Raw genomic sequence first — 51,557 nt, 5'->3', positions numbered from 1 at the left:
AAGTGCAAAAGAGAATATGCAAACTTTCAGATTTTCACAGGAGTATAGCACCAAAGCATTTGTGAATTTTCCAAATTTAATGCGAGAGCTTTTTGATTCTTCAAGAATAAGGCATCGCCACTTTCCAAGCTTTGTAAACAAACATAAAAGACTCATATTTTTTTTTTTTAAAGTGAAACACCAAAACATTTGTAAACTTTCCAAATTTAATATGTGAGCTTTCAGATTTTTCAAGAATAAGATACTGCCACTTTCCAAGCTGTTTAAACAAACAGAAAATGCTCTCAAATTTTTGTAAAAGTGAAACATCACAACTTTCCGAATTTTGGCAAATGAACTACCTAGCATTTTTAGATTTTGCAAAGATAACACCCAAGCTACAAGTATTAAGCACCACCAAAAGAGTGTTTAAAGCTCCGCTTCCAACTTATAAGCCATTCTGATATTTCATACGTAATTTCCAACAATTTTATATGTTTTGTATCATAAAAGTGAAAGAAAATATATTTCCAAATAACCTTGTAACTTCCATGAAAGCCACACAATCATGCCGTCATTTCATTTTTAGAAGGTGAAATTTGCTTAGTTAAGTGCTAGATGCATAAATATGTAAGAATTGAGTGGTGTGTATGTAAATTTTCCAAAGAATAGTTAAGACCTACCTGTTCCTGTTTTTAAAATGAACCGGCTTAAAAGAAAGATGAATATAAACAATAGAGATATAGGTGGGGAAGCTGCCAAAAAGGTTGAAGAGTTTCCCACGCCAAGCACCGTTAGATGAATGTGCTCTAGATCGGATCAAATTTGCATTTTACATTCATTTTGCACAGCTTACACCCTTGTATAAAACTACGGACAAACTCTTTTGATTTTTGTATGGTTTAAGACTTTAGAGTACATTCTCATCTAAGTCAGAAATGACGAAGTTCCGTAGGCTTCCAACTCCCATGTCTGAGTTCCATTCATCAACAGTATTGTCCCAATTCAAGAATAAATATGTGAGTTTTCTCCTCTCAAGTAATTTTGCTGTGCGAGCCTCCCTAAAATCCTCTAAATTTTCTAGAAAATGTATTTTTAATTTGCGCAACTCGCTCATATGTTCCAAATCACCAATTCTATAACCATTCTCATTCTTAACATTAAACTCAATTAGTTCTTGAAGTGACCTTAATTTCCCAATTTTAGTTGCATTAGAAAATGCACTCAGGGGCAATTCCAAGTGACACAGATCAAAAAGTTTACTCATATCGCTAGGCAAGAATTCATTAGAGAAAAATCGCCTAAACACATCTTTATAAATTCTGAGCACATTAAACCCAAGGCATGAAAATAGAATAAAACAGATAATTCCTTCAAATACTTGAAGAAAGAAAGAGGAAGAGGGTCACCTCTTGATGTAGATCTAAAGCAAACTTAAGAACAAGTCTAAGAAAAAAATTCAGCAGCACTTCCGTTAAGAACCTTGATGCAAAAGCATAAAACTCCTAACCCAAAAGCTTCGAGAATACAACAACGAATGCACACGACTGATAGAGATCCAACAACAACCAACCAAAGATGCAACAACTCTTTCTCCTCTCTTCTCCTCCCAAAATTTCAACACCCCCAACCCTGCCCTAGGTAGGGCTTTTATAAGCAGGGAATAAAGAAAGAGCTGTATCTACCATGATGCAGTTGCCAAATGAGGTAACGAGAGAGGAGGAGACGCATTTAGGGAGAAAGAACATGCGGCCTAGGGGTGAGGAAGGGTCGGCCAGAAGGAAGAGAGAAAGAGCTGTATCTACCATGATGCAATTGCCAAATGAGGTAACAGGAGAGGAAGAGGCGCATTTAGGGAGAAAGAACAGGTGGCCTAGGGGTGAGGAAGGGTCGGCCAGAAGGAAGGCTCGCGATTGGCGATCCATTCGGTCGAGCGGCTTATGCAGAAGAGGAGGAGTCAAACGCTGGGGTCGAACCAGAAAGTTTGCAAAGAGGGGGAAGCACGCGAGCTAAGGCTCCACTCGGGCCATGACTAGGAAAGAAAAAAGGGAAGACGAGCCGCGGGAACTAGGGCACGCCTGGGACTCTCAGATGAAGAAGGGAAAGACTGAATCGGGTGCGGGAGAGGCGTGAGTGTGGGTTAGGGATTTAGGAGGAAAATGAAATGCCCTCTTTTTTATTAATTTTATAATATTTAATATTAAAATCTCCCGATTCGCACTTTTCGCTCTTGCATGAAATCGCAACAAAATGGATGTCTACCCTAGGTAAAATCAATGCTCCGAATGTGCCAACGCAGTCTGTTTTGTCATCTTGGGTCGTTCAGATAAGTGCATCAATTTGTGTGCACTTTGCTCGTGTGCAGAATTATAGCAACATGAGTGTCCTCCCTAGCTAAAATCGATGTCTCGGACGCACTGGCGCAATCCATTTCGTCATCCGAGGTTGTCTGTGCAAGTTCACATTTTTTTTAAAGTTGAATTTTAGTCTGACTTTGCGAAACCTAGTGTATTTTGTGTGTGTGAATGTGTTGATTAAATCATAATGGGTGCCTAAGGCTTTGAAACCCTGTAGGAACTCTACTCGGGCCCCCGACGTGTTGATCCTAGCCACTCAACACAGTGGTGGTGATACATGATCGTAGCCACTCAACTAGTGGTGACAGCTTGAAATCATATCTACTTGACCAAATGGGGATGACTTGGGACCACCATTGTGAAGCTTTGCAAAAGAGTTAAGAGATGGTTCGAGTTTCTAAATGGTGTGAGTACTGACACTAGTCCTCTAAGATGGTCGGTAGGAAAGTATTTGATCCTAGGCTCTATGAAGAGGAAGGAAAGACCTCACAAAAATGAGGTCAACAAATACCTGATAAAAAAATATAGTTATAAGTGATAAAATTAATACAAGTTGGGATTAATAAAATATAAACTTCAAATTAAATAATATCTTGGATTGAGAGAGAGAGATAAACACTGAACATGAGTATTGCTTTTATTCCATATTTATACTAAAATCTCACATACAATTCTAAACAAATTTGAGTCTTTATTGTCTCTCTATTACTCATGCTGATATATAATATATTTCACATTTTTTATCATAAAATTCCACACATCAAAGATAAGGTGGAGACATGATTTTTCTTTATCAGTCATCATACTCAACATGTCATTTACAGGTTTTGTAAAAGCAATAATATAATTAATTTTATTCCCCCAAATATCATCGAAAAGTTTTTTCTTCACAAAATTTGCCTTATTTATTCATCTTTTATATACATATTCCACTTATCTCTAATCATTATTGTTTGTATCCCTTGTTTTATTGCTTTGAATCTCCTGAACGTTACTATATTTAATGCAAAACAAGTCTCTGCAATGACTAATATTTTAAACATTATAAATTCATTGAACATTGATAATCTTATTGACTGATTCATAATAATTTTTTTTATAAAATTGACATTTCCTGCAATTATCTAGCTGCATTGCTCATAAATTATCTCATTTTCTTATATATTCTTTGGAGCACATATATTTTTTAATGCCAAGTTCAATGTATGAACAACATAAGGAGTCCAAAAAATATGAGGATATTAAGCCTCAAGTAATACTGCTGCAGCTCTGCTCACAGGTGCATTATCAGTGATTAGTTGAATCAATCTATCTGAACCTACACTCGCAATTATTTCTTTAATGTCATTGACAATGTGAAATTTATCTTTATATGCCCCTTCACAAATAATAATTTTTAAAACATTGATCCGGATTCTGTGGCGTTCATGAAATTAATGAGATGTCTTCTTTGCACATCTGTCCAACCATCGCAAACTGTGTTAACTATTTTCTCATTCCAAGTCTTCTTTATAGGCTGAAATATTCTTTCAACATGTGCTCTCTCTTTTTGAAGCAAGATCGTTTTTACAAGATTATAATTTGGAGGAATATATCCAATGATTGTGTAGTTGGCTGCATATGAGAGCAAACTAAAATAATATGAATTTCTTGCCAAATGAAATAAAAACTTGCAAACTAAATTATTCAAGTAATTTTTTTATGTAAATAATCTCCACCTTACAAATTAAATATTCTTTCAGTAGTTGTTGCCTAATATTTTTCCTTATTTATCATCATAATCATAACCATCTAATCTAAATAAATGTCTACTTGGTTGAGAGCTACAAAACTGATTATAACCACTTTGGCCAGAAGAAGTGGAAACTTCTTAATTGCACATCATTCTTTTTTTTTTCACTTTGCATCATTATTCAACTTCTACATTTCTTGAAATTGTGTCAAAGTTACTTTAGGACACACTCAAATAGCAACTCCAGATTATCAAAGCAAGTGTGCTCTAACTCTATAATATGTTCCTTGAACTTTTTTTTGACAAAAATGACACTGAGATTCTACATTGCCTCCTCTCATTGATCCTAATTTCTCTAATTTGTATGAGCATTGTCTTGTCCTCTATGGGGTTGATATAGATAATTGTAGTAGCCATTATCTTATTAATTACATGCAGAAATTATAAACATATAACATTGATATGTATATTACATAAAAGAATATATCATATAGATGGGCTTATTTGAAGAGAATATCCATGAAGAATGTCATGACCAATTCTTAGGTTGTCAATTTAGCTTAATGTAAGCAGCTTGCGTTCAACTTAGTAATTGCTCAAGTTAGAGAAATTACCCAATTAAAATTTATAGTAAAAGGATTGACCCAATTTCTAGAAGAGTTTTTTATATAAGAACTACGAAAGAAGAGTGAGCGCATGAGAGACTTCAAAGAGCTCAAAAACATCCTATATGAAAGAAATCTTAAGGAAAAGCAAAATTATTATGTTACAATTAAAGACACCAGCTTTAAATCATATATCTCAGGCAAGGCTTATCACTAGAATATTTCACTTCACCCATGAAGTATTTTAGTGATATTTTCTTAAATGAGATGCTAATTTATTTATATATGTAACATCTAAATTTAATATTTTTATATAATCTTTAAGATAATTTCAGAAAAGAATGAATGTAAAAGTAGTTATAAATGCATATCAAATGCAAATTTTTTGGGCATTGGCATCCATAGGATGTAATTCTTCTCTATTGACATATCTCAAACCCAAATCTTCATATTTACCCTCATACCACTCAATTCTTTCATATCACAATAAAAGTGCCACTAATTATCACTGTTTACTAATCAAATCCACCTTTTCATGTACAACTAAAGTTATATGCAAGTAAATATGAAAGTTTTGGTGTGAGATAGGTAAGTACATAAGAATTATGTGTTATGTACGTAAATTTTCGCTCACTGAAACAAAAAATCCACCAAAAAAAGCATTGACGAAATAAATAAGGGACAAAGGTCTAATCACTAAACATGCACATATCATATGTTGGACGTCCTTTGGATCGCATTGAAGCTTTAGATCGTTCCCTAGCTCATGTCGAAGCTTTGGATCGTTCCCTAGCTCATGTTGAAACTCTGGATAGCGTCGAAGATTGCATCAAGCATTGTTTCGTACTATGGATCACGTCAAAGTTCTTGATTATGCCCTAGCTTGCGTCGAATCTCTGGATCAGGTTGAAGTCTCCCTCGCTTCGATTAGGGCTACTCCACAACTTCCTTGCTTTGATCGGTGAGGCTCAACGACGGCTTGCTTGTTGGTTGTTTCTATAGGGCTGTTGAAAAGGGTGGCAAGGCGATGATAAGACCTACTATTTGAGAAAACCACGACTTTGCTTTTGTGTTGCCGCTCCAGATTGTGCTTCGATGTCTCAAATTTAAGTTCTTGTGTCGGTCTCAAGCCATGTCGCTGGTTTCCGAAAGGTGTGAAATTAAACAAAGAGTTCAAACACGATTAATAGAGTTTCATACACATATCAGCCCTACATCAGCCCTTGTCAGGGCTGTGTCAGTGACTGACACCTGTCTGACACGCCTACGACTTCTTTTGGAGGCGTCGGTGCTTCATAACATCCATCTGAAGCGGCCCAAACCCTTCCCCAACTTCCTTCCAGTTCTGTTGCCGCCCAACACATTCTCCCCAATCCTTTCTTCGCCTCCTTCTAGCCTTGCCGCCGCTGTTCAGCCATGCGCACCGAGCTGCAACCCTCTTCCCCTCTCTGCCGCCATCAGAGAACAATAAGCTTGCTATTTTCCCCCTTTCAAACAATAAGCTTCCACCTTGGATTCACCCTCGTTTTAGTGTCGTGTGTCGTTCATTTTAATTTCAGTTTTGTGTTTGTTTGGTTGTACCTCTCTATTTGAATTCAACAATAATATTTGGTTTTCTTATTATTGTTTGGTTAAACTTTAGCATCACAATGCCTACAAAATTGACTTACCGGGAGATTACAGTATTTCTGTCTTCTTCAACATGGCCAAACTGACTCTATACTATGAGGAGATAGAAACTTTGATATTGAGGTTGAAGTTTCCTCAACCTCGGGAGAATGATTCAGAAGATTGTTGGGGCGTGGGGCGCGCCTGTGCATATCTAAACTGAACCGGTCCAGGCTTCTGGGGAGCTAGTCGACCCTTTAAGCTAGCGAACCACTACCAATCGAAGTGGGACCCCTCATAGTTATCTAGGGCTTATATATTTTGCTTTTGTCGTGTTAGGTTTCGGTTTTTGCTGTGTTTTGTATCGGTAGCAGCCGACCACTCCTCTTTTCTTCTAGAACTGTATCCCTAAATTCTGAGTAGTGCTCCGACTGTATCTTGCTCTCGAGGTGGGTTTTTCCTTTCTTCACTCTTCCCCTTCGTCCCCGCATCGATCCCCGTCGCCCTCCCTTGCCGCTGCTGCTACCCAGAACAACAAAGCGATAGTGTTTTCTCTGTAGTTTCCAGCCTTCCCAGCCATCTCCCTCCTTCTAGCGTCTTGAGACAACCAACCTCTGCCGTTCTTGCCACTCCCACCCCAAAGCCTTGCCGCCGCCGCCAAGGTTGACCAGCCCTTTTGCTGTCCTTGCAGTTTCTCACCTCCCTCTTTGCTATTGTCATCATTCCGTTGCTGCTGCTCCACCATCTAGCCACTAACCACCCATTTTGCTCCCCTCCGGAGGTCCAAATCCCTAGCCGACACCACTTGCACTCTAGTTTTAACCCTAGTGTTAGTATTTGTTGTGTGTTGCAATTTCAGACTTCTACATTGTTTTGTTTTATCTCCCTATTTGTATCCAACAATAATATCTGTTTTTCCACTGTTGTTTGGTTAACTACGGCATTATTTGCATAATATTTTCTATAAAAGGAGTTTAGCTTGAATCATTTGTTTAATTTTTCTCAAGTGTATTAGTAGTATATTCAAAAGTGCTTGGTATTTGGAGAGAAGTTTTGATTTTAATACGCAACTCTCTTTTTTATTGCTATAATTATCTTATCTTTCATGGAACAACAAGCATAAATGATGCACCGTTATAGTAATTCAATGAAAATAATTATGAAAGAATTGTAGCTAATTAGCCACTATTCTTATTTATTTACTTGATTGAGTTAAGGGAAATGTGATTTAGACTGAATAGATGGCAATTTAATATCTAAATCAATGAATTTATCAAATGCTTATATTTTATTTCTGTGAAATCCTAAGTGACTTTTTAGTACTAGAGTATAAATGGGATTTAAATTCTTTATTTGGAGATTCAACCATTGGAATAAATGAATTTATTGAGTTCCTTAGATTTTATTTTATTGAGTCAATTGACTTTTTTATCTTAATATTGTTTATATTTGTATTTTTTTATGCACTGTGAGACTTTGGTTAAAATTTACAATTGCTGGTTCAGTTGTATTTAGAATCAATTCATGATCTGCTGGCTCCTGCAAAAATCAACATATCCATTTCTGAAGATCCTAAGTCAGGTGAAGTGTCTTTGCCTGGTGCTGCTATTTTTCAAATAATGGATATTCAACATTTTCTGGAGCTGCTACAGATTGGGGAAGGAAATCGTCTTGTGGCTAATACTAAGTTGAATACTGAATCTTCTCGAAGCCACGCTATTCTGATGGTTAGCGCATAAAGTCTGTTTGTCATTTACTATAAAATTTTTGTATATTTGCAGATTATGTGCCCATCAATTAGTTATCTAAACTTTGAGCTAGTATTTGGAGTTTAAACATATTTCTTGGTGTAGGTTTATGTACAGAGATCTTCTAGAGGGCAGGAAGGAAATGGCTCATCTTCACGTGATATGTCTTCTTCATCCAAGTTGCCAACTATACTGAAAAGCAAGTTGCTACTTGTTGATCTTGCTGGATCAGAAAGAATTGATAAATCTGGTCTGGCTAAGAAATTTGCCCTTCTCCCTTTCTGTTTAATTTTTGTTTATAGTTTTTATTTTAGCTTAATCACAATATTTTATTCTTCGCTTTATAAGGTTTAAAAGAATCTTAAAGCTACAGTGAGGAACAATTTCTTAAATTATGAATTCTTGCATTGATTTGATTTTATTTTTTCTCTAATGTTTCTAAGATAATTTCTTGCTTTCAAGCATCAACTTTGTTGCATCTGTCGAAATATAGATCTGGCTTGAAAGCTTGCATTATTTATTCACCCCATGGGTATTTATACATAATTCCAAATCACGAATCGGAGGGTGCAGACCTTCCAATCTGGTTTTCTCTATATATATATTAATGCAATACTAAACCAAGGAGAAATTAGTAAATTCATTATGCGTATGCTGATTTTGCTAGACAGGAAGTGAAGAAATATTGTGGATTTATGCTGACATAAATTGATGGTAATAGCATTTACATGCATAATTTATTTGTAATCTAAATATTACTCCTCAAAGTTGGTGCTAAAGATTTATCATTCCAAGATTGCATAAAATATTTTTGAATGCAAGACTGCAAAGCTTTTTTGCAAATACGTTGGTAAGTTGATTGTATAGAAATATAAGGAGTACAAATCTATTCATTGTCCAGTTTTTAGTCTTAAGAAAGGCTTATCTACTTTTATATATTTGGTTTGATCGTATAGTACTAGATTCTAGGTAATATTGATGACAAATATATTTTTTTTCACAATATAGCCTTGTAGGTTTATTCTGTTCGATCTTTAAATATTCTAGTATTATTTTAATTTATGAAGCTCTTGTATGCCTTGAGTGATTGCTTTGAATTTAGAGTTTATGTTTGTTCTAAAGGCATCGTGTTGTTTCTTTATTCTCCAATTTACTAGATTTCCTCCCAATAGTGTGCAATATTTTGAAGTTTATCTCCTATTTGCCAGTGTTCGTGTAATTGCCATTAGTATAACTTTTATTTTGTATAGTTCTATGTTTATATGAAGAATCCTTTTTTAAGAAATTTGATTTTAGGTACACTAGAACTTTGCAAATGGCTTGAACGTGATTTTTTTTGGGTTATGCATAATTTACTTATATGATTTACTGCAAAAGCGATGTAAGGACTGGTGTAGCATAGGTAGAATAAATGTTCAACTAATCTCTGGTATTGTCTAATGTCGGCTTCCATTCTTTCGTTGGAATTTTACATGGCTTGTAATCAGTCATTTTTATTTCTTTGAAAAGATCTATATCATCTTTTTTTTTGAGTGATCGAAATATTTATCTGAGCGAGCGACTTTATACTCAAAAAGCATTTGAACTTGCAGTGTTGTTTGATTTCAAATTTGTTTGGAGTTTTTATCGAGTAATTCTCTTTTTTAATTTTTATCGCATGCAATAGTTATGTAAACTACCTACACTATGATTGAAATAATTCCTTCATGGAATATTTTATTAAGGGTGTGTGATCTCCTTGAACTCTGTTTATATCTCATTTCATACATGATTTTTATAAATTTGATAAACCATGTTTTTGTAGATTGTTTAAGATTATATATTATTTTTTATAATCTACATACCTCATTTTATTGGAGTTGCTAAGTTCTAGTGGAGCATCATTATAAATTTCTTTTATACCCTTTTGAGATTTTTTATAATCATACATATATTTTTAATCTGAATGCTTTATTTTTTGTGGGAACATTTAATTCTAGCGGAGAATCTATATAATTTTCTTTGAGATCCTTATGTGTAAAGGATATTTTCATATCATATTATTGCATGCACTAATCAAGGTTAGCAACTTGAGAGATTAGGATGTGATTTATATATTCATTTTGGCAACAATAACAATATCTTTGGTAGTTTTTCCCATAAAATTGAGTATATTCTTCTACTTGTCTCACTGTATAAGTTTCTGTTTGTTTTGTATTTTAATGAGAGAACATACTTGCATTCTGCAGTTTTTTTTTGGTAGTTCAACCTTCCCCTAGGCGTGACATTTTTCCGGGACAATTAACTCTTCACTCATGGCATTTTTTTTTTAAATTTTTGCTGTCTGAGGTCTCTTATAGAGTTTGTGATTTGTAATGACGCTGGAACTCATATTTGTAAAGAAGGTAATTATGTGTAGAAGAAAATTTTGGAAAGAATGCGCGCTGGATTATGTGGTATAAAGGAGAATTTATGGTAACAACTTTATCATTGTTATAGGTTTTACTTGAGGACAATTTTAAGCCTTGAACTTGTTGGAAACTTGGATGGGCCTTGTCCTTCTTTTATATGTATGAAATAGTTTAGTGATACGAATAACTTGTAATTTTTTTTATTAGTTAAGATGTTTTGAGAGAAGATATTTAATTTATAAAAAAATTTCCATTTTGTTGTTTTTTCTCTCAAGTTAAATTTGAGCGATGAATTATATTCATCCTTAGAAATGTTAGCTTTTGAAGTAAAGAATTTTTTTCAGGTGATACGATAATATAACACCATTTTAGGATTATTAGAAGATGTTATAGATAGATTTAGTAGGAAGAGGCTATAGAATGAGAAGAAGAAAATAGATGAAATTAGCGAAGTTTGGAAGGGGTTGAAGCTTTTCGGCGGTGTTTGGTCTGAAAAACAGCGGGGCGTACAAAATAACAGTGAGGGACAGATGGTGGGGATGATCCATCACCTATTTTCTTCAAGATGCAGATTCACCACTTGAAAAAAAAAAAAGCTAAAACTCTCAAAATAAGACAAAACAGAGAGAAGTCTCCAAATAATATAAACCAGAACAAATATCCCAAAATCAGAAAATAACAACATATAAATAGTACCCAAGCAAAAATAACCCTAATTTTAATCAAATGAATATTAAAAAGGGGCCCACAAGTGTTGGAGGTAGCAAATAGGCCAGAAAATCTGGCTAGAGGCCCTCCATGAGACTGGATCCCATGTCGATTCTAGTTTTGCGTATCCGGGAGGATTATGGCTTATGTTCGGTGTCGTAGTATTTATACCCTTTTTGAGTGGATAGGTATTCTAAACAAACACACTTGCGTGCTCTGGAATTAGGCTTTCTACGTTATTGTTTATCAATGTGAATGTATAATCCACCACTAAATGTTTTTAGAGGAAGTTTTGAGAAAATATTGTGAGAAAAATTTTAACATACTTTCAATAACTTTTAAAATTATTTACTCTCGAGGATACTCAATTGTTCAATATTTGAAAGTTAGTATAGTTTCTTTCCGAGTGAGTACATTGTGGAAAAGAAGAGTCCTGGTAACATTTGGGCGATGACAAATTTCCTTTATATTATTCTATTTTGTATTTGTGTTAGGGTAGGAGGGTTGGTAAAATTTATTTATTTTTTGTTTTTTAAGGAGAAGAGATACAATTTGATTAAAATATTTTTAATAATCATCATTCTTAATTTTTATTATTGTGAATTTGGAATTGATTTTTTATCGTAGATATAAAGATTGTAGGAATAGGATTGATATGATATTTTTATTTGATAGGATATACCCTTACATTTAGTTACCATCATCAATAAGTACAGTAAGATTTTTGTGGACATATTTGAGACATTGAAGGCATAAGCGTTAGACTTTGTAACATTTTGAGCTCGGAGGCATGAACCGAATGGCAACCAAATGGCTTTTCTTGGATGTTGATAAATTTCTTGGCTTGTCATATTATTTTGAGTTGAGCTCTTTTGTTGCAATGAGAAAAGCTTGCCCTTTTGATTGATTTTTTTTTTTCATTTATACTATGTCCTTGGATTTTCATGGAGCTTCCAATATTTTCCTTTGATGTGCTTACATTGTAGGCTGCTTTTGGGGAAAGGTGTTTTTCCTCTTTCTAGGAAGCTCCAAAGGTAATTAATTATTTATCTCGAGCTTTTATGGCTGTCTTGGCTGAAGTTTTAGCTTTGTGTGTTAAGTATGCTGTAATACCAGTTTTATGAAATCTTGTAAAAACTTTAAGAACTTTAAAATATATCTCAAATTTTGCATTTCTCAGATTTCAACAGAAGCAATTTTATAACATTCTACGTGTTAAAACCATCAATTCGATACCCACAATATGTAAATTATAAATGGATTGAGAAATATAAAAATTGAAAGTTTTAAGCTTAATTAATTTAATTAAACCTAATAATTTTTTAATTCTCTCGCACCCTTACTATTCCCAACCGACTCTCATGCGATATTTACCCTTAGTTGGCATCAAATGAGAGAATCCTCTCCAGAGCCTTCGATCCCTCTCCCATCTCTCGGTTTCATCCGCACTTCTCATTTCCCTATCTTGATTTTTGTCTCCCGTGAAGCTACCTTTGTGCACTGGCACAGGCGCGATCCAGAGTACAAACAGAGAAAGCGGTGTGCATGAACGAGAGCCGTTGGCTACGTTTTCGGGTTTAAGGGTGAAATTGGTAAGTGAGAATCTCATTTTCGTAATATTCCATATATTCCTTTTCTTCCTCACATTTCCATTTAGAGATTTGCCAGGAATCGTGCATTTTTTTTTCATTTCTGGTCTTTATGGTTGCTGGTCTTTGTGGCGGAGATGAGATTGTATTGAAAGTGATGAATGTGGTTTTTGAACTTCTGTAAGGGTCTTAAGTGAGAAATCAATGAAGATATGAGAGAAATAAGGTGATAGGAAGAAGAGGGAAAAGAATTTGGCAGTTTCTAAGAATCTCAGGCTGTCATGAAAGCCATTTAAGCTAATTAGTTATATTTTTTGGTTAAATTACCGTATGAGCCAAGATATCCCAAAATTCTAAGATATTCACAGATTGTAGATTGTTTACTTGAGATGAAAAGCTCATGTCGAGTGTTTGAAAGCTAGTTGTAGGACGACTCTGTAAATTCCGGTAAATTAATTCTACGCTAAGAAAAATAATTCAATTAATTGAAATTGCTTAAATTTTAAAATTTCATCGTTTGCTTTATAGGTTATTAATATCAACATAAAGGCTATCACAACCATCTATTTAATTATCAGAGATTAATAATGTAGCGTGGTAACCAAAGTAAGTAATTTTATTTTTAAATTTTAATAATTTTCTTTTTTCAAAATGTTTGTTTGACTCCTTGAATACTCTACTTTAGTTAGGTCATTCATTTTGTTAGGCATTATGGATATGTTTGATAAGCACAATAGTAAGGATGTGCATGAGATGAAATATATGCATGAGATAAGAGATACGAATGACATGAAGGATATGTACGATATAAGAGATATGAATAAAATGAGAGATATGCATGATATGTATGATGATTAGTTGCACAACAGAGTTAGTATGCATATTTGTAGATTTATGAAAATGTTTCAAAATAATGCATGTTATAAAGAATGAAATAGTTTATATATGAGTGCTTATATGTGCTTGTTTAGAGGAGTTCACCTCTTAATGGTACAAACATGGGACACCAATGTATCCACACGTGTAGATGTCTTCTTACCACCCCAAATAACTATAATAATTAAACTACTAACCGCTGTGTCGACGGGATAATATCGACAATGGACGAGTAGATAGAGCTTGCTACCCCAAACAATTATGATGCTTAGATCGCTAACCATTGTGCTGACAAAATAATATCACTCAGGGGCAGGTAAACACCTTTCCTCTCTAAAAATTTGTGATGGTTAGATCGATAACTGCTTTGCCAACGAGATAATATTGAACAGGGTGTGATAGATTTTGCTGAAAGTGTTCTTCAAAAGAGACATGTGTGTAAAGAGTATAAAATAAAAGTAACTTTCAAGTAAATACATATAAAATACTTCAAGTATTTTTATTTCGAAAAGATTATTGATACATGAATTAGCATATATAAAATTTCTTATAAAAATATGAAAAACTAGTATATTATAAATTTCTTAGAGATATAAATGACCAGTATACATATTGATTTAATTTATTTTAGTTATTGTAATTTATAAGCGTGATTACTCATAAGTTTTTTTAGATAACTCATTTTGTTATTTTAATATTTTTTAAGTGTTAAGCTTTTGAATAAGATGAATAGAAGATGATCAAATGTGTATAAGAGGCGAGAACAGTGTTAATTTCAATAGCTTTCTTTAGTGATTCTTTCATTAATTTTTTAAATATTAAATTGTTTAGCAATAAAAATAGAATAACAGAGAATTAATTTTCAACTTTCGATCGTTCGTTCCTGTCTTGGTTAATTTTTAGCCCAGGGCCAAGTCGTGATATATGCCATCTTTATTCTTGCTTTGGTTTTTAAAGCGAGAATATCTTATTTAGAGATGGTTTATTTTCTTAGCTTATGATATGAATATGAACTTGGTTGAATTCTAGAATGAGCTCAACCAGAAATTGAGAACCTTTCTTTCTAAATATTATTTTAGAATTTTAGCGTCATCACTACAATTCTTGTTGAGATCTTGGTGGTTTTCAAGTTTTAACTAATACAATATACACCTTCATTGCTTTGAAATATTCAATAACAAAAAAAATTATCTTGTTTAGTTGTTAAGAGCTTCGTCTTGATTCATAAATGAGGGCAATGTCTTAGATCTTTGAACTTATCTATCCTATTTTTTGAGATTTGTTTTATAGTTATAAGGAAGATGTTGGGTTCATTGATTTTAAGCATGTTGGTGTTCTATAATCCATGACATGATCATGGAATCTCTTTCATTTCAAAATGTGAACTTTGGGTTTTTCGTATCTGGAGAAAGATCTACAGGATGATGGAGCAATTCACTCTCTTTTAGGAAGGCCTTCACAATCTTAGACCACTCTGGATAGTTCTTTTTCAGTCAGGCAATAAATTGTTCATAACACTTGAAATTCTCTTTCGATTGGATTAGTTTGGTTACAATATTCTTGATATTTTACTTTTTGGAAAGGAAGTCGAAAAAATCTGACTTGATCAAATAGGAGTGAAAGAAGGGAAAATAAAGGTTGGAAGTAGGATCCTTACAAAGTTTCTATACAATGTAGAAAAATAAGGGGGCTTAGAAGCTTGCATTATTTGTTCATCTTATGAGTTTTTATTGTAATCTATATTTACAAATGCACGCATAATTTAAATCATTAAAATAAAAATTAATTTTTAATAAATTTCATTGAATATTCATTTGTACCAGAAGCAGTCTTTAGCATTATATGCATCTTCCTTTTTATCATTCATTCAAAACTGTATATATCGTAATTCTAGGATACATGAAAAATTTGGTCTCTTGAATATGGCTCTGTCTTTCCTTCCAAATAATTATAAGCTCAATATTCAATGAAAAGCTCGGTGGGCTAAATAACTTTGATATAAAGTTCAATCATACAAGGAATGAAAATAATATGCTATGATAATCATTTGAATTAATATGTACATTAATATTCATCAATATAATTAGCTTAGTGAAATATGTTTAAATTTAACTATGTTTTGATAATTACATGAGTAATACGTTTTGATAGTTATACGTGTAAGTAATATAAACATGAGCAGTAAACATAAATATCTATATGAAAATGAATTATATCTTTTGAGTGCCAATTTATTTAAAGCACTATGCTATTCGATTAGTATATGAATCCTTATTACTTTTATTTTCTTCCTCATTCATATTGATCTTATTCTTAGAAGTGTTATTTAGGTTTACATTCTATCAGCTGACAGTCTCCTAGCTTGTTAGTCATAATTATTATTGCTAAGGCTTGCGCTTAGTCCAATATGAAAATTGTCAATAACCTTTTGATTCAAGGTTGGACTGTCTCATACAAACTTTTTAGTATCGAGGGTCAGAGATCCCTTTTGGCCCCTGTTATGGTCCATATTGTTAAATTTTGTTTTGTCTCTTTCGCGATGTTTGTTATCGTTTGCTAACTGATCTCACTTGACATGATTTTCATAGACTTCTTTTTAACCTCATTTTCATGAGCATTTAAATTTTTTTGGTATTGAATATTGATATATACCTGTTATCAATCAACCTGTATTAATACTTATCCAGAAGTATAGCATGACATGTAACAATTGATTTCTGGTTACTTAATTGTGCATCACAATGTATTAAAATAAAGATAAAATCTTAAAACTTAAATTCTATAGAAAATTATAAAGTTAATTTGAATAAATGATCATCTAAAATGCAATAGACTTATTAATATCATCATAACATGCTCAATATGAAGAATAATTTGCTCACATACACAGCAGATCAATGGACTTTTAGGAAATAAAGATAATCTTCTTCTTTTATTAGTGATTATCACACCACAATGCTAGGGTTTAGAATATATTTAGGTATTTTCGTCTTTCCTTCTTTCATAATACACTGCGTATCAAAAGATCAGTGTGGTCAATTTATGGCAGTTTCTAACTTATCATCACAAATTTATATGAATTATTCTGGAAATATAATTTTTTTATTTTGAAATAATTTCTCCTTAATCAAGCTTTTAAGCGTTTTAAACCAAGATCACATTCAATTTGCATAGGGGAAAAAAAAAAAAACTTGATTTCTATCTTCGAATTTTAGCATCCCTTCTTCTTCCTCTTCATATTTTTCATCTTTAAGCTCTACTAGAGCCCTTCTCTGCCTACTGGTTATGGGATATAGAAAAAATGTAATGAGAAGTGCTATGTTATATTATTTTATTAATTATAGAAAAAATGTGATGAGAAGTGCTATGTTATATTATTTTATTAATTATATGTGTAATTGCTAATATAACCTATCACCCTTTTGAATCCAAGAAACATCTCAGCCATTGCATGCGTGCAAAAGTGGGAAAAAAAAAGCTTTGCTACAGTACATTAATTCCATGACAGTAGATTAATGAGATGGAAAATTAATAAGATTTAGGTTAAATAATAAAATTTAAAAATTAATTTTATGAAGGCTATTACTAATATTGTCATATAAAAATATTTTTCAAAATGTTTGTTTGACTCCTTGAATACTCTACTTTAGTTAGGTCATTCATTTTGTTAGGCATTATGGATATGTTTGATAAGCACAATAGTAAGGATGTGCATGAGATGAAATATATGCATGAGATAAGAGATACGAATGACATGAAGGATATGTACGATATAAGAGATATGAATAAAATGAGAGATATGCATGATATGTATGATGATTAGTTGCACAACAGAGTTAGTATGCATATTTGTAGATTTATGAAAATGTTTCAAAATAATGCATGTTATAAAGAATGAAATAGTTTATATATGAGTGCTTATATGTGCTTGTTTAGAGGAGTTCACCTCTTAATGGTACAGACATGGGACACCAATGTACCCACGCGTGTAGATGTCTTCTTATCACCCCAAACAACTATAATAATTAAACTACTAACTGCTGTGTCGACGGGATAATATCAACAATGGACGAGTAGATAGAGCTTGCTACCCCAAACAATTATGATGCTTAGATCGCTAACCATTGTGCTGACAAAATAATATCACTCAGGGGCAGGTAAACACCTTTCCTCTCTAAAAATTTGTGATGGTTAGATCGATAACTGCTTTGCCAACGAGATAATATTGAACAGGGTGTGATAGATTTTGCTGAAAGTGTTCTTCAAAAGAGACATGTGTGTAAAGAGTATAAAATAAAAGTAACTTTCAAGTAAATACATGTAAAATACTTAAGTATTTTTATTTCGAAAAGATTATTGATACATGAATTAGCATATATAAAATTTCTTATAAAAATATGAAAAACTAGTATATTATAAATTTCTTAGAGATATAAATGACCAGTATACATATTGATTTAATTTATTTTAGTTATTGTAATTTGTAAGCGTGATCACTCATGAGTTTTCTTTAGATAACTCATTTTGCTATTTTAATATTTTTTAAGTTTTAAGCTTTTGAATAAGATGAATAGAAGATGATCAAATGTGTATAAGAGGCGGGAATCGTGTTAATTTGAATAGCTTTCTTTAGTGATTTTTTAATTAATTTTTTAAGTATTAAATTTTTTAGCAATAAAAATAGAATAGCAGAGAATTGATTTTCAACTTTCGACCGTTCGTTCTTGTCTTGGTTAATTTTGAGCCCTACGCCAGGCCGTGCTATATGCCATCTTTATTCTTGCTTTGGTTTTTAAAGTGAGAATATCTTATTTAGAGATGGTTTATTTTCTTAGCTTATAATATGAATATGAACTTGGTTGAATTCTAGAATGAGCTCAGCCAGAAATTGAGAACCTTTCTTTCTAAATATTATTTTGGAATTTTAGCGTCATCACTACAATTCTTGTTGAGATCTTGGTGGTTTTCAAGTTTTAACTAATACAATATACACCTTCATTGCTTTGAAATATTCAATAACAAAAAAAATTATCTTGTTTAGTTGTTAAGAGCTTCGTCTTGATTCATAAATGAGGGCAATGTCTTAGATCTTTGAACTTATCTATCCAATTTTTTGAGATTTATTTTATAGTTATAAGGAAGATGTTGGGTTCATTGATTTTAAGCATGTTGGTGTTCTATAATCCATGACATGATCATGGAATCTCTTTCATTTCAAAATGTGAACTTTGGGTTTTTCGTATCTGGAGAAAGATCTACAGGATGATGGAGCAATTCACTCTCTTTTAGGAAGGCCTTCACAATCTTAGACCACTCTGGATAGTTCTTTTTCAGTCAGGCAATAAATTGTTCATAACACTTGAAATTCTCTTTCGATTGGATTAGTTTGGTTACAATATTCTTGATATTTTACTTTTTGGAAAGGAAGTCGAAAAAATCTGACTTGATCAAATAGGAGTGAAAGAAGGGAAAATAAAGGTTGGAAGTAGGATCCTTACAAAGTTTCTATACAATGTAGAAAAATAAAGGGGCTTAGAAGCTTGCATTATTTGTTCATCTTATGAGTTTTTATTGTAATCTATATTTACAAATGCACGCATAATTTAAATCATTAAAATAAAAATTAATTTTTAATAAATTTCATTGAATATTCATTTGTACCAGAAGCAGTCTTTAGCATTATATGCATCTTCCTTTTTATCATTCATTCAAAACTGTATATATCGTAATTCTAGGATACATGAAAAATTTGGTCTCTTGAATATGGCTGTCTTTCCTCCAAATAATTATAAGCTCAATATTAGATGAAAAGCTCGGTGGGGTAAATAACTTTTATATAAAGTTTTTTAATTTCTTAGTGGTCTTTTTAGGAGTCCTTTTAAAATTTTGACATGCGTAACCTTATCATTTGGTTTGAATCCACATGTCCCCCGTTTAATCAACAAAATACTTATAGTTGCTATAAATAATTGATAGTTTTATTTGAATCTTTTTATGCAAATTAGTTAAATCATTCAAATAGTACAGACAATTAATGAAGTAATATAATTTGAAACCATTCCTTAATGAGATTAATAATGTTTATAATGCATGTATAGAAGATAAGATGATTAAGAAAATTGAAAATTGGCAAAACACCTACATATGATATGCTTACAGTGACGGAGAAGCTCTTTAAAGAAACCTGGTCCAAATGGCTTAAATATTAAACTTTATTACTTTTCTTTATGCATTCATTTGCTATATTAGGCATTATTCGTTCGATTTTACGTTTAGCAATTGATTTAAGTTGGGCAAGAAGCTCAGATTTTTATTGTCGTGTAGATTTTTGATTTTCTTTGTGGTTCAGGTTAAAATATGATAGGTTCAATTTTAGTTTTCAGCTCAAATTCTAGCTCTTGTTCAAATATTATTTTGAGCTTCTTTTTTAGAAGTAGATTTAATTTCTCTCGGAAGTTATTTTCATTTAAGGTTTTTGGCTTAATGCCGTACGTTCTTGTTCAGATGTGTTCTCATGCTAATATTCAATTATGACCCAAATTCCAGCTATTTTTTAGATATAGGTTCAAGTTTATACAGTGTTCTAATGCAAGTAATTTTTCATTTTGAATATAATCATATGAGATTCATGTTATAATTGCATATCTTCTTTTGCATTTAATAAATCTTCAAAATAGTACTCATATACTAAAGCTTTTTCAGTAGGTCCAGATTTAGTTACACAAGTTCTTTTTGTCACGGTATGTATGATAGTTTTGAGGCTGGAAGATAGTTTCTCCGTCAGATCTTTATTTTGATTTATTTCATTGCTTATTTAGTCTTGTTTTTCCTTAACTGATCTTGATACTGATTTTTTTGGAGACTTTAATTGCAAGTGTGGTAATCCTAAAATCACCCACATACCATGCACATTTAAAAATTTAGTTAAAGCCTCATATAGCATTTTTAATAGATTGCATATTAATTCATTCCATCTCTTCACTAGGACGTTTATGGAAACATACAACTGTAATAAAATATTCTCAAGGTGAATTACTTTTAATACTCATATTCCCATCATAAGTTTAGGGTTTAATAATTCTGACCTAAGATGAGATGCACATTGAAATACAGCATATCATAAATAATATTTTCTCAGCCTAATTAAAGAAAAAATTGGGAAAATTACACACGTACCACACAATGACATAATTCTTATGTACTTACACGTCTAACACCTAATCTTTCATAAAAGTGATATTTTTGATGTCATGTTAAAGACTTGTGTAATGGATCTAAACATGAAAGTTTAGGTCTTAGATATGTAAATACATAAGAATTTTGTGTTATGTATGCAAATACCCCAAAAAGAATGGAAGCTACAAAAAAATGTACTGTAGATAAATAATGGTTTGGAAGTTACAAAACTTTGAAATTCTATAGGAAATCAGAGATCAAATGTAAAACTCTCCAAGAAATGAAATTCTTGGCTCAAAAATGGAAATTGATACATGTCAAATTGTGAAAGAATCTCAATCACATACATACAACAATCTCTAAGCTGGAAGTTATAGGCTTCACGGAAGTAGTAAGTTGTTGTCAAAACTTGCAAATGCTAAAAAAATTCTCATCCAGCAACATACAACACACAAGAGTTGAGATAAATCTGAATTTTATTATACCATAAATTGCTCAATTATTATTTTTATGTTCTTTTGGGGTCGTTTTTACTGTTCAAGGAAGCTCAAAATAAGAAATTTCTTATAATTCTCAAAGTTTTATTCTAATACTGCAAGTTTTCAGATCACTAAAATTTAATTTTGGCAAGCACAACTAGTTTCCAATCTTAGTATCAGCAAGAACAGTAAGTCTTCAACTTTGAAAACTCCCTTCAAGCAAATTCATCGAGTCTCGTTGTGCCTTGAATGCCAAGATTTGAATTAGAAACCGAATACAGCTACCAAGCAGTTGACTTCAGCTTCAGAATGAACTAAAACCCATAGGAAAAAGGATAGCAATCAGATAAGGAAAGAGTCTAAGGAAAGTTTCGAATAATAATATAACGTTTGCTGAAGGAAAGACTTTAGATGAAAGATTGAAACAGCTACACTACCTGCAAATGGCAGCGGCCAAGGGAAAAACTGCAATTTGCTTTTCATTGATTTATAATTTATACATTTTAGATAGGGAGTATAATGTGATTGATTCATAATTTATACATTTTTTGCATTAGGTTGTTTTCATTTTTCTCGGCTATTAGGTTGTTTTCATTTTTTTCGGCTCTTAGTGGTAAGGCTTTTAAATTATATTTGTTTTTTATTAGGCTTGCTTAAGCTGTTACAAATAAATTTTATAATTTTATTTTGGATGCCGGAATTGCTATTTTCATTCACCAATTTTGTTTCTCATTATTTTATGGTAGTATATTTTCCACTTTGAAGGTAGCGAGGGTCACATGCTAGAAGAGGCAAAGTTTATTAATCTTTCTCTTACCTCCCTTGGAAAATGCATAAATGCTTTAGCTGAAAACAGCCCGCATATACCAACAAGAGATTCCAAGCTTACGAGGCTCCTTCGTGACTCATTTGGAGGTTTTACTCTCTTATTTTATTACATTTTTTTATTTTATTTTCAGGTCTTATTGTAATATATTGCAAATGTAGCACCTTAGGGCAGTTAGCTCTAGTATCTTCATTAATTTACTGCAGTTTATATTATCTGGTATCCTTTTGAGTTTCTTTTTTCTTCTTGCCGTTCTAAAGAGTTGAACACCACCAAGTTATTGAGTGGATCTTTCCGTATTATGATATCATCACATTATTAAATTTTTTTCCTTACAATAATTTCTATAATTATGATTTTATTGACTCCAACTGTACGTTTCACTTTTTTCTGTGTGATTTATAATCTTTTTTTTCTGCTTCTGCCGTTGTACAGGAAATGCGAGGACCTCTCTTGTCATAACAGTTGGGCCATCTAATAAACACTATTCAGAAACAGCAAGCACAATAATGTTTGGACAGAGGGTCAGTGTTGCTTACTGCCTTTATTATGAATGAACAAATATAATATTGCATTTATTCTCAATGCCTTTATCAATAGCTTAATTGCTCCATAATCTAGTTTCTTGGGCAATTCTACGCCAGGAAGTTTACAGTGATAATAAAACCGCTCCTTTTGGCCAGCATTAGAAATTTTAATCTCGATGTCCGGCATGTAATATTCTGTATTTTCTGTTACAAGGCCAGTGTCTTATTCTACTGTTTTGCTTATGCATGATAGGTTATTCTCATTGCTAATTTTGTATTTATTGTAATCTTGGGGACCTTGTGTACTTGCAAAATTTTAGAATGTGTATGGATGTTGTTTACAATTGTTCATCTTAAAATTTATTTCCTGTTCTCGAGTTTCTAGAATGAATTGTTTGATTGGATTTAGTGGGGAGAGTTGCGTAAATTGGCAAAAGGAAGAGAATATGTGAGGTCGTCGGAGTTTGGAAAAGGGTGGAAGCGGTTTGGCAGTTGTCAGATCTAAAAAAAGTGAGGTGAACTGAGAGGTAAGGATGGGAGGATCCACCATCTCTTCAAGATGCAAATTTACTACTTGAAGAAAAAGGTCCAAGAAAGATGGGAACGTCTCCAAATAGCATAAAACAAAAGTAAAATGTCCAAGCATCACAACAACAACATATATAAATGTCTCCAAGCAAAAATAACCCTAATTAATGGCCGAATAAGGTTAAATAGAGCCTGCTGTGTGCCATGTTGGCTAAAAATTTGAACCGATCCTTCAATCGGACCGGTACTCTCGTTTTCTGGAGTTTCCTCTTGTGGGAGGAAGTGACCCGTATTCTGCTCTAATAGACGTCCAAGTCACCCTCAATCTTTTAGTTTTGATTACTTGCAAAACTGCAGTTACAATGTGGCTCCAAGGAAGCCACCCTAATAAAGTAAAATATGGCCCTAAGGAGGTCGCCCTATTTTAATAAAGTAAGATAGGGCACTAAGGAGGCCTCCCTGTACCACTTGGGCTAAAAAGCTGAACCGGTCATTCAATTGGACCGATACTCTCGTTTTCTTTAGTTTTCTCTCGCGGGAGGAAGTGATCCACATTCTGCTCTAATAGATGTCCAAGTCACCTTCAATCTTTTAGTTTTGATTGCTTGCAAAACTACAGTTACAATGGTAACATGGGATGTAAGTTACAAGCGTTTTTTATTTTGAAATCTCGTGCTCAATTTATTTATGCTTTCTGATTTCCAGGCAATGAAGGTTATCAACACATTGAAGCTAAAGGAAGAATTTGATTATGAAAGCTTGTGCAGAAAGCTTGAGAATCAGGTAGATTTTCTCACATCCCAGATGGAAAGGGAGCAAAAACTTAGAGATTATGAAAAAGATATCATAGAAAATCGTTTGAAAGAGTGTGAAGTATCCTTAGCTGAAGCAGAGAAAAATCTCGCTATGATGGACAAGGTAAACCTTTTTAACTTTTAATGTATATCTACTGAAAGAATGTTGTAAAGATCTGTGCTTCAGAATCTTGTGGTAACAGTCAGATTGCCAAATATAGTTTCATTAATATTTTCTCCAGGTTTATAGATACTTTCATTAACTTATACTTTTTTTAACATGCCACTAAGATCTACATACGTTTGGCCATTTTCTTGACAATGTTTATCAACACCGAGTGCTTAACTATGAATTTAAACTAGTTTTCTTGACTGAGATTGCTTATTAGATATTATTCGGCATCAAAATTTTGTGTTGATTATTTGCAGCACCAACTTGAGAGCTCAGCTTTTCAGAAGTTACTTGCCGAGACTACACAAATGTATGAGAAAAAAATAGCAGAGTTGATTAAGCAATCTAGTTTGGAGGAACAATTGACTTCTGTGCAAGAACAATTGAGTGATAGTAATGACTCACTTGAGGTAACAAAAATGCATGCACTAAGCTAGTTTTTTTTTTTTTGTCTCGTGGTTTAATATTGGATATTTATGTGTTTTTGGCATTCATGTCAAGCTACTATGTTTTCTAATGCAACCATTCACAATAGATCTATGTTTTGAGAAAGCTTGCAATTTTTTTTTATCTTTTGCACATCATTACATATTTTTGATATATAAGTCGGTGGGAATTTTGAGTAACACTACTCTTTTTATAAGATTTAAGGCATATATTAAGGGAAAGAACTGTGCTGCTTAAGATCTTGCATGCATTTATTTTTTAAAATTTTATTAACCATTTTCTTACACGTTATGTTACAAGATGATTCCCTGGAACTTCGATGCTATTAACATTATTCTAGAAGTACTTGTAATCTAAATTATTGCAGAAGTCTCCATTCCTTACTCGATCTTCTCACCAACTTCCCTTGCATCAGCTAAACGTCCTATTTATCAAGTTATAGTGCAAAGAGTTCACTCCATTGGTGTTGTTGACACTCCTTCACTACTTTGGAAAGCAATGTTGCGACATTCAGTTCCTCCCCAAGCTTTGAATGCAACAAATATTGCTGCATGTGTGTGCACACATTGTTCTTTTGTTGAATTAGTTGGTGAGAAGAATTCTCCACCTTTTTACACTTATTTTTCTTTATCCTTTCAGAATGATTTGATTCATTTTGGCACAAGTTGGTTGCCATCTTCTCATAGTAAATCTATTCTTATTTACTCCAAAGTTAAGGTTTTTGAGTTTATAGCTCCGTTTTTTTTTTTCATTGGCAAAAAAGTTTCGTTGTTTTCGTACTAGTATTAAAATTATTTACAGATTCATATCCTATTTTTATTTTTTTGATGATTACACTTCTTGTGCTACTCGACCCCCGCTACTCGACCCCTACTCTATGTGCTTATCAAATGATTTCTGAAAATAAACTTAAGATTTCTCATATAAATCCTTTGTGTGAATGGTTTCATTAGACATATGCTTAGACGATATTTTACCCTTCTACTCTTTTGCGAGACCATCTATAACTTTGGTTTGAATTGTTTTCTTCGGCTTCACGTTCATTATTTAAACTAATCAACTTTATAGTCGGTTAGCTCTTTTTTATTTTTTTTATTTTTTGGTACTCTCCACAAGTGGATTTTGCTATTAAAAGTTTACCAAGACTATTTGTGACTTGAGTTCTAGTTGAAATGGGTATTTTATTTTCTTAAGAAAAGTTGATTCAGATTGGTTCCTTTTCAAGTAGTACTGGCAAATTGTTTAATTATTGGGTGTACTTTCGTATTGTTTTTGTAAAAGTTTTGATAATTAATATTGAAGTTTCTTAAAGGCTCATCTTGAATTTGAGAAGATCATCTTTTGTTGTTGTTTTTCTTGGTTCTTTTTAGCACTTAGAGTCGTCAGCTTGTCTATTTATATATCGTCATATTATTCCTTTGTTCGAATAAATCTTCCCCCAATTCATATAAATGATTGAAAAAGGAGAGTAATCAAGTAGAAAAGATACAAATAGACAAACAAATAAAAAGTAAAGAGACGGAAGGCTTATGTATGAACAATTTTCGTGTGATGTGTCGAGAGTATACGTCTAAACAAGATCAGATCTAAATTCCTCGAAACACGGTATTTACGAAGAGAATCCATACATAAGCCACCCGTAACCAGAGAACTAAAAAGAACATTTTTGTTCTGGGTCAAGAGTCTCCCAGAGGAACGTCTCCCTCTAGATAATTATATTTTGGGGGATGCCTAAGAATATTCTCGATAAAAGGGGTTCACTTTATATTATCATAGACCCGGGGAAATAGATCATCAAATGAAGGTTATTCCGTGTGGGAACATCACGATGCTTTAAAGCTCTCGTTAAGCCATTAAACGGAAAGTAAATCTCTCACATCTCAAATTAATAGCGGCTCATCGGCACACGGAGCCCACAAAAGAACTAAAATCATCTTGATAGAGATTTCCCTATACGTCAAAGCACGTTTGAACCATAAGGGCATATGACAAATCGTCGTATCCCAAATAGGCGACAACTTATAGGCATTGGGCCATCAAGATATACCAACTACGTCAAAGGAGCGATATAGCTCAAAGGGACTCAACAAACGAAAGGGTAGAGTAATCGTAAAAGGTAGAGTTAGGAGGGTCAGGGAGACCCGTCAACCAGTCTAGATTTTCTAGACGTGGTTGAGGAAAGTCTTGCTTGACCTCATTCGTAACGGTAGATCAATCTGTCTGTCCTATCTTTTGAAATGACAGAATGACGAAAACCTCTACCTGATTTCAGTCGTAACAGTAAAGGAGAAAACTCGATAATCTCATGTGACCCCAAATCTCCTATTATGTTTCTCCTGAAAGGGACCCCATTGCGAGTTTGACTGATCCCCTTAAAATGAAGCATCCATCACTTCAATCTGGCAGCTATATAGCTCAAGGTACCTTGATTGAAAAGTGACAATTGGCTGTGTGACCCAGATCTCTTGTTGTGCTATTGCACGAAGAACTTAATAGAAAGTTCACGCAGAGTGTGACACCCATCACAATCTTCAGGTTGTCGTAAAGCTCAAAACATTCTAATCGAAGTGGCAACTGTTCAGTGACTCAACAGTGTGGACAGTTAAAAAGACCCGATCATCTCGTGTAACCCGGATCTTTAATTATTTTTGACTAAAAAGTCACCTCCAGTCGCAAGAAATAACTACCCTCTATTTGACCATATTCAAAATGATTGAGGCGGGAACCCAAAATTTACCTGACCTCAGTCGTAACGACAAAAGTAGGAGGCTCGATCATCTGGTGTGACCGCAAGTCTCATATTATGCTCTCTCGAAAGGAACTCGATTATGAGTCAGATTGACTTCCATGGAGAAGAAGCACTCATCACCATAGTCAGGAGGCTATAAAGCACAAAATATCTTGATCAAGGCGGTAGCTTGCCAACCAGTTGAGATACTCTTACTATCGAACCGTCTATAAAATCATGTGTTTCATATGGTTCTGGAGGCACTCACCCTAATTGGCTAGGTGGTCAGAAATGTATGAGGACAAGATACTCTCAAAAGTAGAACCGGCCCAAAGGGGCATATGCTTTGAGTGATTTCATAATCAAATGACTAACAAGCTGAATACAACAACGTATTCTCATGAGAGAGCTGACTAAAGCGTCATATAACTTGAGAAGTGTCGCAACAAGCGGTTACGAAGCTGAAGCATTAAAAGACGAGTTGTGTTCATAACAAAGCCGACTATAATGTCATATGGCTCTGACAACATCGAAGTATGCAGCTATAAAGTCGAAAACGTCCAAAGACGAATCCTCATAGTAGAGCTGACGGAGAGGTCATATGGCTTGAGTAACATCGAAGTATATGACTATAAAACCAAAACATCTGAAGACAAGATGTTCTCATAACAAAGCTAACTATAATGTCATATGACATCGAAGTATGTGGCTAAAAAACTGAAAATGCTCTCATAGAAGAATCGTCTGAAGAGTTGTATGTTTTGAGAGGTTTCTAGGCCAGATGACTGCAAAACCCGACGTGCCTCGGAACGAGGTGTTACCGTCAAGGGTTAGACAAGTGAAAACGATAGTTCCATTAACCAGAGTATCAGGTGACGAGGGAGGTATGTATCCCTATCAAATAGTCTAGGAGGTATGTATTCTGACTATGCATCAATCAAAATAGGAGATGTATCCTGCTCGGATATATCATAAGACACGTGAGGTATGTATCTTGACCATATATCAAATGAGCAATCGTACGTCGCGATAGCCTGATGTGTCATGCTCAAAGTACCGGACACTCGGCGATCCTGCATGGAGAGATGCTTCTCTTTTAAAGGATATCGAGCTTGATTGATCGAGGTAACCCTCACAAGCATAGGAACAATGCCAGACATCAAGGCATTCTGACAAAACATGGATCAGCTATAAAAGTTGATGCAACATGCAACTCGACATGGCAGACACAACGATCGACTTCTCTTTTAAAGGGTATTGGTCTGGATTGACTGAAGTAACCCTATCGAGCATCAAAACAATTGGACATCAAAGTATTTCAACAAAACATGGATCGGTGGTAAAACCGATACATGTTACTTGACTTGGCAGATTTAATCAACCGATGCAATTGAGAATATCAACGCGGTTGTATGACCAGGATGGTCTAACCACAAGTGTGCTTTCACAAGCACTGACAAGACGATTCGTCGAAGATTCTCCCACTATTTAGCAAGATAGTTCTAGCTGGTGAGGCATCAGATGTCTCGATGCAGACATGGGTCAGTTAGTTGACTGACATATGTTATTTGACGGGGCGGACAAAACCAACCAAACCGATTGAAATATCAATGAAGTTAGATAACTAGAACAGTCTAACCACAAGGGTGCTTTCACAAGTATTAACGAGACGACTCTCGCTGCGGATTCTCCCACTTAGCAAACTAATTCTTACTGAGGAGATATTAGATGTCTCGATGTAGATATGGGTCAGTTAGCCGCTGATGCAACATGCCATTCAATGAGGCGGATAGAACCAACCAAATTGATCGAAAAAGATGTCATAACATCTAAGTGGACTCATGGGTTCAAGCATTGGGTGCTTCAAGCGAGCACTAGTGAAGTAATTTTCGCTGAAAGATCCATCGGAACTAGCAAAGTAACTCTCGCCAGGGATAAACTCAACGGATATTTCTTGCAAGAATTGTCTAAGGCAATTCTCGCCGGGGAAATACCAGGGCAAACGTCATACATCAAAAGTGCTTTTGATTAAGAACATGGATCAGACAGACAATCAACGAAGTCTAAAACTGATAGGACATGTTCTTGACAAGACAATAGAATTTGACCGAGTCAGAAATTTTAAAGAGGGTGGATGATCAAAACATACCAACTCTATATATGCTACTGCTACCGAAGGATAGCCGCTGCAGGGGAACATCACAGTGTCCTAGAATTGTTGGCCAAAACATAGTGCACCAACCTAAGAGTATTTAGCTCTCAGGCTAAACCAGAAACATCCCTCAGGAGAGAAAAAACCACACTCATCTGAGGTGAGTGAGAAACACTATTTTGGCCCCAAAGGGGCGCTTAACCGAGTAGAGGTGTTTAGGAAAGAAGTATTGCTTTCCCGCATGAGGGAGGTAGCAATCGAGCTTGACTTTGGGCAATCGAGATGCCTGAAAAGATGGTTGGTCTAAAAAAAGTGCGCCAACCATAAGGTATTTAGCCTTAAGTCTAAAACCAAAGCATATCCCATCGAAGGGAATATACCTCACTCATCTAAGGCGAGTGGGTTAAGCATATCTGTCACAGTCATTCACAATGGATGGGACTTGCTCGATTTATACCCTTTATATAGTGGGTAATCGAAAAACATTCTTGGAAAGTGCATGAATTTTCTGCAAAGGACAGGTATCTATAGAATTTGACATCAATCAATCGAGATGCCTAAGATGGGTCAATTAAAACAAGGTGCACCAACCTTGAGGCATTTGGCCCTAAGGCTAAGCCCAAACATGCCCCTCAAATGGGGACATACCACACTCATCTGAGGTGTGTGCGACATGCATAACTGTCACAGTTATCAGTGATGGATGGGACGTGCTCGATTCAGACCCCATGTGAAATGGGTAACCCAAAAGCGATTCAGATCCTATGTGAAATGGGTAACCCAAAAGCATGTTAGGACAGTACATGACTTTTTTGCATGATAAATGTATCAATTGAGCCTGACCTCAATCAATCAAGATACCAGAGAAAGGTTAGCTAGGCAAGCTCACTAACCATAAAATGCTCAGGCATAAGGCTAAGCTTAAATCCTCTAAAAGAGGACATCCACCACACTCATTTAAGATGAGGGCGACAAACATATCTACCACACTTATTTATGATGGGTGGGACACACTCATTCGGACTTGCTCGAAGCGCGGAATCAAAGAGAAAGGATAAGATAAGTTCGTGGCTTCTCTTACATCGATTACAGGTTGCACTAGGTATTGGCTGCCCGTAAGACTTACCTTGCCTGTATGGCCATTCAATAGTTAGTTTGAAGAGATGCATAAGACCTTTCTTACATGCAGATTTGTTATCCTAAACTGTGATATAATCATTCATTCAACACCACAAATTCACTATAAGTAGCTCAAACAAATGCATCAACAAAAGTTGTATCTTTTATTTTTCGATAATTGGGTTGCAAAGTACATAGAATTTTGAATAACCAATCTCATAAGCAAATTAAATCATATGTAGAGTATGCTTAAGCATAATATCTCTTGAAATATAGCCCATTTGTTGGGGAATAAGGGAAATCAGTCACCATCAACGAAAGCACTTCAACTTTCGAAGGAAGGATTACCTCAGACCCAATGTGTTAATGCATTGAGCATAAAGGGATGTCGGTGAATTCCCACAAAGAATGCTAGCCACTTCTGAGGGAAGAGCCACCCGGATTCGAAGGTCAACACATAAAGCATAGAAAAGGTGGATTTACAGTTGTTAACTTTCAAAGGAAGGGCTATCAGGACCCGAGGGTCGACACATGAAGCGTAGAGGTGGTGGGTGGAAACCCACACGAAAGGTAACTCGACTTCCGAAGGAAGCACTACTAGGACCCGAGGGTCGAGGCATGAAGCGTATAGGTGGTGTTTGGAAACCCACACAAAAAATATGTTGACTTTCAAAGGAAGGACTATCAGGACTCGAGGGTCGACGCATGAAGCGTAGAGGTGGTGGGTGGAAACCCACACAAAAGCTAAGTTGGCTTCCAAAGGAATAACTACCAAGAGCTGAGGGTCGACACACGAAGCGTTGGGACGTGGGTGAATACACAAACAAAAAGTAATTATACTTCGAAAGGAAGGATTGTCAGAACCCGAGGGTCGACGCATGAAGCGTAGGAATGTGGGTGAATTCCCACACAAAAGACAAGTCAACTTTCGAAGGAATGACTACTAGGACTCGAGGGTCGACGCACAAAGCGTAAAACACGTGAGCAATATCCCACAAAGAGGGCTAGCCACATCCAGAGGGAGGGTTGTTCAGGGTTGTTTGGACCCGATGGTCAACACACGAAGCGTAAGGGTGGTGGGTGGAAACTCACACAAAATGCAAGTCGGGTTCCGAAGGAAAGACCACCTCGACCTGGAGGTCAACACACATAGCGTGAAACAAGGTGAGTGAATACCCACGAAGAAAGACAATTTAACTTTCAGAGGAAGGACTGACAAGACCTAATTGTTGACTCGTTAATGTGTAAAGGAGATGTTTTTAAGTCAACCACAGGGGTATAAACCATTTCAACGTTGCCTGATAATTCTCTGAATCATGATACTTTAAGCGTTTTACTAAGAGAGTCTCAATGCTTCAATAATCAGAAGAGTTTTATACTAATGCTTGTAAGTTCACTGCTCACCTCAAGCTTATCCTCAGGAGTGTTTGTCAGTTCTTATTTTCTGAAGCTGCTACACTTTTTCTGAGAATTACTATGTCTGTTGAGTCTTTTCTTATATCTTGAAAGAATTATATTTTCTTCCTTTTAAATGAAACCTCTCTGTTTATGTCCGAGCTCTAGAATTCTCAGCACAATATAAGCATCCATCAGTAAGCTTCGATTAGCTTAACCGAATGAACAGATAGATGATTTAATTGGTCTTTAAAATTATTCAAATTTTAGACCAAGTTAAACATCTTGAGATTTTTTTAAATTTTAGGAGAAAGGTCATAAAAGACTGGAATTCAAGTCATGAAGACTTAATTCAAATCCCCCATACGTGGTCTGGCTTGAACCCATCCACATGATCTATCAATTCAAGTCATGAAGTCTTAATTCAAATCCCCCATACGTGGTCTGGCTTGAACCCATCCACATGTTCTATCCTAGATTCGACCTAAAGAATCATTTAAGGCGAACTCAAGACGAGATCAATTAAGGTTCGCAGTTCCTTTTGGAACCATCTCTAGAACATCAAGAGGTACAGGGATGAGAAGCTTCTTAATCCACCGCGTCTTGGTCAAGATATATCTCGATTAGATAAATAGAGATCTAACTGGGTAACGTCGGATATGGAGGTATCCCGACAAGTCATGAACCGTTTATAGAGATAAAGTGCTCTAATATGTTCAACACAACTTTTGACAAGATGATAATAATCAGCCAAGTCAAAGAAAAGATCTAAGAGGTTGGATATAGGAGGTGGATCCATCTCACAATGATGCTCTTTCATCAAGAACAGACTCATGAGTCGATAAGGTTTGTGATAGGTGAGACACCATATCCTAATTAGGTGATTAAACATTCAAGGTAACTTGACTAAATATATGCTAAACAAATAAAGTAGTCTTTGCAACGAAATGCTCTCATTAAGAGGTTAACCAAGAAGGCATACTAGCTTAAATCGAATAAGGCGCTTTCAAATAGCCTGGGACATGTGTATCCCTCATGGATTGATCGATACTAACAAAAAGTGGGAATTGAGACTTTTTGAAGGATGTGTATCCCTCATCTTTTCAAATAGCCCGGGAGATTTATTTCAAAAAGAAGGAATTGAGACTTTATGAAAGATCTTTTTCAAAGTTAATACAATTTTGTCAAAATAAAGAAATGTGAAAAGTTTTCTACTTTAAGAAAAAATGGAGTTCAAAATCATTAAAGACTATCAAGATATAATAATCCTCACATTATATGAAAAGAAAGAGAAATGATTGAAAAAGATCCTAAAGGAAAAAAAAAAGAAAATCAAAAGAAAAAGAAAGAAAGAACAAAAATAAAAAAATATGTTAGGAGAAGCTTGAGGAGATGACTAATAAAAAATTGGTTCCACTTGAATTATCTTAAAGAAAAGAATTTAATTACATTTTTGAATTAAGGCTTAAAGTATTAGCATTCTTACTAATAAAGTCCTCATGAAGTTCTTTTTACTGTAATGCTTTTAAGCATTCAAAATATGACAAAATTGCAGTTATTTTTGAAATAAATAGAAAATCAAAACTGTTAACCTTGAATACTAAATATTCTTACATTTTAGTTTTAACTTGAGTTATTAAATTTTTTTTTTTTAAATTTCACTATCACATTTATAGAACAAAAACTATAGAAATCTCTAAGTTAAACTCACTTCCACAAATTATAATTTTTTACGTTGTACAAAGGATACTTGAGGACAAGTAACATTTAAGTTTGGGGGAATGATCCACCTTAAAATTATCTATTTTTAGTACTTATTTTATGATTGGTTTATGTATGTTTTAAGTGATATTGCACTTTAAAGGGATGTATTTTGTATGTTTTTTATTACAGGTATATAGAATGAACATTTAGAGAAATTGAGAGAAAAATGAACAAAAATGGTGCACTTTATTTGGCGCTATAGCGCCCCCTTGCACTTATTGGCGCTATAGTGAATGATCCACCTTAAAATTATCTATTTTTAGTACTTATTTTATGATTGTTTCATGTATGTTTTAAGTGATATTGTACTCTAAATAAATGCATTTTGTTTGTTTTTTGTTACAGGTATATGGAATAGACATTTAGAGAAATTGAGAGAAAAATGAAAAAAAATGGTGCACTTTATATGACGCCATAGAACTCCCTTTGCGCTATAGCACCACAGACCGATGTAATGGGCGCTATAAAGCCTAGACTGGCACTATAGCGCGCAGATTGACACTATAGCGCGCAGACTGACACTATAGCGTCAATAAGTACCCTTCTAGAAGATTCGATGAATTTGACCAAATTTTGAAGGGATATTTGAAGCAACCCTTGGTTATTTTTAGAGATATATTAAAGGGGACGAAAATAGGACGCAAAAGAGGACTTTTGGGCAACATTGGAAGGCTTTAGGTTGTTTTACTTTTTGTGTTTAAGTGTGAGTTTAAATGTGGGTTGTGTTTGTAAGTTTAAGAGTTTGGAGAAATCTTTAAGGAGACTCCATAATTTGTGTGGGGAGAAGACGTAACTTATTTTGTATTTGTGCTTAAGTATTTGTTTCTAAAATTTGGATTTTAATACAAATTATGTGTTTTTGTTTATTCTCGATGAATTTTTAGTAGTTCCCTTTCTTCTTGCATTTAAGAATTAATCTTGTGGGATGAGAATAATTTAAAATTTTTTTTTTTTAAAATTGTCGATGAATTTTTAGTAGTTCCCTTTCTTCTTGCATTTAAGAATTAATCTTGTGGGATGAGAATAATTTAAAATTTTTTTTTTTTAAAATTGTCGATGAATTTTTAGTAGTTCCCTTTCTTCTTGCATTTAAGAATTAATCTTGTGGGATGAGAATAATTTAAAATTTTTTTTTTTTAAAATTGTCGATGAATTTTTAGTAGTTCCCTTTCTTCTTGCATTTAAGAATTAATCTTGTGGGATGAGAATAATTTAAAATTTTTTTTTTTTTAAATTGTGATGTCATTTTCATCGATTATTCATTTACTTTACCAATTGACTACAATTGGCTACTTGTGAGGTTAAAATCTAATGAGAAATATAAGGACACAGAAGGGCTATGATTTCACCCAACTAGTGAGTGTTACACTTCATTCTGGGCAAAGCCGTTGCGATCACCTAAGAGAGAGTGCAAATAGATAGGGAGATAAGTTTTGATGGACGTAAAATTGAAGTTTTTAGGGTGACAGACTAGATCTTTTTTATCAATTTGGTTTAGAGTTTGGATTGTATGGGTTCGTAGCAGGTCCTATAAAGAGTGCACAGTGGGTAATTTGGAGGTGAGATGCCAGAATCTACTCAACACTACTACACAAGCTGGTGAAAAACTCTATATTAGGCAATGTTCTTTGCTAGCACCGGGAGGGGGTAAAAAATAGGAATGCTATTATTTGTCATAATATATTATCTTATTTTTAGTCATTCAAATCCTACACAGATTGATATCTCTTTGCAAGGGGAAAGATCATTTCGTAATATTCAAACTTGTTAAATCTACTTTATTTTAACTGTTAATCTTTGTCGTTTCTTTCTGCTTTAATTTAGTCTTAACCTTTGCAATCATATCAACATTGTTCTACTTTCATTTCACCTGCAATTTAGATAGAATTTCACTATTCCAATTTAAAGAATTTAATTTTCCTCGTGGAATCGATATGGGGGTTTTTAAAGAAAATTCTATATTGCTTGAAACGATACGTATATTTGCGTAGTACCTTTAGTGTGAAGTTTTATTATTTATTTATTATTTCATTTCATTTATTCACACTAGCCACTAAATATAAATTGAGATAAGTTTTTGACAATATTTTATAGATTAAAAAATACACGTAATTGTGGGTCAGGACAATTTCGCCCTTTGATTTCTCATAAGGGAAGTCCTTTAGCGTTTGTAAAGCGAATTAGCTACAAATTTTTTTCCATCCTACGAACTCTCGTGATCTCGTAGGATAGATTAGCTACAAAGCTTTTCGCATCTTTCGAGATCGAAGTAAACCAACTCCTATAAGGAAGGTTGAGAGCGTCAAAGCCGTGAGAAATTGAGATTCCATTCAATAGGTGGGGATCTAGGACTCACAGAGGGGAAGTCGATTGGATTTTCCAACGAAGGCTTCCTAACCTAGGGCTAGCTCTAGGTTGTCAATGACTAAAAATAAAGGATTGTGGCCGCGTTGATGTCGCCTGGCCAACTCACTTTGTTTGGGCGACCGAGCCCACAACGTCAAAACATAGACTATTCTAGGGCTGGCTAATGAAGAAAACACATGTAGTTTTAGGATTCTCATCATTGCGAAGGTTGCGGGCTCGTTTCTTCGAGTAGGAAGCTTTCTTATCGGTAGGAGAGAAGCCCACATTTCCGGCGGCTCTTTGACGAATGCTCCTGCCATCCATCTCCAAGCTAGGAGGAAGCTCTCCTCCGATGTAGGAGAGTAGGCGCCTTGCTCCGTTGTTAAGCGAGTTTCTCCTTAAGAAAAACCTCCTCGCACACACTCATGAATAGAGGAAGGCGACACAGATGAGGAAGAAGGAAAGGGAGATAATGAGGGAGGCAAGCTCCTCTAGCTTTCTTTGAGTGCTCCCTTGAAAGCACCTTTAGCTGGCCTAAGAGGATGGTCGCGCTCCCCCGCTTCTCCCTCTCGGTTCACCCCACTGAAGAAGACGAGAGGGAACTCTCTCGGGCAAAACCCGGGCTCGTGCGAGAGAGCTTGAGTGCCAAATCTCCTCCCGAAAAAAGGAGGCTAGAGCAACATATCAAGAGAGAAAGGGGAAATGAGGTTTTCCTCAGGTTTAAGCCAGCGCACCCCAAGAATTGACTGAAAGGTCCCATATACAACCCCTAGGATGCTTCTTATGGGAGGGTAAAAGGGGTATTATACACCCTCTTCCCATCCCAAGGCTCATCATCACAAGCCTCTGCGATTCTGTCAACCACGAGAGTCAAAACGACGTCAAAAACATCTATTTTCCGTCACCTTAGATGTGACCGACGCCTAGGTTCCGAGATCCTAGCGCTTAGGGGCCTGGTTCCTTGCTCCTAGGCACCACTTCCCGGGCTCTCGAGAAGAGACTGCTTTTGAGGTTTTGGCCGCTTAGGCGCTCGAAACTGGCGACTAAGCACTCAGTTTGGCGCCTAGGCGTCAGAGACTGGTGCCAGACTTCTACTGGCTCGTGTTAGATGACTTGGAAGCGGTATTGGGTGCCTAGGCTCCCGTGGTTGGCGTCGGTTTAACTTCAAAACACTGTTTTTCACCGGAAATGCCCAACAGATGATTTTTCAATCTGTAAGCTACGGGTGGTTTCATATGAATGATTTTTCGTCCCATAGCTTCGAGCTTAAGTATTCTCGTCGGTCTTTCAGAAGGAAAATTGTTTTCAATGGTCGTCCTAAATCCTAACTTTCCCATAGCGCGTGTAGGAGGATTCCGTGGCTTCCTTTGACCATGGGAGGCACCAGGCGGACTTTTGGTGATATCTAAACACTAAGATGACCAGAACATGTCCTACGTCTTGAATGAATCTTCCATACTGCAGGTTCTCCCGGGTAAGGCTGAATCTTATACTCATGACATCAAAAATTGATGCCAGCAGTTGCTAATCACGATCAATATCGAGATCATTCAAATTATTAATGTCTCCAAAGTTTGTGGTCATTCTCAATTTACTTTCAATGTGGAGTGTAATCAAAATTTCGTGATACTTGTTGATATTGTATTGAAATTTGTGCCATCCCATTCTTTTGATCCATTTTCTTAAACTTTTAATGATGTGGTATAAGTCTCTCTTGCTAGAATATTGACTTTGCCGCATTAGTGGTGATGGCTTAGACTCCACATGATTATACTATTGTTGTGGTTGCTAGTGACCAAGAATTTGCAAACCGTAGACCATCTCGAATTATGCAGATGGGCACTTTATACTCATGACATCAAAAATTGATGCCAGCAGTTGCTAATCACGATCAATATCGAGATCATTCAAATTATTAATGTCTCCAAAGTTTGTGGTCATTCTCAATTTACTTTCAATGTGGAGTGTAATCAAAATTTCGTGATACTTGTTGATATTGTATTGAAATTTGTGCCATCCCATTCTTTTGATCCATTTTCTTAAACTTTTAATGATGTGGTATAAGTCTCTCTTGCTAGAATATTGACTTTGCCGCATTAGTGGTGATGGCTTAGACTCCACATGATTATACTATTGTTGTGGTTGCTAGTGACCAAGAATTTGAGCATACCTTTCAAATGGTGACCTTTCTAGTATCAATGCTCAAATGCATAAAAGGTATTAATTACCTTTTTTTTTAGGGGGATACAAATTTTAAATGTACTTTTTTTTCTTTTCTAAAGTTTACTAAACCTTAAGACACAAATAGGTTGTATGAATGAGCCCAAAAGAAGACACCCAACCCACACAATAAAACTCACACTAAAATCAAAAAAAAAAAAGAAAAAGATACATAGAAGATGAAAAAACCAAAACCACCAAAGCCAAAGTGCGCAAAAAGTTGGGAACGACCAATTTATTCCTACCTCTGGCTCTAGTTCTCGGAAGGGAGCCAAAGTATCATCCATTAGATATCTGAGCATTTCTGAGCTCAAATCGGTTTTCATTCTTCTCCCTCATCTTGGAAGTGTAAACCTGTCATTCCTATTCGAATATTGACTTTGCTCGTTCGGATGAGGTAGTAGAACTGTAGAAGAAAGATTGTCAACCGTTGTAATCACAATAGGTTCTGGTGAATGTGAAGTATGAGTTGTCGCCTCTGCACCAGATACTTCCTGAAGATGAGAAGCTGCAAGCTCTCCTGATTATCGGTCCGAACACAATCCTTTGTAAGTAAGGAGCTTTTAGTAATGTTTTCAATAAGGTTTGAAGGTGTAGGTTGCCCAACAGAGCAATCCAACATCGCATCAATCGCAGAAACAAAAACAGTATTGTCAGGGGGGTTCACAGGGGAAATTAAATCAGACACCAATTCCTGTCATGTGGTAATTTCCTCCACAGGTATAGCAGATGTGCTCAGAGCAGTGGGGTTAGACCCATCCTTATTCACTTGAGCTTTAGATTTCAAATTAGGATGGAGCCTATGACATTTATCAAGGGTATGCCCAAACATTTTACAGTGGGTCTATAAAAATGTCTATGTTCCATGAAAATTTATTGCCAATATCCATTATAAGTTGTGCACAGCTAGACTTCAGTAATATCAGGTAAAATAATATCCCTCTCCACAAGTATTCTGACCATAGAAGGCATGGTTAGATTGAAGATGGGTAGATTTAGCTTTATAGGATCCCCAAGTATGACCCCAATAGAGTAGAGAACCTGATGATTAAAAAAATGCAGTTTGAGACTAGACAAACTAAACCATACCGGTACAGTGAGAGATTTATAATTTGGGTCAATATCAGTAGACCACTAGAGTAACTTCATTGATTTGCCTGCAATGTTAAAATATTTTTTAGAGAAAATCCGAGCGTAGTCTTCAGCCTCGGTTTACTGAATCACACATGTCTGCTATCAAAGAGTCTCACTTGCCACTTGCCTACTAGTTTGTGATCATCAAAACTATTTTTGATAACTTCCATAGGTGGGTGCCCCCAACTGAAATTTTTCAATAAGAGCGAACTTGCATTTCTTAGTCGGGATTGAAATTTCTAAATCAGAGAAAAACAGTGCTGCTTTCCCATCTTTCCTACTTGCCTTCTTAACAAAACGACAGTTACCTGCGCCATCACAACATTATTTATAGCTTGAGGGGAAGACAACAACAGGCCACCAGATGATTGCCCACCACGTGGGCGAAAGAGGCTTTGCTAGGTTCAACCAAAGGAGGGAGCACCATCAATGCAGGGAGATAGTCCACCTGCAACGACGCTTCGAAATAAACGCATAAATGCGACGTAGAAACAGACGACACTATAAAATTGGAAGTAGGGAGACAGGAAGATCTTGATGTCGAAACAGACGAAGCGCAAACGCACGCTCGCAGAAACATTGGGTAGAAGCCGAAGACTCACAACGCCGCAGAAGAAGAGCCGCGATCGCGAGCCCTACAGCCTACAGACGACGTAGCACGAGCCAAGTCGGTATGTCGCATGAAACAGATGAAGACAACGAGAGAGCGAGCACAAGCAGTGGAGTAGAAACTAGGGCTCACTATAATATGACGAAACTCTAGTAGAGTGTGATCGATGAAGACGCCAAAAATAATTATATATATATATATATACACACACACACACATTGTTAAAAAAAGCCCAAGGGCAAATATATTAAAGAGAAAAAGATACATATAAGTTGTATGAATGGGTCTAAAAGAAGACCCAACCCACACAATACAACACACACAAAATCACAAATAAAACAAAGATACATAAAGAAAAAAGAATAAAAAACCACAAGCGGGCGCAAAAGTGCTAGGGACGTTCCACTTTAGTCCACACTTTGCCTCTAGTTCTTGGAAGGTAGTCAACTAACAAATTGGTAAGGTGCGTACCATTACCCGAAATAACCAAATTATCATCCATCATATTCCCGAGCTCAAGTAGGCCTCTATTCTTCTTCTAACTCCTAGATGTGTAAACCTATCAATCCTCATCCAAAGATTAACTCCTCTGGTCAATAGATTGGTCCAAAGGTGGTCGGACAGGTGTATGCTTGACCCAACAAGATGCATAAGCTCATATTTCTTACGAATAAGCTCCATTTTAGGATGACCATACAGAAATTTTCCGACCAAGTTTAGACGACAGGAGAAAACAAGTTGAATACCTTCAACTTTTGAAAAAAAGATAACAAATTTCACATTTTTCCTACTAGGTTTCTTAATGTCCTCCGCCCACTCAAACGAGGGAGGGAAAAAACACAATTTAAGAGTACCTGAGGCGTGGACACCTTCAAGGGCAATAACACACTATCTGTCCGAAGCCATTCTTAGTAGATGGAGGTGCCGCGTTAAGAACATTGAAGAAAGCAGAGAGAAAATTACTATTCTAGAACAGGGAGCAAGGAATGAGTCAAAGGAAAGCGATTTTTTGAGCAGTCGCCGCAATAGCAGACCGAGAGGAACGACTACGAGCGACAGCGAAGAGTCTCCCCCGAGCCCGACGACTTCTCGTGACGACGACGAGCCGCTAAAAAAGTCCGAGCCCAAACGTCCTTTAAATGATGAAGGATCGTGAGAGGCAGCTGAAACGACGCCCCCGAGCTTGACGATTACATGTGAGAGCCGCTGATTCTTGGGACGACGAACGAAAAGAATCGCTGCGACACGACGTCGAAAAATTGAGCTTATATTTAAATCATCTTATATATTTGGCTTCGTCGACCTCGCTCTCGCTCTGCTAGGGTTCGCGTATGACGAACTTTAGTTTTTTTGCTTCACTGCATCTTCATCGATTATGCACTGTTTCGTCTTTAATCCTTTTCATATATATATATGGCGTCGTCTTCCTTCCCGCTCGACTCTGCTAGTGTTTCGCCTCATGGCGAGCCCTAGTAACTGTTACGGCTTCGCAGCTTCTTCTCTGGCGTTTTTGCGCCTGATTCCGTTTCGTCTTCCCGTTTTCCGATCTTGTGAGTTTTGCTCTGCGGCGCGGCTCGTCTCCCATCATTCTGTGTCGCGAGCTTTCCCGGCTCGAGAATTCTCGACTCTGTGGCTCCTCTGCAGCTCTTCTTACCGTCTCGTAGGTATAGCTCGCGTGTTCTGCGGCTCGTATTCACGTCTCGTGGGTACAACATGCGTTTTCTGCTGCTCCTCTGCTACTCGTCCTGTCTTACTGCGTGTTCTCTTTTTTCAGCTTCGGATGTTTTGATGCGATTTTTTCCGTGTTTATCGGAGCTGCTTTCTTCTTAATGTCAAACCTCTATCTTTGAGGATGGCTTCAGACAGATCGTATGGAGCTGCCCTTGCGGGTGTCAACTCTTCATGTACACCTAAATGAAGCGTACACCTAAATTCCCTCATTTGTTTTAGTGGGTGAAGGACATCAAGAAACCTGGTAGGAAGAATGGGAAGCCTGCCATCTTTTTTACAGAAGCTGAAGGTATTCAAATTGCTACCTTCTTTCGTCTAAATTTGGTTGAGAAATTTCTATATGATCATCCCAAAATGGAGCTTATTCACATGAAATTTGAACTATGCACCTTGTTGGGGAGTGGAAAATTGGATTATTAGATGAGAGACATTCTTATTCAAATTAATAATGAAGAAGATTACAAACGCTTATTTGCTTGTCAACACAATTTTAAGGGGGGTCGTTCTGTGGAAGCTGTCGGTCATTGGAATCGAAAATCCCGTCGCTCGCTTTGATGGGACATTTAATATATATATATATTTAAGTTTAGAAAAATATGAAATCAAACTGATGCTATATCTTTCAAAGTTTTGATGAAAAAATACTACACCTCAAACTATGTATCTGATCTCAAAAGATAAACATGTAACTTGATAGTGGAGCTCAATCAAATAAACTAAGAAATGTATAACATCCGTTTGGTCTGCGAAATCATTTTATTATAAGCCGACGAGAAGCCGACTACTTCCCCTATTTAATATGAAAAATTTAATAGAGTTTATATTTAGCTTGGTTCGGAAAAGTTTCTTATAAGTGCAAACCCCTATAGTTAATTATATCTTAGATAACTGAAGTCACCTAAGAAAACTCTCGATAAAAATCAGTGAATATTTTCTTCAAGAATTTCAAAGGGATAGAACTTTTCAAGTAGTTCAGACAAAGAGGTTTGAAAAAGAAATGACTCAAATTTGGAACATTTTATTTTTGAATCCAAAGGAAGAAGAACTTTGGGACGTCATAGATCCCGAGGAGAACCTCAGTGACTTCTCAAACTATCCTACTATTTGACTTCAGTTTTGGAGAATAGAACTATTGAGTTTTTCATCATGCCAATTTTATTAATTAGGGCTTACATTCGTGTGAAACGATCACACGGATAGCCTGAGAGATGTGAGGATTTAAGTCGTGACGAACGACAACCTCAGAATCCTAAAGCAAGTTAGAGTTTAAATTGCATAGCATGACTATACAAAGGTCTAAAGAAAAGTTGAGGATTTATGTCGCACTAGGCGGAAAAACTCGGAATCCTATGACTTGATTGTTTAATTCTTAAGAATGGTTTAACTAGTGTATACATGTTTTGCTGTTGAAGATGACTGTGATGCCCATGATGCTAGCTCCAAGCTCCTCGTCGTGGCGAGTTTAAGTTTAGAAGTGTCAAATTGTAAAGATTGAGTGAATTATGAAGTTCAGAGGTCAAATTTTATAATGTGTCAAGTTCTGATGTCAAATCAAATGTTTTGTATGGTTATGATAATTTAAATTTGATGGGGATGTTCAAGTTGATTAGAGCGACACCGGTTAGGATCCTACAGTTCCCTCGTTCCAACACCACAATTTTCTTTGGAATTCACTTAGTCCAAATGAATTTACTAAACTTAATAAGTTTCATAACTTCACTTGGACCGTGAGAAATCTCGTTAGCGACCGTAGGTTACCTCCTCCGAGGGATTCTTGATCATCCGATAAAGTTGTTTTAATTTAGTTGCAAATAGTTATAGTTTTTGTTTTGTTTTATTTTTGATTAAATTTTGAGTTGTCTTATATTTTGACTGTTGTGGAGATGAATTTTATCTTGTTTTGATTTTAGTTTTGGTTTCAATTCTGGTGGCTATCCTAAAGGTTTCAGTTTTTTTTTTTGGCATGCAGGGTGACTTTGTTGTTAATCATGCAAATTTATGGGCAGAAAACAAGATGTGCAGATAAATAAAAGTAAATTGCAATGCAATAACTTAAAAACGTACCTGTCGATTTTTCTCGTTCCTCCACCTGAAAGGTAAGTACTTGCAAGACATATATATATAATTTTGTAGGAGTTAAAACATGCTTGTAGTTAGGTGTGTAAACCAGCCGAGTAGACACGAGTTAGGCTCGTTTATATTTCGAGCTCAAAAAGTGTGTTAGTGTTCGGCTCGTTTGCTTAGCGGGCCGAACACGAGCCGTTCAAGAACAAAGAGTCGTTTTGACAACCCCAATCACGTAGTCATAAGATGTTAAGGATTAGGGCAAGATTTAAAAGATTATTTGAATATAAATTAATAATTTTAATTTTTTTTTATTTATTAATACTTTTAATTGATTATAAATCTTTGTAGCCTTGTAGTCAATTAATTTTTTTAAAAATACTACTGAACAAAGATATATATATATATATATATATATATAACTGATTCGTTGTATTTCGAGCAAAATGAACGAACAAATATTTGTTGATCTTGTTTGTGTTCGTTAACTTAGCGAACGAGCCTAACACGAGCTGTTCGCGAACGAACTGTTTTGACAGCCCTGCTTGTAGTAAAAATAGAGTACGATTTTGAGGTGTCTACCAGATCCTATATTGTATCTTGGTGTGTCCAATTTATTCATTTGTAAAAATGATTTCATTAAGCAAATCATAATATGTCCAAGTGTCCTCCGAGATTCCCAAAGGATTATGAAAAAGGCTCTGGGTAATACCCTAAACATTTCAAAGTCTCTTGAATCGTCTCGAGTTTGTTTTGATCTTATTATGGTTGCTATATAGTTCATAAAGTTCATACCTTCATGCTCAGTAAACTTTGATGTTTTGATTATCCCTTTAAGTGAGATAATTATTACTTAAAGTTTCACTTACGAATTATGTGGGTAAAGGCTCCTAGGGGGCAATCTGGTTTAATTAAGGAACTTAGCCTGTTTGATATTTGAAGATGGAATTGTAGTGTTTTAAAAGGTTTTAAATTGATTATAGGTTATTTTCTAAACCTCATTAGAAAAATTTTTGATCAAGCCTACTTCAGTAATAAGCCCTTTAAACTTAATGGGTAGATTTGTAATTTGAAGAAAAAAAGGTTTTAAATGTTTATATTTTTAATCATGATCATGAATCATACACTATTAATTGGGTTTAAAATCAATGAGTTATGATCTTCCAGAATCAAACCCCTCACCTTAATATCTTCTTATTTAATTATTCTTCCAAATTTTTTTAATTTAAGAAAGTACAAATTTATTCTTTATAAGACCAAAGTGAGATTGACCACTACTATTTATCCTTTTTATTTTTCAATCATAAAGACATATTACTTAAGATCATTTATTACTTATCTACCCTTTTGATTAGGACTAAATATTAATTAAGACTTAAATTCCAAAATACTGTTTTGCCCTTTGGGTCTTAACTCCTCATAATTCATTAAATCAAACTCAAATGACTTTAGAAATTTATGTTACCCCACTCATGGGTTAATTAAAACATCTTATTTAATTTTATAATTATTTTTAATGCAAAAATAGGATTTTTTAATGAAAATTTAATAACTCAACCAAAATAAAACTTCTGTTCTTAAGAAAGTTATTGGAGGTTCACTTAAGTCAGATGACCACTTGGACCAATTTTCATGAGTTATAAGGAGCTCCCAAAATCAATTTGATGATTTTTTGAGCTGTATTTTAATTATTATAATTATTTTAGTGCTAAAAATGTAATTTAACTTGATTAATCCATTTTAGTGGTCGAACTAATTACAATTGACTTGAAATTTTTATGGGGAGCTCCTCTGTCATTAAATTACAGTGGAAAATTATTTTTATGTCATTTATATTTATATTTGCTCCAAATTAATTTTTATTCATCTTTAGGGGTTGGTGACAATTATGATTATTTTTAACGATTTAAATCAAGTTTATATTTTCCCAGGGTCCTCTAACCGCAATGAACCTACCAAAACAGGTTTTGTATTTTTCTGATCAACATTTTAATTGTTATAGTTTTTATACCAAAACAGAGATCATCAACTTGAAAATTGGAGACCTCTAGTTAGAGATGTCCCCTGACCTTGGAAAAATCAGGGGAGATGCCCAACAACAAAGACTTTAAAGGCCCCATGGTCCCAATCATGGTGAAATGTTTATGCAAATGGAGAATTCAAATAAGAAAAACACCATTTAATTAATTGAAAATCACACATGCATCAAACAGACATGAAACAATTTCCATATTGTTCTCCTCTGTTCACCGAGCAAGAGAGTTTTTTTATTTTTTTTTTGTGATTTTTCTACACTAGGATATGAATTTTTGAAGTTCTGGACATTAAATAAATAAAGAAAATCCCTATTTTTCTACTTATCCAGCGCGGCGCCACATTAACCTACGGCAGCTCCGAAGCTCCACGCGGCATCTTCTGGTTCGGCGCCACCATCCAAGTCAACACTAACTCGACTCCGTCTGACGCAATCTCGTCGGTTCATTCAATACACGCGGAAACGGACGACATCCGTTCATCGTCCCTAAATCCCTAGCCCGAGAACCGTCTAACTTCAAACCTTAATATCTCTCTCGATACTCAACCAAATCAAGTGCAGTTTGTTTCTATTGATTCATCTTGACTAGGAGAATATATCCATATAGTTGATTATGCCTTAAATCAAGTCTATGAGCATGGAGAATTAAAAGAAGCTCGGTTTAGGGGGAGAGTTTAATACCTTTGCCCAAGAGGTGTGGCCTCGATTGGGTGTTTTCAAAAGCTTGATTTAAGTCCAAAGAGCTCCTAGATGAAGCCTCGAGCTGTGGTTCAATGCATATGTATGAAATCGATTAAGGTCGATTTAGGGGTTGGATTTGGGGTGTTGATCAAAGTCTACCCTAGGGTGGTCTGGTGATGGGGTTTTTTTGGGGCTATGGGGAATCTTCTTCTCTCACTCTGTGGATGGTGTGGGTGCAATTTATTTGGATTTGGTGGAGCCTAGAGGGATGTCCTGTTTCGGTCTTGATTTTGAGCTCAGGCAGTTGGTTTGAGGGTTTGAGGATGGTTGAATTGAACTCAAGAGGTCTTGAAGAAGCTTTGGGAACAATTTGAGAGTCTCCCAAAGGAATTTTCAAGCTCTCTACCCTTGGCCGTGGAGGGTGAGTTTAAATAGAGGGGGAAGGTGAGGCCACCATTGCTGGCCAGTGGGTGAAGAATGATGCTTAGGTGGAGGGAAGAAATGCCACAATCCAATTGGAATGAACCAGCTTGGTTGGGTTTAGTTTTGAGTTTAGCCAAGGTGGAGCTTTTGGATTTGGGTTTTCTGGCAGCCAAGGTGGCTGCCGGCCAGACTCAGGTCCCTATCTGACTCAGGAAGGTCAGAGCTTGGTTTTGGTGAAGTCAATTGGGGTTGGTCATGTGTAAATGTGTTGAATTAAAATAGGATGGGAGAATGGTCATTTTGGGTCAATTTGGTTCAAGACATGATTTGGGGTTGAGCTCATCCACCAAGGAAGGTTTGGTTACTGAGGGAAATCTGGTGGTTTAGTTGGGTTATCATGGTGAAGTCCCCATTCAAGTGGATTAGGGCTAATGGTGTGCTTAAGTGAGTCATGGGGGTGGTTAATCATGTGTGAGGGGACCACTAAAGAGGTTCCTCCTTTTTCCCAAGATAGTATGGTGACATGAGCATGACTCATACGGCTTGCATGTGACTTGGAGATGGCTTCATGGCTTCTCTTTGGCTTGGTCAATTTGCATGTGAAGAGACTTTGGATTTTATAAGATATTTTGGTGGTGTTTGTCATGAGGCCTAATATAGAATGATTTGATCGTGAATTTAAAACTTAGGGAGTGATTTTAATGAAATAGACGATGAAGAAAAAAGTTATCTATCATGTGGGCTTTAGATTTGGGCTTTTGGAATTAGCTTTGGTGTGCTTGGGATTTTAAAATTAGGGTTCAATTTGGGCTAAAATTTGGGTCAATTGAATGTTTAATTTGGTGTAGGAATATGTTAGGAAGAGTTTGGAAAGGATTTCAAGTGATTTTGAATTGAATTGTGAGACCAACTTGGTGGATTTAGACATATGGTCAAAATTGGGCCTTTTTGATTTAGGTGAAATTAAGCTTGCAATTGGGTCAAATTGAGCTTGTGTTTGGTTTCAACTGATATTAGGAATATTGAATTTTGGTTTGGAATATAATTAGACAAGATTGAGGTCAATTAGGCCAAGATTGAGACTAATTTGGGGAAGTTGGGCCTTTAAGGACAAATTGGGGCTTTTGGTCAAATTGGGTCAATGTGATGGTTAAAAAATGAAATTTAGAATATTTAAGATGTTTTTTTGGAAATTTTGGAAAATTTTGGAATCTTTGGGTCATAAGGGGTTCTGGTAATTTTGACAATTTTGGGGTATTTTGGGAATTTAGTAATATTGGTGAATTTTGGTCAATTTAGGTAATTGTGAGTGATTTGAAATGACTTTTGGACAAATTTGAGTATTTTTGGTAATTTTGGGATTTTTGACAAAAGTTAGGGTTGTAGGGGTATTTTGATAATTTGGTGGAAGTTTTGGCTAAAATGGGTAGGTAAGCCATGAAGCCATGCCAAACCAATATGAGTCATATGAGGATTCATCGATATGCTGGTCCTAACCCTCTTAGTCGATGACTAGGGGTATAGGGCCACCCACATGAGCTTTCCAAAAGGAGTCAGGAGACCAAATCAAGGGGTCTAGGGTTTAGGGTGTGTGAGAAGGTGTGTGCAAGTTAGCCTAACCAAGACCAGACCACCCAGGGTTAGTTCTAAGGTTTGACCATCCTATGGTTAGCTCCTCTTGAGCTCCTTCATATTAACCCCACCTACTAAGTGCTAGATGTTAGGACCAAGATGTGAAACTTCAAATTGAGAAAAAAAGAGTATAGAAGTTCTATTGGCGAGGGTTCCTTTTCTTTGGTGAGGGTTCCTTTTCTAGTCCTCTAGAAATAATCAACAAGAAAGTCGTACGACTAGACCCTAGGCTGTTAAATAAGAAAAGCTAGATCTCAACCAAAAGTGAGGTCAACATTGCTACACGAATAATCTGGATTAATAACAGAGCAATGAAGATTCTGAAATGGTCTGTGAATTTTAACACACAGACGGAATCACCAATCATTCAAATTTTGATTCGCCTTCATGGTCTAAAATTTCATTATTTTTCTCAAAAAATGTTGTACTCTATTGCCTCAGCTTATGCTAAGCCACTCAAGACGGATATTCCTACTTTTAATCTTTCTCGTCCATCTGAAGCGAGAGTACTTGTTGAAAGAGACATTACTTCTTCCGCTTATGAGGAAATTTGGTTGGACACACAACATCATGAATATTGACAGAAGGTATAGATTGAATATTTTCCTTCGTATTGTTCGAACTCTCGTATGTTCAACCACTCTAGTTTTCAATGCTATCATCTGCACCCCCACTTCAGACCAAAAAAGCAAATTGCTCCGCAAGAGGTAGTGATTTCATCTTTTCTTGATCAGCTCCAAGTTATTGACATTATTGATCATCAAAAGGATTCACCTGGAGACGTCACTATCCTCGCAGACAATATGTCAACCATTAAGTCTCCATAGATTGTTGTAGCTCCGTCGTCTTTGGAACCCCCTATCATGGAGGCGAGGGAGATTATTCAGACTCCGCCTGCCCTAGAACCTATCATTGATATTACAAGTGGAAATACTTCTGCTTCACTACCGCCTCATTAGGCTCAGAAAAATGTCAATGTTACTCGGACTCAGGGGGATCATGATGTGCAACGACCTACACCTGTCTGGTCACCTTTGAACCAATCCATTGATCAGATGAGTGAATCCTCGGATGAAGAATGACAGGTCTGCACGTCCATGAGGAAGAAGAAGAATGGAGGCCTACTTGAGCTCAGAAATCTGATGGATGATACTTTGGTTACTTCGGGTAATGGTACATACCTTTGCAATTTGTTAGCCGGCTCCCTTTCGAGAACTAGAGTCAGAGGGAGGACTAAAGTGGACTAAAGTGGGACGTCTCTAGAAAGTGGGACGTCTCTAGCACTTTTGCGTCTGTTGGTGGCTTTTTGGTTTTTTATCTTTATGTATCTTTGCTTCATTGGGTTTTTGTGTGTGTTGTATTGTGTGAGTTGGTTTTTTGTAGGCCATCTCATACAACGTATATGCACCTTTTCCTCTTTAATATATTAGCCTTTGGGTAATCTTTTGTGTTACACACACACACACACACACACACACACACACACACACACTTAATGTCGTCGTCCCGCCGCTCTGCTAAGGTTAACCCTAGCGTTTCGATCATCACTGCTGCCCTGACCTCCACTCTCATGCGTCCGTGCTTTGGCGGCGTCGATTGTGACAGAGAAGACGCGACTTGCTGCATCGTCCCGCAGCGCCGCTTGCCAGAGTTCGCGGGACTCCACTGACGCTCGCTCGCTCGTTCTCCTGCGATCTTCGTTCCTTCGCGCCCAACAACTCAAGGCTTTCCTCCTTCGCGCTGCTTCGCGCCCTGCGATGAAACCAAGCCGCGGCGTGCGCTGCTTGTGCCGATCGACGGCGTCTGCGTTTGTGACGATCAATAGAAATGGCATCAGGGCGTTCTTACGCCGCCGCCCTCGCCAGTGATAACCCCCATCTCCGCCCCTCTTTCCCCTCTTTCGAATGTTTTCGCAAAGATACCATGACAATTTTGCTCTTGGCATTGAAACCAGATTTCTAAAAAAAGCTTCCCGTAAAAACGACAAACCTGCAATCTTTCTCACTGAGGCGGAGATTTTCACCCTAGCTGCGCCCCGCCGACTGTTCTTAGTAGGTAAGTTTCTCTATGGAAACCCTAAACTTGAACTAATTCGAAAGGACTTTGAGCAAATGAAGCTGAAAGGGGGTTGGAACCACATTCTTATTCAATTATCAATTGATGAAGACTACACCATTTGTTTGTGAGAAGATCTTCAAATAGAAAAATAGGTGATGAATGTTTTTAAAATGGACAGTGGATTTTGACCCTCATATTAAACCTCCTACCATTCCTGTTTGGCTGCGCTTTCTTGGTTTGAAGATCATCATTTTTGATCAAGAGATTCTCTTCGCTTTAGCGATGATATACGGTAAGTTCCTCAAAACTGACACGCCTACGGTGAATCTAACTCGGCCTTCAGAAGCTAGAATTTTGATAGAAAAAGATATTACTTTACCTTTTCTGGGAGAAATATGGATTGTCACACAACATCAGTGATTTTGGCAGCAAACAAAACTTGAACATATACCACTTTATTGTACCCACTGCCGTATGTTTGAACATTCTCCTTCTCAATGTTATCGGTTGCATCCAAATTTAAAACCTTCAAGTAAAAACACTTTTGGATCTGCCTCACCTCATACATGTCCCTCCTCCGCTCCTCGCTACTGGGTGCATTCCACAAACTGTTGAAACCCCGGTTGACACGATGCCACCTCCCCCTCCCACTACCGGAGACAATACTCTCTCTGTTCTTCCAACTGATATATTGGCAGATGGTTTACTCGGGTCCGATAATCAGGATAGTATTGAAGCTCCACATCCTCAGGATGCTTCAGGTGTTGAAGAGCTATATTACTTTACCTTTTTTGGGAGAAATATGGATTGGTACACAATATCAGAGTTTTTGACAACGAGAAGAATTTGAACAGATACCACTTTGTTGTACCCACAGCCGTATGTTTGGCCATTCTCCTTCTCAATGTTATCAGTTGCATCCGA

The 51,557-nt window shown here is 35.8% G+C and overlaps 1 protein-coding gene across 1 annotated transcript; it reads left to right on the top strand.

Moving 5' to 3' along the window:
* The first annotated feature begins 7,783 nt into the window (after nucleotides 1-7,783).
* LOC110038354 (kinesin-like protein KIN-UA) lies at nucleotides 7,784-25,061 on the top strand. The gene is made up of 8 exons (XM_020743163.1): nucleotides 7,784-7,862; nucleotides 7,934-8,008; nucleotides 8,135-8,279; nucleotides 22,013-22,162; nucleotides 22,509-22,597; nucleotides 23,834-24,046; nucleotides 24,352-24,504; nucleotides 24,957-25,061. Exons 1-8 carry the CDS (start codon nucleotides 7,806-7,808, stop codon nucleotides 24,981-24,983), a joined length of 909 nt encoding a protein of 302 aa, XP_020598822.1. The 5' UTR covers nucleotides 7,784-7,805; the 3' UTR covers nucleotides 24,984-25,061.
* Nucleotides 25,062-51,557: the final 26,496 nt, after the last annotated feature.

The sequence above is a fragment of the Phalaenopsis equestris genome, unplaced genomic scaffold (assembly GCF_001263595.1).
Source record: "Phalaenopsis equestris unplaced genomic scaffold, ASM126359v1 Scaffold232642, whole genome shotgun sequence".
NCBI lineage: Eukaryota > Viridiplantae > Streptophyta > Magnoliopsida > Asparagales > Orchidaceae > Phalaenopsis > Phalaenopsis equestris.
This window is presented reverse-complemented; position numbering and strand designations above follow the sequence as displayed.

Bases quoted from the DNA above. Each gene is read 5' to 3' on its own strand.
- LOC110038354 (XM_020743163.1), top strand. From the start codon at position 7,806: ATGATCTGCTGGCTCCTGCAAAAATCAACATATCCATTTCTGAAGATC. The intron at 8,280-22,012 runs GTCTGGCTAAGA...TCCACTTTGAAG, and splicing joins AGAAAGAATTGATAAATCTG to GTAGCGAGGGTCACATGCTA. The intron at 24,505-24,956 runs GTAACAAAAATG...CCCTTGCATCAG, and splicing joins ATAGTAATGACTCACTTGAG to CTAAACGTCCTATTTATCAA.